Source organism: Arachis ipaensis, chromosome B5 (genome assembly GCF_059453495.1).
Source record: "Arachis ipaensis isolate K30076 ecotype BB chromosome B5, ASM5945349v1, whole genome shotgun sequence".
In the NCBI taxonomy this organism is placed as follows: domain Eukaryota; kingdom Viridiplantae; phylum Streptophyta; class Magnoliopsida; order Fabales; family Fabaceae; genus Arachis; species Arachis ipaensis.
Genome location: NC_142440.1, coordinates 3,766,821 through 3,838,909, shown reverse-complemented (window position 1 = coordinate 3,838,909; position 72,089 = coordinate 3,766,821). Strand labels below are relative to the sequence as shown.

At 31.4% G+C, this 72,089-nt stretch overlaps 6 protein-coding genes and 1 pseudogene across 6 annotated transcripts in view; 3 read left to right on the top strand and 4 right to left on the bottom strand.

The window, feature by feature from the left end:
• Positions 1–2,748, top strand: part of ATGRIP (Golgi-localized GRIP domain-containing protein) — a 9,637-nt gene extending 6,889 nt beyond the window's left edge. Inside the window, exons 13-22 of the mRNA XM_016345905.3 lie at positions 122–255; positions 344–441; positions 528–647; positions 790–823; positions 963–1,021; positions 1,177–1,248; positions 1,331–1,378; positions 1,522–1,627; positions 1,720–1,778; positions 2,157–2,748. Of these exons, the coding sequence (XP_016201391.1) occupies positions 122–255; positions 344–441; positions 528–647; positions 790–823; positions 963–1,021; positions 1,177–1,248; positions 1,331–1,378; positions 1,522–1,627; positions 1,720–1,778; positions 2,157–2,267 (841 nt within the window). The 3' untranslated portion in view covers positions 2,268–2,748. The remainder of the gene's footprint in view (positions 1–121; positions 256–343; positions 442–527; positions 648–789; positions 824–962; positions 1,022–1,176; positions 1,249–1,330; positions 1,379–1,521; positions 1,628–1,719; positions 1,779–2,156) is intronic.
• A 1,079-nt stretch (positions 2,749–3,827) lies between these two features.
• On the bottom strand, positions 3,828–5,725 carry LOC107642515 (phosphoserine aminotransferase 2, chloroplastic). Its single transcript, XM_016345904.3, has one exon. The coding sequence runs from the start codon at positions 5,462–5,464 to the stop codon at positions 4,193–4,195; it is 1,272 nt and encodes a 423-aa protein (XP_016201390.1). The 5' UTR covers positions 5,465–5,725; the 3' UTR covers positions 3,828–4,192.
• Positions 5,726–13,039: 7,314 nt separating this feature from the next.
• Positions 13,040–16,452, bottom strand: LOC107642514 (G2/mitotic-specific cyclin-1). Its single transcript, XM_016345903.3, has 11 exons — positions 16,189–16,452; positions 15,972–16,095; positions 15,804–15,860; positions 15,592–15,637; positions 15,309–15,449; positions 15,079–15,207; positions 14,382–14,471; positions 14,075–14,296; positions 13,865–13,963; positions 13,561–13,739; positions 13,040–13,471 (listed from the first exon to the last, which is right to left on the bottom strand). The coding sequence occupies exons 1-11, from the start codon at positions 16,241–16,243 to the stop codon at positions 13,324–13,326; spliced, it is 1,290 nt and encodes a 429-aa protein (XP_016201389.1). The 5' UTR covers positions 16,244–16,452; the 3' UTR covers positions 13,040–13,323.
• Positions 16,453–19,464: 3,012 nt separating this feature from the next.
• LOC107639976 (uncharacterized) lies at positions 19,465–24,953 on the bottom strand. Its single transcript, XM_088488099.1, has 14 exons — positions 24,811–24,953; positions 24,599–24,689; positions 24,278–24,388; positions 23,873–23,970; positions 23,685–23,777; positions 23,404–23,546; positions 23,104–23,176; positions 22,960–23,005; positions 22,746–22,855; positions 22,278–22,385; positions 22,143–22,199; positions 21,674–21,735; positions 20,893–21,205; positions 19,465–20,588 (listed from the first exon to the last, which is right to left on the bottom strand). The coding sequence occupies exons 1-14, from the start codon at positions 24,889–24,891 to the stop codon at positions 19,857–19,859; spliced, it is 2,118 nt and encodes a 705-aa protein (XP_088344225.1). The 5' UTR covers positions 24,892–24,953; the 3' UTR covers positions 19,465–19,856.
• Positions 24,954–42,419: 17,466 nt separating this feature from the next.
• On the bottom strand, positions 42,420–43,394 carry LOC148563234 (uncharacterized; annotated as a pseudogene).
• A 1,621-nt stretch (positions 43,395–45,015) lies between these two features.
• Positions 45,016–49,529, top strand: LOC107642513 (ubiquitin domain-containing protein DSK2b). The gene is made up of 9 exons (XM_088487134.1): positions 45,016–45,584; positions 46,036–46,731; positions 46,834–47,048; positions 47,116–47,226; positions 47,712–47,770; positions 48,090–48,118; positions 48,598–48,687; positions 48,758–48,909; positions 49,238–49,529. Exons 1-8 carry the CDS (start codon positions 45,338–45,340, stop codon positions 48,904–48,906), a joined length of 1,596 nt encoding a protein of 531 aa, XP_088343260.1. The 5' UTR covers positions 45,016–45,337; the 3' UTR covers positions 48,907–48,909; positions 49,238–49,529.
• Positions 49,530–61,794: 12,265 nt separating this feature from the next.
• Positions 61,795–64,595, top strand: LOC107639974 (uncharacterized). Its single transcript, XM_016343528.3, has 2 exons — positions 61,795–62,347; positions 64,262–64,595. The coding sequence occupies exons 1-2, from the start codon at positions 61,819–61,821 to the stop codon at positions 64,465–64,467; spliced, it is 735 nt and encodes a 244-aa protein (XP_016199014.1). The 5' UTR covers positions 61,795–61,818; the 3' UTR covers positions 64,468–64,595.
• The last annotated feature ends 7,494 nt before the right edge of the window (positions 64,596–72,089 follow it).

The following is a 72,089-nucleotide window of genomic DNA, read 5'->3' as shown; positions in this document are numbered from 1 at the left end:
TGGAGTGACAAATCTTGCTTTAACTCCATGATTTGTGCTATGATTTGTCTATAACTAGTGGATAGACTATTTTTCGCTGTTTAATTTAGAGCAGTCTCAACAACTTATTTATAAATTTCAGAGAGACAGCCCTTGAAAATGCCAAGCAACTAATAAGGAGCTTAGAAACAAAGCTTGACTCAGCTAATGCTCAGCACCTTAAGGAGAAAGAAGAATGGGGACTAAGCCTTAAAAATGTAGAAGAAACGTGGCGAAGTAACAAACCTTGGCTGCCTGATTAAATTGTAGCTTATACTTGTATGAATTTGATTTTAGAAGGTTTAACCTCAACTTAACTTTGCAGTCAAATGTGACTCAATGAAGGCTGAAAACGAAGCAACTGCTGCACAAGATATGCAAAAGGAGTTGCAAGAGCTCAAACTGCAATATAAAAAATTGAAGGTGATATTAAAGTTCTTAAACATGTGCCTGATGGACTTTAGTTCCTCTGATTGTTTTTTCCCCTTCTTTGTTTTTCCCCTTCATAGGATGAACATGCTTCTTTTCATGATATTGCTGATAAAATGATTGAGGAGAAGGATAATGAAATATCTAGACTTTCAGATGATAACAGGAATCTTCGTCAATCTCTTCAATCAAGACCACAGGTTTTTGTTTTTATGTTTTTTTTTTTTCCTTTCCTGCTTTTAGTAAATCATATGATTATTGAGACATAGATCTGGTACTTAACATTCATGTGATCTTGCATATTTATTCTACTGGTCTGATAATGGTGTGCTATAATCTCAGGTTGACCACAGTGACAATGATAATTATAGCACAGGTATTAATTCATTTATATCCTGGCAGAAATTGTTCTGCTTGCTGAACGTTTTAAGTATATTTTCGTTGTTTCAAATATCTGGTGATTTTCTAGTATAACATTTTCTGGATTTAAATATTATTTCAACTGTTCTGGACAGCCTCGCATAAAGTGGATTCAATGAATTTAAGTCCCTCTGCTGCAGAACAGCAAATTCTGGTATGTCTTTATTCCTAATTTATGGTGTAATTCCATTCCCGCTTTTAATTTATCACCAATGTATATTGTAAAGAGTATCTGCGTTGAAAGTTTTGTACATTGCAACCTGTTTTATTGCCTTGATAATTGGATCCTCGATCCTATTCTACTGTCAGCTCCTAGCTAGACAACAAGCTCAAAGAGAAGAAGAACTAGCACGATCACAGCGCCATATCTTAGCTCTTCAAGTATGTCTTGTCTTGATCTATCACCTCTTCTCCAATTCCATCCCCATATTCTGTATAATGCATAACATTGCTGTCAATTCAGGAAGAAATTGAGGAGCTTGAACGAGAGAATCGTCTCCACAGCCAACAGGTATATGATTGCTTGCATTTCTTGGGATTTTAATTGTATTTGCATATGATATAGACGAGATTTAATTTCTCTATAAGGACAATGATATCATCTGTAATTACAGTCGTAGTTTCCCTTATGTGTTTCCAATATTATGATTTTAGGAAGCAATACTAAAGGCTGAGCTTCGTGACATGGAAAGATCAAAGAAAAGGGAAGGTGTAGATATGACATATTTGAAAAATGTTATCTTAAAGCTTCTTGAGACAGGTATAAACTTCAAAGGAAGCAGATAGTCTTTTATTTTTCTATTTCTAGTGAAAAGCATGTATTTAATATGATAATGAAAATTGTGTGACCAGGTGAAGTGGAGGTATTGCTACCAGTTATTGGGATGCTTCTCCAGTTTAGTCCACAAGAGGTAATATTATCTTATTTCAGGGAGAAGAAATGAGGTTGTGCAAAGTAAAGTAATTTCTCTCTTGATAATACTGTATTAATTATGTCATTCATTTTTGCCTATTGCATCTCCTTAGTTAAATTTAAGGGTTCTTATAAATACTTTGAAGTACTGTTAACAATTTAACATGCAGAAATAACATGTGTAAGACTTTGGATGTGCCTCTGATAAAATGTTCTATAAGCATGTCTCTGGAAGAACATTTGTTGTTTTTACATTGTCCATTTTTCTTTCCATAATTGCCAAACAAAATGAAAGTAAATTAATTTAAAACCAACACTTCATTTATGTATATGAATTTAACGAAGATGTTTCTCTGCTATTCAATTGCAAGCACAGATGCAGAAGTGCCAACAGGCATATCAAAACTCAGCAGATGCATCGCCAAATCCTGCGAATGATGCCTCAGGATCTGGCCTCTCTCTTTTCTCAAGATTCTCATTTACATAATGATGTAAATAGGAGCACCGGAGAATTCTCTTGTTGCTGTGAGACCATATGCTTCTGCCAAAACAGCTCCAGAAGTATTGTTTGTGTACTCACTTTTACTGGGAAACCAGGTTTGTATCTGTAAATTAGATATATCTTTCATTGATTACATTGTTCAATGGAAGTGTTCCGAAGCTGTAAAGAAACACCAAAGGGTTATACCATACAACAAATATTATAACACGGAGGGAGGGAGAAAACTCGAGAGATATTCAGTTTGATTATCTGGCTGGGGAACAAACAATAGAATAGTTCATTTTTTACCCTTGATTATATTGAGCTGAAAGGTATTGCTAGAGGGAACTGTATCATATGTCTTCATTCTGAATTATGAAATTTGAATTTGACAATGCTAGAGGAGTGAGAATTCCCTTTTTGAGTTCACATTTTTGTAAGTCATGATGATATCTAAAGGAAATTTTAGTGTTCGAGTTTTCATGAATATTTTCTATTTCCTTGGCGCACAAAAAATGTTTTTGCTGCATTAACATTATTATGGTTAACTAGGAGCGAGCTGAGTTGCAATGGGAGAGTTTGATTCCGCAAGTTCGCAAATTGCTTTTTGGTTGACTATATAAGATAGGAAAGTTTTTTAAATGTATCTGGAACACCGGTATTTCAGTAATTTTAACAGTTGATTTTAATTAATATATATTATATATATTTTTTATAATTAAGATCAACGGTTAAAATTATTAAAACATTAGTGTATTGATACACTTGAAATTCCTCCTATAAGATATAAGCATCTTATTTCTCTTGCAACGTAAAAATTTTCGAGAAAGCGTTTAATGATTAAAATGAAACCCTTTATTTTGGAGGGGGTAATAAAATGCCTCGAGTAAAACCGTATTGCTATCCAATGCTATTCAGATTTTCCGGCCTATTTAAGGTTTCTGATATTTCTTTTAGATAATTTCAATAAACAATTTGTAATTGTAAAATCTTAATTGTGCCCTTAGCAAAATTTCAATATTCATCACTACTCTTCCTTTTATAATCCACAATAAATTTAACTTGTGGTTGTGGCTGCGGTTTTGTCTCCTCCCCCAGCTTTTTTTTATTTGAAGTAAAAGTGTTACCTTTATTCAAAGTGTTGCTAAACAAATAAGTTACACTTTTTAAACAAGGATCATCATGAGAAGATGTTTTTGGCATCATAGGAGTAGTTGCCTTTTTTTATAACCATGTTTGGGTTATCAATTTGCTCTGGCCTTGCCAACTGCTGATTGCAGCAGTCAGCATGGTATGAAGAGCCGCAAAGTACGGAATCAGAGTCCTAGAATTAGGATGGACAATGGCAAAAATAATTACAGGAAAGTACACAAAACAGGAACACGAAATTGAACCGATGATCTGATAGATTCGATGCACAAATTCAGAAATGTCGTGTCTACTCATTATGCTAACGTAGCAATGCCAGGTTTCGTTGAGTAGTAAAGCTTGTTCTTGCTAATAGAGTTTGGATGCCAAATACGAAGACAAATAATAGATAAGACATACCTAATGGAAATCAATATATAGCACAGTAATTCAACATGTTTTATCATCCTCATTCAATTTATTGAGAATATATTTCATCTAACATCCAATAAAATATCACATGGGACTCAACCCAAACAAGCATAAGTTGGAACCTAAGCTATACTTAACTTTGTAGCCGACAATAATAGCAAAGTGCAATGAAAGCACTTCCCTGCCGACCCAAATTTCAAAATCAAACATATCACTAAAAAACATAAGAAGTAGACATATCTAACTAATAGCCAAAGCAAAATCAGCCAAAAACCTTGAACCATAGGTGATACTTTATGGAGTGTAGTAGCAAAAAAGACAAAAGCATGGGGAATAAAAGTGTATTCCTTTCCTTGTTCCTTTTGAAGCTTCTAAGCATGCCTTGCTTGGAAATCCTTCATGAAAGCCACCAACTTCTCAACACCAGCCAAAGGCATAGCATTGTAAATCGAAGCCCTCATTCCTCCAACTGACCTATGGCCTTTGAGCTGCACCATCTTCTCCTTAGCAGCTTCCTTAATGAACTCAACCTCCAACTCAGCCTTCTCCAAAGTGAAAGGCACATTCATCAATGACCTTACAGACTTGTCAACAGGGCACCTAAAGAACCCTTTGCTGTCATCAATTGCATTGTACAAAATCTCAGCCTTCTTCTTGTTCTTCTTCTCAACCTCCTTCAACCCACCTTGCTCCACAAGATCCTCAAACACCAAACCACACATGTAGATTCCATAGCATGGAGGCGTGTTATACAGTGAATTGTTCTCATCATGGATCTTGTAGTCCAGCATCACAGGTGTCAAACCCTGAGCATTTCCAATCAGATCTTTCCTTATGATCACAATGGTGACCCCGGAGGGACCCACATTCTTCTGTGCACCGGCATAGATCAAACCAAACCTAGACACATCCACAGGCTTGGAGCAAAAATTTGAGGACATATCAGCAACAAGAACACCGTTTTGGGGTGTAGGGTAATCCTTGAACTCCACACCATGAATTGTTTCATTGCCGCAAATATGCAAATACCTGGCTTCCGTGGATTGATTCAAACCAGAAAAAGATGGAATCTTTGTGTATTTTTCGGATTTCCCAGACCAGATCACCTTCGGTTTGCAGTATTTCTGTGCCTCCTTGAATGCTTTGTCAGACCAAGAACCGGTGACGATGTAATCAACGGTGTCTTGTGGGGTGCAGAGGTTTAAGGGGATGGCGGCGAATTGGGTGGTGGCGCCCCCTTGGAGGAAGAGGACGGAATATTCCGACGGAATATTGAGGAGGGTTCGCAGATCTGACTCTGCTTTTTGGATTATTGAGAGGAATTCTTTTCCTCTGTGGCTCATCTCCATGACGCTCATTCCAGAGCCGCGCCAGTTGTAGAGCTCCGATTGGGCCTTCAGGAGGACATTCTCAGGGAGGGTGGCGGGGCCGGCGGCGAAGTTGAAGACCCGATCTTGGGACTGGGTGGAGGCTTGTGGTGGCGCTTGGGTTCGGGTGGTGGCGGTGCATTTGATGGAGATAGGTTTGAAGGTGGTGGTGGCGGTGCGTGTGGTGGTTATTGGGAAATGGTTGGTGGTGTTGGTGAGGTTGGTGGCGTTGTGGAGGAAGATAGTGTGGTTTGAAGTTGCCATTGACATCGACATGGTTACGGTTATTGTGAAAAAACCAGAAGGCAGAGAAAAGCAGAGAAACAGAGACAGAAACAGAGACCAAGAAAAAGAAGAGAGAGAACTTTTTGCAGAGTTTGGTGCTTTTTTTTTTTTAATCAATGGCTTATTATGGAGAGTTTGGTGACTGGTTTTGGTGTCAGGGCAAAGATCTGAATCTGAAGTAGGGATGATTTATACTCGGTCATGCATACATTATAATTATTATTATTATTAATTACATACAACATTAATGTCAAGTTTGCATTTCATGGTTAGACTCTTTTCTTAAATTAAAAAAAAAAATCATAGAGATGTTTGGTTTTGTTATTTTTATTTTATTTTTCCCTTTCTCACAAAAAGTTTGGTATTTTAAACTTTAATATTATTTTATAAAGAAATAGTAATGGAATAACTTAATACAGATATTTATTTCCTAAAAGGATACCATTACAATGATGTTGTTCACTACTTTTGGTGAATTAATATAAAAAAAAAAAAGTGTTTTTTCGAAATTACGTTGGGAAATATATGTATGATTCCGTTGGCATCAAATCAAGTATAAGTTATACAAACTTACACCCATGAAAATATTTTATACATTTTATATTATCTTAATAATTAAATATATCAATTTTAAGAAGTTTTAAATACTAATGAATATATAATTTATATTTTTTTTAAAAATTTCAAAATAAAATACGATTTATAATTAAAAAAAATCCTGGTTAAATATCGTTTATTCCGGTGTACTTGTGTATTTTTTGACACGATGATAATAGTTGTCATTATTAAATATGACTTATTTTTTAAATTTATAATTAAAAAATATTTGAAGAAATCATGTTTTGTTGTCTGTTTATTTTTTTGTACTCCTATATACTATTTGTAGATCTATATATTATTTGGAGATGATGATAATGAATTAAAATGGATTAAAAACGTGGAATTCAAAAAAGTTCAAGGAAGTTTGCAAGGAGTAAAGCAAACTCTATAATTTTTATACGGGTTATGTTATATGTACACCAAAATCAGCCACCAAAGTAAGCTATTAATATAAAATACATGCTGGAATATAAATATATATCGAAAATAAATTAAATCACACATGTATTTATATACAAATACATTAGTGATGATTTTAGTGGTTAATTTTGATGTACAAATAGCATTTCTTTTTTTATAGAATTAGTTGAAGTACAGCGAATTTGCTCTGAATAAAAAATTTGTATTTAGAGAATTAAAATTTAAAAATAGTGTTTGAGAGAAATATTAAATTATTTTATTTTATTTCAGAAAAAAATCCTTTAAAAAGAGTCACAATCAAATCGAACACAGCAAATTGCTAAACATGGGGATAGCCGGATAGGGGAGGTGCATGTTGATAATCGCAAGTCTCAAAAGGAAAATGGTAAACTTTCTACTTAGGCTTATGGAGTCAAGAGTGTAAGAGAAAATGAACTCAACAACTGGAAAATTTTTTTTTTTTAAACAAAAACAGACCTCACAACATATCATTTTTCAATTTAAAATGATAATATTTTGAGGGTTACTTAAAATTGAGTTATTTTTTTATTTAGATGTGAAGTCCAAATTCCTTTTAAAATAGTCCAATTTGTATTGGTGTCCAGGTGCTGCAATATATTTTTCGTAAAGATTGGTACTTATGTCAGTATATTTATATTTTTATCTTTGATGGTAGATAATCGTTCTCTTCTTTTAAAAAATTTGTTATCTCTCTTCTAAATAAATGAAAAATATCGAAAAAAGTGATTACTAATTAAGTGAAATTGAATTTTCCTACCTCATATCAATTTCTATGAGATCAGATAGAAAGAAAACAGTTAACATGAAATATTTGTTGAATTATGGTATTTAATTATGTTATTCTCTCTTTTTTTTTTAAGACGAAAGTTTTTAGAATAAAAGTTTATATGATTTTTCTCCTTTTATCATTTTTTAGAAGATGAGAGGGTGAGTGCGACTCTTATGTTTTTGGTAGAGAAATGATAAGTGTTTGGTGAGTTCAAGTCTCCTGATTTCAAAAGTTGGCGGCGCTCGCAAGTATAAAATATCCCCATATCATTTTGAGTGAGGAAGAGTGCACCTCATTGGAGTCTTCATACTTGATGCTTCATAGACAATTTATTTTCTTAAAATAATTAAAAATTATAAATATTGGTATGATAATTACGTGATTCATTTGGCCTGATTTAAAAAATTAACTACAGAACAGAAGTAGTTGGTGGTGGAACACATGAACTCTTGGAGCACAAGGGTCAAGGGATTCTGTATGGCTGCCCCTGTGGCCCACACTGCTACACATTTAGCATTGCATTTACTTCGTGACCGTTGCATTAGAGATGGGGTGGTAAAGGGGGCGGAAATTCGTCGGCCCAACTTGGGTAACCTGTAAAAAAAAAATGGATTGAACTGAAAATTTGAAATAGTTAAATTTAAAAAAATTGTCTAATTTATACCGTCTAATTTGTGAATTTTGGCGGACTTCAACAGGACGAGTAGACTTTTTTGCTGGATTATACGTTTTTTTTGTCAGCTATTTTTTTATAAATTTTTATGATGTTATTGATCTACAAGAGAATGAAAATAATAATTAAAAATATTTTAAGTTATATTTTAAATTATATTTTATGTTTGATTGGCGACAAATTCTTTTTTTCAAAAGCTCTTTTCTACAAGGGAGGATATTGACCTGGACGCCATGGGGCCTTTTCCTTGCCCGTCTCTTAGTACTGAGGCTTGTCGAAAGTTAGTGGAACCGGTGACGTCTGAAGAGGTTAAAAGAGCTGTGATGACCATGAGTTCATTTAAAGCCCCAGGGCCAGATGGATTTCAAGCAATTTTCTACAAAGAGTTCTGGGACTCTCTTAGCAACGATGTGTGTAGACTGGTCAAGCGAGCCTTTGAGGGTGAGCCATTGAATGCGGCTATTTTCGATACTCTCATTGTTCTAATTCCTAAAGTGGAAGTTCCCTCTTCCTTACGGGAGTTTCGGCCTATTAGCTTATGTAATGTAATTTATAAAATTGTCACAAAGGTTCTAGTTAACAGGTTCAGACCTTTCCTGTCGGAGATCATTGGTCCTTTGCAAGGAGGGTTCATTCCAGGAAGAGGAACCACAGAGAATATTATCATTGCTCAAGAGATTATGCACTTCATGAGGAACACCAAGTCTCGAAAAGGGACCATGGCATTCAAGATTGATTTGGAAAAAGCTTATGACAGGGTAGACTGGCGTTTTCTGGAAGCTACTTTGGTCCGGTTTGGGTTTCCAAAGGCTACCATTAATCTTATATTGAATTGTGTGACTTCCTCTTCGTTGGCAGTTTTGTGGAATGGGAACAGGCTCCAAAATTTCAATCCGAAGAGAGGGTTGAGGCAAGGAGATCCTATGTCTCCTTATCTATTTGTACTCTGTATGGAAATGCTTGCCTGCTTTATCTCTCATAGAGTTTCCCAAGGTTTGTGGAACCCAGTTGCGGTTTCTAGGAATGGACCACGACTCTCTCATTTGATGTTTGCAGATGATCTTTTGCTTTTCTGTAAGGCATCAAAAGCTCAAGTAATAGAGGTCATGCATTGTTTGGACTTGTTTTCTAGAGCGTCAGGTTTAAAGGTAAATCTTCATAAGTCAAAGGCCCAGTGTTCCAAGAGGGTGTCGGAGAGGAGAAAAGAGGTTCTCTCAGGGGTCTCTAACATCCGGTTCTGCAATGATTTGGGTAAATACCTGGGAATTAACATCGGTCATGCCAGAGCTTCCAGGAAGACGGCTCAGGAGATTATTGAAAAAATTTCGAGAAAGCTCTCCAGTTGGAAAGGACGCCTACTGAATAAGGCAGGGAGGCTTTGTCTTGTTAAATCGGTTATGGCCTCTATCCCAGTTTATGAAATACAAATTTCTCTTCTCCCGAAGTATGCATGTAATAAAATTGATTCCTTGATGAGACAATTCTTGTGGAAAGGTCAAGCGACTGGAAAAGGGCTGCCTCTGGTCAGGTGGGAGGTCGCCATAACTCCTAAAAAGGCAGGAGAATTGGGTATTAGGGATACTTCCTGTGCTAACATGGCGCTTCTGGGAAAGTTAGTATGGGATTGTCTAAATAATAGTGAGAAGTTATGGGTGCAGATTCTGAAGCATAAATATCTCAGGAATCAATCTGGTATGAACGGAAACAGTAGAAATTCTTCATCGGCTACCTGGAAGAACATTGTTAGTGCCTATGAGCATCTCAAGGAAGGGCTTCATTGGAATATTGGAGATGTCCACAAATCAGTTTGGTATGATGAGTGGACTCCTTTTGGTAAGCTTTGCAACCTTGTTCCTTATGTACATATTTCTGAATCAGATTTCATGGTGGCTGACTTGTGGAAAGGGGTGTCTTGGGAGGTTGATAGTCTTACCACGCCTATTCCGCATGAGATTAAGCAGTTTATTTGTGGTCTGAGATATCCTAGTTTGACTGAGTTGGAGCCACAGTGGGAGTGGTGGCCTGCAGCAACAAAAAAGTATAGTGCAAGGGAGGGTTACAGATGGTTATTAAAGAAAACATTAAATTGGAATGCTAACAGTAATTGGAACTGGTTGTGGAACACAAACATTCCAGAGAAGTTCAAATTTACTATGTGGCTTAGCTTACATGATGCTCTACCAACTGAGACCTTTCGATTCAAGCGGCATTTAACTTCTTCAGATATGTGTAAGAGATGTAACAAGGCGCAGGAGACTATGGAGCATTGCCTTAGAGACTGTGAACGATCAAAGGCAATCTGGTATATGTTGGATCCTAGTATCCTGGACTCGACGGCTGGTACTGCTCTTGAAGAGTGGTTTCGGAAGGCCTTGGCTAACAATGAGGCGTCCTTTGGTGCAGGGCTTTGGTGGGTATGGAGACATAGGTGCAATGACATATTCAACACTGACAACCCTTGGACAGACCATAAGGTTGTTGCCTTGGCCAGAATTACCGCCAAGGACTTACAGGTTTACAGGAATCGAAGCAATGCCTTTAGGTCTCTCCGAAATTGCCTGTGTTGGGAACCACCGGTAGGCAATAGTTTTAAAGTTAATTGTGATGCAAGCTTGTATATGGATTCAAATTTAGCGGGATTTGGGTGTATTATTAGAGATTCTAAGGGAGATTGGATCTCGGGCTGCTCTGGAAGCATTCCCCCTTGGTCTATAATCAGATGTGAATTATTTGCTGCTTGGAGGGGGCTGGTTTTAGCTTGGGATTGCGGTTTGAGGGATATTATATGTGAAACAGATTGCCTTGACATTCTGCCCATCATGCATGAGCTTACAAGTGGGTATCCATCTGAAGTAACAGATTTGGTTCACAAGATTCAGGAGCTTTTATCTCGTCCTTGGCTTGTTCACGTTGAATGGGTGTCCCGAGAAGCAAATAGAGCTGCGGATTGGATGGCTAAATATGGTGCCAAGAGTAACTCTAATCATGTTATTTGGTCTGAGCCTAGTGTTGATCTCCAACGAATCATCCGCTCGGATTTAGAATAGTTTTTGCTTTGTTTCTTTCCTTGTTTAGTCACCAAAAATAAAAAAAATTTAAAGATGTTTAGTTATATGTTTTGGATAATGTTTATTTTGCTTTGGATAATGCTAGTTTTATTATTTTGTTATTTGATTATATTTTGTTTTAAGTTAGTTCTATTATTTTATTTTCTTCTTGCGCACGTTCTTCTTCCTCTTCCTCTTCTTCTTCTTTTCTTTCGTTTCTTGTCTTCTCTTTTTCCTTCTTCAACCATTACTGCACGTTTTCACTGCACCTTCTTCTTCTTTTTTGTTGCACGTTCTTCTTCCTCTTCCTCTTTTCTTTCTCCTTCTTCAACCGTTACTGTACGTTTTCACTGCACCTTCTTCTTCTTCTTGCTGCACGTTCTTCTTCTTCTTCTTCTTTTCTTTCGTTTCTTGCCTTCTCTTTCTCCTTCTTCATTTATGTGCTTTTCTCTCTATTTTCTTTTTTCGTTATTCTCGATTTCTATTATTTTTTGACATCAAACTCTGAAATCGTTTTTAAAGAAGAAGAAGCAGCAGAAGATGAGGAGGAGAAAGAGAAAGAGTTCTGAATTATGCATAAGGTGTACTTCAACGAATTTTGGATGTATTTCTTAAATCTTTTTGGTGTAGTTTTTATAATCCTTTGGGTGTATTTCTGTAATCCTTTGGGTGTATTTCTATAACTGTTTGGGTGTATTTCTGTAATCGTTTGAGTGTATTTCTATAATCGTTTGGGTGTATTTCTGAAGTTCCATTATCTTCAAATTTGGCAAGAAACTCGTTTTTATGGAGGAAGAAGAAGAATCGTTTATAATGCATGGTGAGTAGCGCGCTTTGGAAACAGGAAGTGGTTGAATAACGTGCGTTTATTTACTCTTGAATGTGGGAGTGTAACGCGTGTTTTTTGTTGGGCTTGTGCCAACTTGTAAGACTTGTAAGCCAAAAAGACTTGTATGTGTAGCATGCCTCATTTTTTTATCTTTAAAAATTATAAATTTATTAAAATAGTTGTGAAATTATATATATTGTTTAATATTTAATGGTTTATTTAAAAAAAAAATTTGACAGGCTAACCTGCCGTTAGACTGGATAAGAGAGGAATTTAGGATCGTCTCATTAGGTGGAGCGGGACGTGCCAGCCCGCGAGATGGAGGACTTTTGGCGGGATGGACTTTCCATTTGCCATCCCTAACTAGAGATATTAATTTTTTGGGTTTTTCTATTTTGTATCCTAAGAATACATGTTAAATTTATAAATTAAAAAAAAAATTATTGAAAACATAAAAAATTTAAGTTTTCAATGCATTTATTTACATTCATTGAATAAAAACATTTAAAATATTTCACTAATAGTAAATTTATCATGTATCATTAGGACACATGTTAGCTAAACCTTAATTTTTTTTATTGTTTACGGAATCTGCCAATTCAACAAATTAACGATTAATTTGGTGTAAATTTAAATCCTATTTAAGAATTTTGTAAGCCTTGTTGAACTCTTTTTTTTATTGTTAATTAATGGATTGTTGTATCAAAATGAAATTCGAAAACACATGTATTTAAACAGTGTAATATTTTACACTCATTTTTTAGGATTTAGAGGACATAAAAGTTATTAATAAATTTTTTTTGTAAAAAATATATAAAATTTAAAATTTCAATTTATTGTAAAAGGTTCAAATATTAATCTTGTGTACCCTAATCAATCTAGGTACAAATATGAGTTTCTTAAAACATTTTTCTCTAGTAATATTATGGTTCAAATGATAAGCTGATGAGCATTCTTTGTGTTGTTTTTTCCAATCAGTATTTTTTTTTGCACTAAATCTATATTCCAGAAAATAAGCATTGCATTGCTCGGTTTAGTTGCTGCATCTTGAATTCGACAGAAGTTTCTGATCGATGCTCGTGGATTCTCTTCAAAATGATTGTTTGAATTGTCAACTAATGAGTAATCATGGATTAAACCATACACACATTTGTTGGAAAAAAACACTACATTAATACATGTTGAGCAAAGAGCAATAATCAAATACTTCTCATAATGAATGAAATTGTTTCTATACCAATCATTTCCATTATTTTGTTGAATGGAACAAGAAGAAATACAGATTTGGACAAAGTTATGTTCCCACCATAGGAACATAATGTAAAAGTAAAGGGACTAAATGAAAGTAAATTTAGAAGTAAGAAAAAGCATCATCAGAGGGGGATGATCCTAGAAATAAAATCTATGATTCCCCAAATATGCTGCAACCCAAGTAAAAGTCAAGTTTGTAGTTGTGGCTGTTTTGTTAATAGCTAGCTATACATGTGGCTGCTACAACAATGAGTTATCAAGAAGAAAACTTGCTGCTTCACATTTTGCAGTGTAGTTGTGCTTTGAAGAACAGTACTTCCGATGCACCCCTGTAAGTTTCCCTGACCCTGCCTTCTGGTGGAAACCAACCATTAAACTCGAGCACTCTCTGCGCGTCACAAGGAAATTACATTAGCACATGATGCACTAAGTTCAATTCAGTACTTGAATTGAATGAATGAATGAATATGTGCTTACAATAGTTGCTCTTCTGTGTAATTGGTATGCCATTCACATGTCTTGCTCCACTGTCTGAAGCCGAAGACGGTGCATTGAGCTGTATAGACTGCAGCTGCAGCTAGCAAAGACGGCGAGAACTTAAGCATCTCATACTCCACTAGAGATAGTTCTACCAAGAAGAAAGCTAGTAGCTCAAGCTGTCCATGGCGAGAGTAAGTAAGTATCAATTAACAAGTTAGTAATTTTAACCATATCAGTGACCATCATCATAATAAGGGAAATGAGAGTTTTTAACTATGAATTTTATCAAGCATGTTGCTACCTTTCTGTCTGCTTGTGCTGCCTTTAGGAACCTTGTAATGAAAACATATGCTGTTGGAACAGACATGTTAAAGTGCAATGTGTTCAGCATCAACTTCTCCTGAAAGGGTTTATCAGACAAAAATAAATAAATAAATATCAGATTATTTTCTCTATGAATGCATGCATATATGTTAAGATGGTAGTACTAAACAAGGAAAACATATATTACCATATCCAAAACTTCATTCCTTGTATATGCCTTGTCTGATATAAGGATCAAATCACTAACAACAGGCACAGAAACTTCCTCATACTTGCATGCCAAAAGCATTGCAACCAGACCAACCAACTGAAGCTTCTTTCTTACCACTGTCTGCTTTTCCAAGAATCTATCTATGAGGTTAACTGTAAGGAACAATGTTTCATGCATGAGCTCAAACTTATCATGCACCTGCAAGGTCCATAAACACAAGCATTTATCAGTACTCAACAATATATATTAGCATGATTGTTCAGAGGGTTAACATTCAATTTACCTCAATTAGCCAGTCAATCAGTATAGCCCTCATCCTTTCGTTAATGTCAAATTGTTGCGTCATATAATTTGGCGAGGCACAACTAGTCCTCTGCATATATAGAACAACTCTGAAATTAGCTTTGAATTCCAAATTTTAAAACTGATATCTGCTCCAATGGAAAAAAAAAAAAAAAGAGACTATGTTGATGGCCATATAAACTATAGACTAAAAAAATGTTAGATCTTCATAGCATTTGGGCTTACTTAGCCTTGGTTTGGTAAAGCTTTTATTTTTTGAAAGTAGCTTATGAAAGCTGTCTTTTTAAAAGCTGCAGCAGTTTGATAAAATCAAATTAAAAATGAAACTTAAAAAATTTTTTGGCTGATATGCTTTTGGTTCTCTAGTTGTTCTCTAAAATTTGTATGTAATTCAATGTTTGTACTGGTTACGTCCATATCCACCTAGAAAAGATGGGACACATATTTTAAATAAACTATTTTTATGATTATATATATCTATATTTACATCTATATTTACATATGTATATACATGTTATTATAATTAATGTTCATGCAAGAAAAATTTTATGATTGATTTTTCATAACCAAGTCATCCTCTTCACATTTCAAAGTTTTACCAAACCCAACCTTAATGAATAATTTACATGCCTATGAGGAAATGCAAGCTATTATTCATTTTCAGTTTCCAAATGTACCTCCATTTTTCTGTAATGGATATAAAGTTCTTCAATATAGTCCACAACTGCAAGAGTATTATTTGCATCACCGCTATCAATGTCCACAATGGGCTCTTCAACATCTATATCCTCCATCTCAACTTCCTCCTAACAGAGCCAGTTTATATAATTAATAAATTTAGTCACTAATTGAGCTTTGATATGGATCTGAGGGACAAAAAGGGAATTTTGAACAGGTGAAATCATACCATCTGATCTGAATCATTGTCCAGTTGCCCTGTATGCTCCAGAGACATCGGCACCGGCTGATCTTCCACTGACTTGTGTTCATCATCAATGAGTATATACTCTCCAAAGCGATTGGAATGGTTTGTATTCCTTTTGTTTTCCTGTAACCAAAATTGACCTCACCGTTCAATACCATAGTTTTCAATGTTTCAAAGAGTCAAGATCTGCTTGTAGTGCAATAATTTCACCAAAGAAAATAAGGAGGACCCAAAATAATAAAAAAATAAAAAATAAAAAGACTACCTCATCCCGAAACTGTTGTGTGGTAGCAATTTGTGCAGCAAACCTCCTAGCATAATATAAAAGCAAACCAAAAAAGAATACATCAAATTGAATCTTGTATGAAAGCAAACTAAAGTTGAATCTTGAGGTAGATTTTAAATTTTTAAAATTTCAATTTTCAAACTTTTTAATACACTACCAGCCAACAGGTCATCATTATTCTAATCCCTAACCTTGTGATGGGTCGGTGCACTGGATCCACCTGCTTCTTCTCACAAACTGCATGTTTTCTGGGCACCCAAAATAAAATAGAACCAAAGTATTAAAATTTAAAAAACAACAGAAAAACAAAAGAGGACAATAGATTTAGAATGGCAAAGAGAATGGCTAGAGAAAATTACTCTGCAAATGCCCTTTTGTTCACAATGCAAGGGTAATGTCTACCTTCCACCACACTCTGATTGATAACACTTAAAGCTCTTCTATTCTGCCCAGTTTTTTTTGTATCCATATAATCTAAACCTCCTATTGAAAAAAAAAAGAAAAAACCCAAATATTACAACCTTTGCATAAAAAATTCAAGCTTGAAAATTTTCACTAGACCCATAAAATTTATACCTTGGAGATTTGTGGGGTTGATTGAGTTAGAGATGTTCTCATCAGAAATCACCATTTTTAATTTTTCTTTTCTTTCTTTCTTTCTCTCCGTTAATGAACAATCAATCACACCCCCAAAATCCCAATCTTCAGAAGATGTGCATCAATGAATTCAAATCTGGTGGATCCAGAGAGTCGAAGAAGGAGAGAGAGAGAGAGGAGGGAGAGTGGGTACACTCACTTACCAATGGCACACTGAAGATAGTGAAACCATTGTTGGGGGGTATTTGTGAATTGTGATTGTGTGTGTTCAAAACTCAACGGCTAGTCACTTGTGACCGTTGGATTAGGCTAAGGCTGGCATAACATGATAACAAACTTTGTGTTATTTATTTATTATGTTAATATTATTTATTTGTTTATTTATTTATTTATTCATTACTTTTCTTTCTTTTTTTTTTTTGTATCTAAATATGTCTCTAGCAACGGTAATAATATGGTTGGCATGTGGGAAGAGGCGTGTTGTTGCAGCAAAGATGCCTTGTTTTTCGAAATCACATTTACCTTCTTCACTATTTTGTAAGTTCTATGAATAAAAGTATATTATTTGATAATATTAATAGAATAATATCTTTTAATAATACATGTTCATTCATAAGTTTTGATGAGTCAAAATAATTTTGATAATTAATAAACCCATGCCAAAACTAAGAATTTAAAATATGCTAAAACACTAACTCTATTTGTTATTTGTAAAAGTTATTTTAACTTATTAAGATTTCAAAAAAAAAATGAAAATGATAATCAACTATGAAAATAGGCATTTATTTATTACAAATTATTGAGATAATAGCAACTTAAGATGAAAATATTCGAATATATTATAATGTAATGTAATTCTATTGCATAATTAGATTAATTTGCTCAAAAAAAAAGAATCAGCTTAAAACTTTTTAGCTGGATAGGTTTTTGGTAAAGAAAAATTTTAAAAACATAGTTAAAGTAATTATGTGAATCATATAGAATCATGGCAAAAGAAATGTGAAATCTCTAATGTATGAACTAAACTAAATAATTGGGATGGAATTGTTAATCTTTGCTTTGATCCCTTCTTCCTTCTATTATTAAGGACGCTCCTATATGCCGCTCTACCGCACTTTCCCATTTGACCCCATTTTTTTCTCCTTGATTTGGTTATAGCTTCTCTCATCTTATTTTGTTTCTAATTTCTTTTAAAACATAATAATCTTTATTAACATTCATGCATTAATTAGGGGGAAAATCCAATAAGAGTAATAGAATAGATAAGGAAATGGCAATCATCAAATATTTGGAGTGGGTTTGTTGAGTCATCAACTCATCATGATGAATGCCGATTTAAGAGCACCGAGCCAATTAGCCAAATCTACTAAAAACAACTTAGATTCACTTAGCGAGTTTATCTTGAATCTTCCATCAATAAATAAATAAAAAAACTTTGCATGTAATGAAAAAAAAAAAAAACACTTTGTATCTTCAACAATATTGTATCCCCATTGATGGCAAATTCCTTATCTCCCTGGCTTCTTTCTTATCAAAGAAAAATCTAATATCAACGGCACTTAAACTTAGGTGTTTTTTTTTTTTTTTTTTTCTAAAAATAAAAAAAATAAATATAAAAATAATAGATATAGACATAAAGACAATCATTTTTAAACATATTTCCTCTGAGGAGGAGAGATACATATATAATTATCTCATTTTTTATGAAAATGAGATACATAATAAAATGATCCAATTTTAATGTTTTTTTTTTTTGAAAATTTTTTAAAATTCACCTCATCTAACAAGTTATGACCTAAATGTTAAAAATTATTTGATAAAAGAATCATCCGATCTAAATAATAAAATGTAAAAACATAAATTTTTTAATGCGTATCTATATTTAATTCTAATATTTATTTTATTTATTTAAAAAAAATCTCTTAAACTTAGACATTGTATCACATCAAAAAAGCAAAAGGACATTTTTGTCTCCTCACAAAATCCTTTTAATTATGATTATCTATCAATTGCTCAAAACTCAAAGATGAAACTAGGGAAAAAAAATCTTATATGTATTGGATCACAAGATGCAAAAATAATTACTAGTTGCACAACACATTTCTAATCTTGTTCAAAATAGTATGATTACTGGATTTTTTTATTTTTAAATTAAATAAATGTAATAATTATCGAAATAAATAATTTAAAAAATATTTATTGAATCACGTTTACATGGTAAACGAAAGTATAAACGAGATATATGTATTTTTAAAAAAAAATAGCAATAATAAAAAAATTAAAAATAATAAAAAAATATTAATAATATCAATAATTTAAACTTTTTAGTAAAATAGACTAAAATAAAAATGTGAAAAGCGTGAAGTTGATGCACAATAATTAAAACACAAAAAAATGAGATAACCGTTTGTCACTTTCCACTATCTCCGTTATTTTCCACTATTTACGTTATTTCCCACTATCTTCATTATCTCCCACTATTCACGTAGGAGTTAACTGTTTCAATTATCTTCTCACTGTTCCTATCTCCATCAACCTCTCCTAACAATGGGCAAACGGTTATCTCATCTCATGGAACTTTCTTTGAGTACTAATTGATCAAACTTATCTATTTTAATCTCTTCTATCAGCTTTTTTTATGTACTAGTTACATGCTAAAAGTTTGTATTATTGGTATTATTAATATTTTTTATTATTTTCAAAAAAAAATTTTAAAAAATATATAAACTAGATATACACGTATCGCGTCCATCTGTCTTATCTCATTTACACTATAAATGAGATACATGCTTATTTTGATAAATATTTTTAAATTATTTATTTCAGTAATTATTATAATTAATTTATTTATTAAAATAAAAAATTCTATGATTTCTAGATTACGTTTTAAATTTTTATTACAAAAGATAAAAGAAAATTGAATTTGGCAAATCTACCCCACTTCGTTGACATGTCTAAGTATATATATATATAAATGCTATGCAACAAACTCATTTGAGTTGTCATATTTCAAATTGCGAGTGTGATACACGTGCTCACATATCTGACTCATCCATCATATGATTACGTACGTATTTACTTCCAAATAAACAATCAGGGTTACTACTTACTAATAGCGACCCAAGCTTAAAGATTAAAGAAACAAAAAAAAATTTCTTAAAGCTCTTCAAGAATTTGATCTCACATTTGAATTGAAAAAGCTAGTTCATTGCGAAGCTAAGGAAGCGAAAATAAGGAGTAAAACCTACCTATATGTTCTCTAATAATGTTCCACACAGATGTCTATTCATAAAGAAGTTGCATATTTGAATACCTGATTGCATGCCCTAGTTTATAAAGCTCACAAAAAGCCATCAATGAAATCCCTTCCACACACAATATGTGATTTTCATCCAGCTTGAGACTAATTCCTATGAATCTTGTTCATATTGAAAAGTATATATATGTTCTTTCCTTTTTTTTTCTCCCATCACAATCAAACGATAAGGGAGGGGTATCCCCCAATGATGGCAAGTAAACTCTAAAGAACTGAAAGCCTACTTTTAAATCAGTAAAAAATTTTGGGACTAAAAGAGGAAAGAGATCTAATACAACTCCTCTATATGTTTAGTTTCTAAACTATGCCGGTTCCAAGTTCCAACCAGTATTCATTTTCTGAAGAGACTGGAGAGGGAATGCTTCAAAACTTTTTCATCAGATGATGATTGGGACCTTTTCTTCAAAACTTTTGCATCCACATTTATGTTGCAGCTGTCAGCTACTTCACGATGATTCTTAGACACTTTAAATTGTGATGGTGTGTGTGAGTTCTGTTTGACCGTCTTCATACGCCTCGCTGGATGCTTTATTGGATGTTTTTTCATTTTCGGCACAAAGCCCTTCATCATAGATGGATCAACCTTCTGAGTTAATTTTGCTTGCTTCTGCCCCTCTTGACTGGTTTCCTTGAAAACCAATTCATGGCTCGCCACGTCCACTTTCTGCTCTGGAACACGATCATTGTCAACCAGTTTCTGTTTCTTGATTTTTCCTTGCTTACTTTCTGGACTTGGTGATAAAGCTTGTCTTTCATGTTTCCTTGCAACCGATTTATGGATTACTGAATTTGAAATTTGTGACTGGCCACTTTCCTCAGTGTCCTCAGTCTTAAGATGACATTTTTCAGCCTCAAAATCATCCTTGTTCTCAACAATGCAACTAATCATAGTGTTGAGAACAATTTTGCCCAAAACATATCTAATCTCTTCAATACTGCCCTGGCTAAGCATGCCATATTTTATCTTTGAACCTTTTCTTTTACTCCTATAAAGTTGGACATCATTGACTAGCACTCTGAAAATATCACCAACAATCTGCCCTTTTTTCCCTGATACAAATACCTGAATGCCACACCATTTTGTGTTTTCAGTTAGACTGGGACCATATGAAGTACCACAAAGTAACATGTTTTCACATGGACATAAATGAATGATCTACATAGATATTTTATTTTCAAGCCAAAAACTACTAAAAGTTAACAAGGTCCAACCAGAAACAGTGAACTAACTATGGCATGTTTAAATATCACAGTTGATTAGAACAGAACTTGATCCTGAGCAACTATTTATGCAATCAATCCAGTATCCACCATGCAAAATGTCAAATGTTAGTAAAATAGATACATAAAAAGAAATATTTACTTACAGTGCCAGAGCATGGAGAAGATGGGTATCTAGCCATGGATTGACGAAGACTATCATTATTAACCAGCACACATACAGAGTGTATCACATGAGATGCCAATTCAGTGACTGCTTTTGCAATTTCTTCTTCTGATTTGTTCAAACAGGACATCCTTATTTCAGGTGCAAAATTAACAGCCACTGCTGCATGTTCTTTAGCGAATTTAACACCGTCTTTCCAATTCCCATGATATAGAATAGAAGCAAGAGCCCACACCACAAGGGCTTCTTGCGGGTTATTTACTAATGCTAGGTGAAATGCTAGCAACCCAATCCTGAATCACACAAACATACAATCATGTCTCAGACATGCACCACTATAGATGGCTACCTAGCATATCTTTTACTTTCATATTTGTAGTTTCAATATGTTAGGATCCAATCGGAAGGCATGGGACTTGAGTCCCACATTAAAAATATGGAATTCTGATGGAGGTTTATAGAGTTTTGGGCTCTTTGACCATAGTAAGGACTGCAGAGCATGGTGGCAAGCTAGAACCCAGTTGCAAGGTATAGGACTTAAGTCCCACATCAGAATTGTTTGATCTCAATTGGGGATTCATTAAACCTTGGACTAGTTTTACTAGTATATCAGTTTCTACTTCTCCTATCTCTCAAATGATCAGGTTCCTAATACCATCTAACCCTGGTCGAAGAAAAACTAGTTCTAAACTTTAGGGTCAAATATTTTTTATGAAAAACAGTTTCTTACAACAAGCAACCACTTACCATAAACCACTTACCATAGAGTGCAATCAGAAGGCCGATCACATGTCACCAAATTATCCAGATGGAAGAATAATTTCTGCAAAAGTAACAGAACTGCAAGAGGTGAAAGAAGAAAAGTGGTACCAGGCACAGGCATGCATGATATATGGATACAAAAAGTTCTGATTCATCCATTTTATGTCTTCTAATCTTTCTTCAGACAAACTGGGTGAAAAACATTTATCAAATGTTTGCATAATAATACAAGCATAGCATAAGAAAGTGTGAGAAGCTCTCCATATCTCAGTACATCTACTAATCAGAGATCGATGTACAGTAAGCAACATGACAAATCCAATATCCAATTTAGTTGACTTTTAGAAAGCAGAATCTTCACCAATTATCATGAGAAAAAAACAAATTTCATTTTAGCAGTTGCATTCACGGAAGAAAAAAATATCTTAAAAAGGCTCAGTCTACAATTATTTTTCTAGTGTAACTTACCATCAACATATTGGAAGCAAGAACACCTTTATCCGCCTGTTCATCAAGATATGCTGCCTATAACCGGCTAATGAGTTAACAATTGTTTTGTATAAGGCATAATGTTCAATTAGTCAGCAACTTAAATCCACTTACATGCACTGGAAATAAAAACTCAAGCAACTTGAATTTCCAGAGCAAGCGCAAAGATGGTTCAGCAGCTCCATATGACAGCATATAGTTCACCTCAGTCAGTAATTTAGTCTGAGAAACATAAAGACCAGAAGCAGGAGGAATGACAAAACAAAAACCATAATTACTTTCACATCTGAAAAAGAAAACCTTGAGCACTTTTTATAATAGGCACGTATACCTTTGCCAGGTGTGTCAATAACAATGCTAAAGAAAATAAAAAATAAAAAAAAAAAGAAAGAAAAGGACCGCATTTTTACACTTGCCCATGTATAGTTACAACATATGGAAGTGGAAGCATACTAGTAAAATTAAAAAGATGAAGTAATTCTTCTTATTACAAATTCAGGCAGTATGCAACAGCAAAGTATATTCTCGCTTGGTGGTCACCCATTCAGGAAGCATACCATCATAAAATTTCAATTGAGTTACCTTGTTCATGTTCTTAACTCGTGAAGAATAAGCCAAAATAGCAGCCTCAATCTCCCTTGATAATGATAAACCTAGCCGAGCTGCCATTCTGAAGCCACGCAAAATTCTCCCTACAAAGAAATTTCATATGCAACTTCATTTTCATTGTGCATGATAATCAATATGGTCAAAGAAATCTCATCTAACATGCTAATGAGAGCAGGATAATACCTACCAGGGTCCTCTTTGAAGGACAGTTGAGCAGGGATCACGGTTTCAAGCTGAATCCACATTACAAAGCACAAATATATATCAACATACTCACAAGTTAGTCATGCTTGGGTGTAAACATTTATTAACAAGTTTAATAAAAGGTTACCTTCAAGGACCTCAAATCAGCGATTCCATTGGCATAATCGTATATCTTATCAGCAGAGGGGTCATAAAATAAACTGCTTCCACAACCAGAAACGGATTAATAAGTCAGTGTATGTATAAAGTTAACTATCTTATAGATAAAAACAAGCTGTTACTGCTCTTTCCTATATTATTTGTAACCTAAAGCAGCACACCTTTTTAAAGAGAAACAATTTTTTTTTAAATTGAAATTAAACACACAAATCAATAGACCCTCTCCAACTTCTTTTAAGAAAACTGGAAACAAAAAATCCATTAACACCTATTAATTGTGAAGTCTCTGTACAAGGAGTTTTTGCAGCGAATTAAGTCTTCTTTATTATTGCATTTGGATTTGGGCAATAGAGTGCGTCGAACTTGGTCACTCCCTTCAAATGTCTGTGCCTCTGTCGCAAAACTGGTTACCTGATTCAGTATTTGTAAATTTTGTTGAAGTACATTACAAAGAAGAATCTCCAATGAAGAGCACACTAAAACCTACATGTAAGTAGTAGACTAAAGAAAGAGAAAAGCTAATCAAGTATAACTACTCAACGGACAAACCTCTATTTGAGAACCTTTTACATTAACAAGGCATACTGGAAAACGTCGCCCTACAATTATAGAATGGCCTATTGTACGGCAATGCTTTTTCACCTGCCAGATATTGAGGACACTAAATGTTCATCAAAACTCATCAAAAAGGTATGCTGAGCTTATTTAGTCAATAAATTGAATCACTGTCAGAAAACCTCATTAAGCTCCCCTGTGGTGATGACATCAAAATCTTTTGGAGTTCTATTCAATAGTAGATCTCTCACACACCCACCTACCAAATAGGACTTAAATCCTGTAATTTGAAGGTAAAAAGAATATAATTATTGAAGAACAAAATATGGGTATTGAGAAGAGTATAAGATGTATCTAGCACCAAAATCCTTGTGTGTATGTGTGTGTGTAGCGATCCAGTTTTATAAAACGCCCTAGTTTGTCTAAAATCAAGCAAGAACCCTTTTCAAGGGTGGGGAAGAACAAGCAAAGATGGCAATGCTCATCTTTTATCATTTGAATAGGAAGAGGAACATTGCAATGTTTTTTGCAAGCTTGTCAACGGTCTCTCTTAAATAATGCAGAGTGAGGTTTAAGAAAATCCTAACCTTTGCGGCTAAGATGTTTCAAGACAATCTGAGATGGATACGAAAGCTTAGAAGTGGTTATACCAAGCTTACTAGCGTCCAGAGTCTTCCATTTCAAGAAGTCATTGCGTTCTGAACATTAGGTCACAATTAAAACCAGCTCAGGCTTTAGTCAAACCCATTAACATGGTTTAAAAAGAAATACACACACATGATTACATGGAAATTTACATATGTCTCTGCAAGAATTCTACCTAAAATTAGTTGCAATGATGTTAACATAAGAAATGGAAACTACAACCCATCAAAAATAAGCAAAAGAAAATGCATAATCATAGCTACCTTTCAGAGCCGAGTAATCTAAGTCCCCTTTTGGAGACAAGCGATCATCCAGTTTCCCTTTGGGCTGCATAGAAGTGCAGAACCTCTGCAACTGAGAAATTGAACCAAAGGAAAAGGAGATGTTAACACTCACCAAGTGTTCGATAAATTGCCTGAACCAAAAAGAAAAAAGCAAAATGAAAGGGAGAGAAGAAGGGTAGTGTTTGTGTTACCTGCTGTGTGTTGATGAGGGATTTCAAACGAGCAAGCACAGCACGCTTATTGTTGTTGCTCATTCTGAGCGGAACCGCCATTAGAGCTCCGAAAACGTTTCCGCGCAAAGCTAAGTTGTCCCTTTCATTTCGAGCGCCAGTAGTCCTCCTCCTTTATTTCAACTTATTTATGGAAATATTACTTTCTTAATTGAAGGGGAAAAAACCATTTTTGTTTATTTGGATGAATTTAAACTTTAAAAACAAGAATTACTGAACTAGGGTATTATCCTTAAAAGGATGTATTTTCATATTTTTTATGTGAGTTGAAAATAAGAGTTTCTCGTAAAAATATATTTTAATATAAAAAATAAAGATATTATTTACACACTAAAATCAGTCATTATAATATATATGTAATTTAATTTATTTTTAGTGTGTATTTTATATTGATAATTAATTTTAATAATTAATTTTAGTGCATTAGCAGAATTGATAAAAAATATTATTAAAAAAATATAATTATTATTAATTAACTATGTATTTATATGTTTTTAGTTAGCGAAATAAAAAATGTGTTGACTGTTATTTATTAACAAAATACTGATGTTAAAATGTTATCTTCTACAGAAATGTAGGTTTAGAAAAAGGAGGCCACTCAGATAAACACGCTTAAAACATCTTTTTTTTTAAAGATGTCTTTATGTTGTGTTTTAATTGGTTTTGGTATAATTTATTCGGTGTTCCTCATCACATATTATTAAATTCCTCAAAAGATTTTCTTTCCAAAAACAATAAAAAATATTTAATTTGGACTAAAACAAAAAAGATAATAGATTAACTATTAGATTTTTTTTTAAAAGATTATTTACATAAAAAAATATATCACATTCATCAAAATATATATATATATATATATATATATATAAAAGCTCTTAAAAAATTTTATAAATAAAAAAATAATTAATTTTTATTCGTATAATATATAAAATAATTACTATATTATTATTATATTATAGATTAAAATTTACTAATTTAAAATTTGTTTTTATTTTTAATATAAGCATTAAAAATAAATAATTTTTTTATAACAAGATATATTGTAATAAAATATATATAATATTAATTAATTTTTAAAAAATTCTGAAAAGATGGTTTTTTCTAATAAAGTGTTATTAAAAAATTAACATTATAAAAACTAATTTCAACCAATATGATATAATATGATATAATAGGTTATTAAATATATTTAATACAAAATACATTGAATATAAATTTTTATTGAGTTTAAATTTTAAATAATTTTTAATTAAATTTTGAATATTTTTATTTTAAAGAATTAGAATATTTTAACATCATTTTTTTCGTATCTTTTTAATTGAGTCTTTGATTTTTTAAATTATAAACCTTATTTATAATTAAGAGTAATGTTTTAACACCACCAATTAGTCACACATATAAAAATACAAGAACAATTCTATTGTCATAATTATAATCTAACTTTATAAGCAATACAATACAATGAAACTATATATAAGTAATATAACTAAATTTTATTTACATCTATAGTCACATTTCATAAATAATATAATTAAATTATATTTATGTTTATAATTAAAATATGAATAAAAATACAAAAAAGTATTAGGATGGTTAATTTTTTTCATTCATAATTTTTTATTATTTTTGTTGTGAAAAATTTAATTATTTTAATAATTAATTATTTTTTAAAAAAAGATAATTGAATAACACAAAAAAGTCTTATTAAGAGTAATTTATTTATATATGATTAAAAAATAATTGAATAATTATATACGGTAAAAAATTAATATTATTAAAAAATAAAAATAGAATTTATTTTAAAATTAAAAATAAAGTTTATTTAAAAATAAAAGTAAAAATCATGGTTTTTTTTTCTTTTTTCCAAAATTTATCTACGAGTAATTCTATAAATATTTTATGATGAATAAAAATATTAAATTCATACTAAAATTTATTATAATAAAATTTATTTTTATTCTACTAAACGTTAAATAAATTATTGAAAAGAATTTTGTTTCCTCCATTAGAGAAGAATGATAAACTTCCATACTTCTATTATGTTATGGCAATAATTTGGCCTGTTATTTTTTAATGTAGATAATAATAATAATAATAATAATAATAAAACAAGTATATCACAGTAAAAAAGAAAGCACGTCACCAAATAATTTATCATCCGAATTATATATGAATCAAATTGATAATATGAGAGCTAACACTACAAAAATCGACAACAAAGTTAGAGACTTACAAAACCTTTCTTAAGATCATAGAAAAAAAACGTTTATATTTGTGTGATATACAAAGCAATTATCATAATAATAATAATAATATTATTATTATTATTATTATTATTATTATTATTATTATTATTATTATTATTATTATTATTATTATATATATATATATGAGCAAAAAAAGTCCAACTGTATGTTTTAAAGTAAAATTTTTTTTAATATTTGATTAAATGTTCTTGTATTTAGTACTTTTTTTTGCACTTCCTCTTAGTTAAAAATATAATCATTATAATTTTTTAGTTATTATTGCTAGGGGTGTTTACAGATGGGATATGGCTGAAATTTCGATCCAATCCGCACTAAACTCATTAGATCAAATTCGATATTCGCACTTTTTATGTTTGGATCAGATATCAAATATATCCATAAAATAAAAAATATAAAAAAATTTTATTTTTATAAAAAAAAGTCAATAATTTTTTTTGTTTACTTTTTTAAACATATTTACTTCTATCTGATTAGAGTGTGGATCTGATTCGATCCAATCCGATCAACTTACAGATCAGATCATATTCTCAAATTACAGATCAGATACGGATAAATACTGTGGATTTATATGGATATGATCTAATCTATGAACACCCCTAACTATTACTATAGGTTCATTGTTGCAAAAGAATGTTTCTTTTATTATAAACTATTATTAGATTTTAATTACCATTAAAACAACTGAATGGTCAACTTAATTACCATTATTATATCCATAGTTGTAAAAACCGAACTGGATCGGTTGGTTCGACCAAAAAACTAGTGAACCGAACTAGAACTGGATTATAGTCTAGTTCGGTTTACTCTTTGGACCGTTTAAGGAATAAAATCGATGTGAACTGGTAAGAACCGGTGCAAACTGGTCTGCTTGAAAAAAATTTTAAAATGTCTCCACAAGGTCTCGAACCAAGAACCTTGGAGCAAAAATAACCTCTACTTGCCACTTAGCCATTGCACTTCTAAGTACTATATTTGACAAATACTAATTATATAGTATACATAAATATCTAATTTAATTTAATTTTTGTTTTTTCTATTTTTATAATTAATTATATTTTAATTATATACCATTATTAATATAAATATAAATTTCACTAAAAATTTATTAATTTACTTGATCTATTTTATTGCTAGTATTGTGATTAAGGTTATTTGTTTTGATGTTAGTGTTAAAATCTACTGATATTATAGTTAGATGATAGGCTTTGTGAATTAATTATTTTTTTATTGTGTCAAAATAAGATACTATTGTAGTATTAAAATTTTATGGTTTTTTTTATATTAGTTATTTTTAGAAGTTGAGACTTGATTCTTCATAAAATGTTAGTGAAGATATGCATTTCAAATTTTAATTTTAAGTTTTTAACTATTTTATATTTTATATTTACGTGAGACCAGTTTTATCGGTTCAACCAGTGATTTATCAGTTGAACCAATAAACCAATGAACCAGTAGCTTGATCGGTTCGATCACTGGTTCAGTTCTAACAATTATATTTCAATCTAATTTCAAAAATTTCGATGTACTCAATTTAATAGTTATGACTCACAATTGGTTCCTAATCAAGCAACAACAAATTATGTCTCCCAATTGGTTCCTAATCAGTTCTAACAATTATGTCTCCCAACTTAATAGTTATGACTCACATTTGTTCCTAATCTTATTTTTGTCACTGTCTCACAAAATCGTTAACGACATGCTGAAATGGACTAACGACTGCTACATTATACATTCTAGCGACTATTTGATGTGACAATTGAAATTTTTTTACCTTATTTTTTATTTTCAACTAAACACTTAAAACCCTAATATGAGTCACGGATACCTAAGTAAAAAAATCAAACTAAGTAAATTGAAACTTTAAAAATCAGATTAAAGCTCGAATATAACTTCAAAACAGAACTTTAACTTATGTAGTGATTAATTTAAATGAAAATCAAATAAATCAAAATTCAACATAATTTTTATCAATGTTTTTAAATTCGAAATTTCTATACCAAAATTAACTAGAATTTTTCTTTAAATTAAAAATTTAATGAAATAGTGACTTTAATTATCTTAACCAATGTCTTAATTAATTGCTTTTATGTCTTAAAAAAACCGTATATGAGAAAAAATAATTAATTTGTCTACTTTAATAAATAGTTATTTTACTAAAATGAGAAACTATTTTTTTAAAATTTTTAAGAACTAATTAATATTATATATATTTTGTTACACTACATTTAATTATAAAAATTTTATTTATTTCTAATACTTATATTAAAAATAAAAAAATTAAATTAGTGAATCTTAATCTATAATATAATAATAATATAGTAATTATTTTATATATTGTACGAATATAAATTAATTATTTTTTTATTTATAAAAATTTTTAAACGCTTGAGCTTGTTTTATATATATATATATATATATATAGGGTAGAAGTTTTGTATAAATGTATCGCCATGCTATTAAGTATTTTGATTTAAGTTCATTTCTTTCTAAGAGGTGGAATAGAATAACCCGGTTGAAGCGTAATGATCATACGTCTGTAATGCATTGTATGTCCCATAATAGGTCGCATTCTTCTACCCTTTACCGGTAGTCGATGACTATTCATAGCTATTACCTTGACACCAAAGAAGAGTTCGACCCAATGCTTTATTTCTGTCCTAGTTGATCCCGATTCGACATTAGAAGTATATTGATTTTATATATATATATATATATATTTTTTTATGAATGTGATATATTTTTTTATGTAAATAATCTTTTAAAAAAAAATCTAATAGTTAATCTATTACCTTTTTTTGTTTTAGTCCAAATTAAATGTTTTTTATTGTTTTTGGAAAAAAAATCTTTTGAGGAATTTAATAATATGTGATGAGGAACACCGAATAAATTATACCAAAACCAATTAAAACACAACATAAAGACATCTTTAAAAAAAGACGTTCTAGGCGTGTTTATCTGAGTGCCTCCTTTGTATTTGATTTTTGCAGAGTTATATTTATAGTTTAAGTGATAAATATCACAACACATGTTTCTCTAAACTAAACTAAAATAAAAAAACAACAAGGATATTTTTAACGAATAAATTGAAAATAATTATCTTAAAAAATGATTTTTTTAATTTTAAGTTCACTAACATGTTTTTCTAAAAAAAATCTATAGAAGAATCAACTCAAGTTAAATCGATCCATGTAAAACACAAGTGTTATTTCTACAATTGTGTTGATATAATTTGTCTTCAAAAATTTAGATTAGAAATGTTTTTAGGCAAAAGAATTGAGACATAAAAAAACTAAAATAAGAATTCACGAGTCATTTGTTCGATAATTAAGAGAGAAATTCAAATTAATACATCGACATATTATTGAGAAGGAAAAATATAAGTAATTAACAATATTTTTTTAATAGAATAATTCTCTACGTACAAGCGTTTTTTTTATACAAGTCTTTACAAGTCATTTATATTAACGTGCTTCGAATCGTTACTGCACGTTTTCACTGCACCTTCTTCTTCTTGCTGCACCTTCTTCTTCCTCTTCCTCTTCTTTTTCTTTTCTTTCGTTTCTTGCCTTCTCTTTCTCCTTCTTCATTTACGTTCTTTTCTCTCTCTATTTTCTTTTTTCGTTATTCTCGATTTTCATTGTTTTTTGACATCAAGCTCTGAAATCGTTTTTGAAGAAGAAGAAGCAACAGAAGATGAAGAGGAGAAAGAGAAAGAGTTCTGAATTATGCATAAGGTGTACTTCAACGAATTTTTGGTGTATTTCTTAAATTCTTTGGATGTAGTTTTGTAATTCTTTGGATGTATTTCTATAATCCTTTGGGTGTATTTCTATAATCGTTTGGGTGAATTCTTGTAATCGTTTGGGTGTATTCTGTAATCGTTTGGGTGTATTTCTGAAGTTCTATTATCTTCAAATTTGACAAGAAACTCGTTTTCATGGAGGAAGAAGAAGAAGAGTCGTCATGGTGAGTAGCGCGCTTTAGAAAAAGGAAGTGGTTGAATAACGTGCGTTTATTTACTCTTGAATGTGGGAGTGTAATGCGTGTATTTTATTGGGCTTGTGCCAACTTGTAAGACTTGTAAGTCAAAAAGACTTATATGTGTAGCAGGTTTCTTTTAAATAATGTGTGAACAATGTGAATTAATAGGGTTAAAAGAGTATATTAATTTTAAATTTAATTAGTAGCATTAAATTAGAGTATACTATATTTTTATTTGATTAATAATTATTCATGTTATTTAAAATAGTCATTATTTACCTAGCACTTCTTTATGAAAAATGTGTTGCCACTACTGTTTCTTTTTATTTTATTTTATTGTTTTATATTTGCCTTATATTTAAGTGACTTCTCATGTTTTCACTAAATTTTTTGTCTTCTAGCATATCTTTTAATTAAGGTTGAATGATAGAACTTAAACTATCGTTTTATAAAATTTTATAGTTAAGGAACTCAAAAAATAATCATTTTAAATTAAAATAACTTATTCTTCAAAAGATGGATATAATTGTTGATACTTTGATCTAAAATAAAACTATGTTAAAAAAACAATAAAAATCCACCTTTATAAATAAGGGTTTCTCTACTCCTATCATACTTTATAGAAGTTGGGCACAATTAAGAGTGTACATTAAAAAATTAAAATATGATTAATCGATTAAAAAATTATAATCACATTTTTGTTAACTAATTTAACATATTCATATTTTTTAAAATTAGTTAACCAAAACTAAATTTAAAAAATCGATTAACCAAAATCAAATTTTAAAAAAGAGTTTTTTTAAAAAACAGATTTTTAGTCTAAAAATTGGGTTTTTTTTCTTCCAAAATTCGGTTTTAATTTTCCAATAGCCAATTCTTTTATTCAAGAACCAGTTATTTTTTTAAAATTGATTTTTATTTTTATAACCGGTTAAAAATTGGATTTAAATTTTATAACCGATTAATAATTAATTTTATCATATAAAACTAATTTGATTAATTAACCAAGATTAAATTTTTGGTTAACCAAAAAATAGGTTTGGTTTTTGGATTAACCAAACCATGTATAGTCCTAGGCGATGATGAAAATTCAGTCTTACTTATTTGAATAAGTAACTAACTCCTAAGATATCTCTTATCCATCTAAAAGGGAGATCTAAATAACTTCTTTAGAAATGAGAAAATGATCATCCACCATCTAAGGGGAATTTATTCTAAAAGGTGATTATCTTTCTACTATAAATACATTGAGACCTTCAGGTATATTCAGACCCCAACCTACTAAAAATTTGCCTAAAGTCTTTGCTAACTTAAGTATCGGAGTCTCTAGCAGGTACCACCTCCCACTTCCTGACGAAGAACCCAGATGGCGGCACTTCGACACTAGTACAAGTCGGACGCAACCACAGAAAAAATCTGAACCCCAGGTTCAGACCCAAATTACCGTTTCAGGTAACTCTCAAAACATTAGCGCTGTTAATGGAGACTTATAAGTCTACACCTTGCCATGGCAGGCGAACAATTTAAAAACGAACACACAGCATCTGAGTCCGAGCCAGAGCCCTAAAACGACAAACGAGCCCTTGTTGTACCTTTGCGAAAAAAGGAACAAGTAACTCTAATAGGGAAGGAACATCGCGAAATTCGCACACCCGACGACTACAATCAAAGGTACATTCACCTGAGGACGAAGAGCCTCCTCGTCTCACAGAAATACTAGGATTCATACACAGTCATCGCAGCCAATTGGAACAACTCGAACAGGAGGCTGAACGACAGCAAGAAGCAGAAAGAGAATTACGAAAAGAAGTAAGAAGACAAAAAAGAGATAGAGAAAAAACTCTCTAAATTAGAGACCGACTTTCGAAGTCGAAGCAATCAGACGAATACGTGTTTAAAAATTTGTGGCTTGTAAACGAGATATATTTCTAATTAATTCGTTTACACAGTAAATAAAATAAATAATAAGATATAAAAACGTAAATGATATCCAAATTATTTATATCAATAAATAAAATATTTAAAATATTTATTTAAAAAAATCCTAAATCCTGCTAGCAGTTGACCGAATTAGGTGTTAATCACTTAGGGTCCGTTTGAAAAGTTTTAAAAGTAACTTTTATGAGTTTCTGACTTATGAAAAGTAGTAGTATTAATGGGTTAATAGTCAAATTCGTCCCTGAAAGATCACTTATTCTTCAAATTAGTCCTCAAATAATTTTTTTAGTCATATTAATCCTTGAAAGATAAAACGTAAGTTAAATTGGTCCTTCAGTTAGTTAGATGATAACGTGTCACGTTAAGTGTCACGTGCCATGATGACGTATCACTAGATGATTGGTTGACGTGTTAGGTCAGTGACACCTAACACGCCACGTTCACTTGTCATGTAAAAAAATTATTTATAATCAAAATAATCACTGAAAGTCCAAACGTAAGTCATTTTCATCCCTAAAATTTTAAAAATTAATCAAATTAGTTCTTATATATTTTTTTTAATTTTCATCATAATATTAAATTTAAAATATTTTTTAATAGTACTAATTAATAATTATAAATTTATTTTGTCATTTGTATTTTAAAATTTTACCTTTTCCAATTGTAATTTTTTATAGTGAAATTTTTTTATTTAAACGAATTTATTAAATTATTATTGATTATATAGTTAAAAATTTAATAATTTAGATCTTACTAAATAATATAGTAGTTATTTTAAAATTTAAATCTTTTAAAATTTTTAAATTATAATTTTATTATTATTCAATTTATATGGTAGAACTCAATAATTGAAAAATCGATTTGTTAGATCACTTATTGAATCTTAACATTTTAATATAAAATATTTATATAGTAGAACTCAAATTATTGTTAAATCTTAATAACTAGTATATACTAAAAATTTTAATATTTTGAATTTTACTAAATACATATAGTAGTGATTTTAAATATTTTAATCTTTTATTCAACAAGTAATCTTATAAATCGATTTTTTAATTATTGAGTTCTATCATATAAATTAAATAATAATATAAATAATAATTTTAAAAAATTTAAAAGTTTTAAATTTTAAAATAACTAGTATATTATTTAGTAAAATTTAAAATATTAAATTTTTTAAATATATAATCAACAATAATTTGATAAACTCATTTAAATAAAAAAATTTCACTATAACAAAAACTTACAATTTGAAAATGTAAAACTTTAAAATATAAATAACAAAATAGTTTTATAATAATTTAATTATTTTTATTATTTTATGTAAAAAAAATTTTATTTATTAAGATCTAAAAATAATATTAAAATTAGTACTATCAAAAATATTTTAAATTTAATATTATGAAAAAAGTTAAAAAAATTTATATAAAGGCTAATTTGATTAATTTTTAAAATTTTAGGGATGAAAATAACTTACGTTTGGACTTTCAGGGACTATTTTGATTATAAATAACTTTTTTACATGTTAAGTGACACGTGACGTGCTAGGTGTCACTGACTTGACACGTCAACCAATCATCTGGTGACACGTGACACTTAACATGACATGTCATCATGTCACATAACACTTAATGTGACACGTCATCATCTAACTAACGGAATGACCAATTTGACTTACGTTTTATCTTTCAAGGACTGATATGACTAAAAAAATTATTTGAGAACTAATTTGAAGAATATGTGATATTTCAAGGACGAATTTGACTATTAACCCTAGTATTAATGTTTGGTGCAATTTTTAAAACTAAATTACGGTTTTTTAAGAAATTATTTAAGATCTTATAAAAAAGTTAAAAAAATGACTTCTTTTATAATACTAATTTTTTTATCACATTTTTATAAAATAAATATTTTTAAAACTAAAAATTTAAATACAAAATAATTTATTTATAAATTATTTTTAATATAATTATTTATTATTTAAATTATTTTTAAAAAAATTAATTAAATTGTTTATTCAAATTAAACCTTAATCTCTTTCATGTTGGCATGACATGTTTGACTGACACGGGCAGGGAAGCAAGTGGATCTAATTTACCAATAACAACCAACATCAATTCTTTCCTGCTTAGGTGGGTTAAGTAGCTCCGCCTCAGTGCCTCTCTTTACAACTTTTTTTAACAAATAGCATACAAAATAAAATTTTCCATAGTATTATTTATTTAAACGTTTATGATTTTCAATAAGTGAATGATAGATTGATAGGATAAAAAAAAATATTTGTAATATAGAAATATAATTAAATATTATTATAATATTTTTATAATTTTATACTAAGCATTGAGTAATACTTTACCATTATCACCAATTAAAAAGTATACTACAATCTGTTCTAAAATTAATTTTAGTTCAAAATTTTAAAAACTATTTACACAAGTGAGATGCAAACTTTTGGTTAACTCATGATACAATAAAATATGAGTAAATAATTATTTTTAATTATTAAAAAGTTAGAAGTGGATTAAATTAACCACGAAAAACTAAAATTAATATTGTAATTCTTAAAAAAATAATTTTTATAATATTATCCAATTATTAAATTTAGGATTAACGACATAAAAATTTCTTTTAAAATTCTTAATTATCTTTTATATCATGTTCATTGCAATTCTTTTACTTGTTCTATAATTATTACTCAATCTATTACCAAAAAAATCAAAGAGCAATTTACTCTTCTTTCTTTTTTCTCCTTTTTCTTTCAACTACTAATTTACTCTTCTTCTTTTTTTTTTTTTTTTTTATCTCTTCTACTCTTTTTCTCAAATTTTTTAGCATATTCCTTTTTTGGCTATACAATATACATTGTCACTCTTTCAATCTTTTCTCACAATAAACTCAAGACAAAAAAATCTTTCTTCCATCATTTATATTTTAACGGTTGCCTTTCTATCATCGTCTCCTGCACTAATACCAATCGTACCACTGTCCTCTCCACTAGTCATCACGACTCTCAGATCACAACCCATGAATGTCTAATATATTTGGAGTCAACACTGACCTAAAAATTTTGTCATTATCAATTTTTTTGTTTATTGACAACGTTTGCTAAGGACATCCATATCGATCCCTTCACATTTTTCCGTGTTCGAATTTTTCTCTTCCAAACTTCATGTAACTCTAATTAACCACAACAACGTTACTCACACTATATTATGGATTTGATCCGCGAAAAAAAAAGGTTGGTTTGAATTTGGTCTTGATTTTAAAAAGGTTTTATAATTTGGACTTGAGTTGGTTCTGAATCTGAAAAGATTTTCATAATTTAGATTAATTTTGGTTGATTTTAAATGTTTTTTAGAGTTAATTTTGGTTTTAATTTTAAAAGAATTTTTATAGTTTAGGATTGATTTTCATTTTAATTCTCAAAAGATTTTTATGGTTTAAGGTTGATTTTAGTTTTGATTATTGAAGAGATTAATGGTTGAAACGAAAAAGATAATATAAAGAGTAATTTAAAATTTTTTTAAAAAATTTAATAAAACTAATTCTAAATTTAACAATTGGTTATTATTATCAAAGAACATTAATCTTTTATAATTATAATTTATAACATTAGTTTTATTTATTTGTAGTTAATTTTGTCATTGTCTAAATCTTTGTAGTTAGAAATAGTTATTTATTTCGTAAAATATTTAATTTTTTTTATTATTGTAACAATAATATAACCAAAATTTAATATATTGTATATATTATTTTAATTCGTTATCAATAAATAATTTTCAATGTCTTTTAAAAATAATTTTTATATAACATATAATATTAATTTACTTACATATATATTTTAAATTATTAAATCATGATTTATTATATATATGTGACTTTACGATATTAGTAAATAAATAATAATAAAATTAGGTTTCAAATATTTTGTAAACAAAGTTTATAACTAAGTCTAAAATTTTTTCTTCTTCCTCCTCATTTATTATAGTTGTCGTCGTCTTCTTCTTTTATTGCATGTTTTTTTTTGCCATTATTGTTGTTACTTTTGTCGTTGCCACTACTACTACTGTCTTATTGTTGTTTAGCTTTTTCTCATCTTTTTTTGTTCTTTGTCTTCTTTTATTATCATTATTATCGTCGTCTTCTTCATCTTATTCTTTTTCCTGTATATGTTCAAAAAACTAAACCACTGAAATTTTGATACACAATACATAAATTTGTGTATAACACAAAAAATTTTAAAAGACCACATGTTTAAAATATTGATATTCAATCAATAAAATACGTACAATATATAAATTTTGGTATATAATATAAAAATTTTGATATATAATACAAAATTTTAGCATAAAACACATTCAATTAACAAAATATATTCGAAACAAAAATTTATATGTTATATCAAATTTTTTTTGTAATTTCTGCACTCAAAAAGTGCTAGAAATAAAAAAGTGGGGAGATGTGCGTAAATTATATTCGAAACAAAAATTTATGTGTTATATCAATTTTTTTTTTGTAATTTCTGCACTCAAAAAGTGCTAGAAATAAAAAAGTGGGGAGATGTGCGTGTGTTTTTTTTAAATAAAATTCTACATTCAAACAAAATACTTAATTAAGTTTAATCAAATTGTTATAACAACTTTTTAAATTATGCGATCCTTCTCCTTCTCCTTCGACTTTACGTCTTTCTTCTTCTTCTTTTCTTCCTATTTCTTCTTATTTTTCCAAATTTGAACACGCAGATTCTTTTTCGTTATCGTTATCACCAATAATACTAACATTTTGCGAACATCTTTATTAGTTCTGATTTTTTCTGCTGCAATCATTGAATGATTTCGGTTCATTTGTGTGTTAATTGAGATTCACTTGATACTGCTGATAAGTACTGACCAGATTTTTTATTCCTTAAGTAATTTCAGTTTATTTCTTAGTTTAATTGAGATTCAAATCCATAAATTAATTCGATGTATTTTTTTTAATAATTGAGTCTTTTTTTAGCAAAAAAGAATGAAATTATTTATTATTGTTGTAAAATAAATAAAAGATATACTAAATATAACATAAAGATGTATAAATAGAAGACTCTAGTATTAATATAATTAGCTCAATAATAATTCATATATGTATTTACTAATATTATATGTTGTAATATATATATATATATATATAAAAAGAGAGAAAGAAGTATTCAGTAAATTGAAAAATAAAGAAAGAGAGAGAATTGACTTTTGTTTTATTGCTTGTATCTCATGTCTCGTATATGAATCCCTATTTATACATGTATGAGATTCTTATTTTCAACTTTCATTTATTTGATTCTATCTTGAAAACTGATTCTTTCAATCTTGAGAAAGTTGGTCGCCCAAGTCATGGTCATCCACATTGTTATCACAACACTCCCCCTTGAATGACCATTTAGGATTATTACCTCGTTAAAACCTTACTAAAGAAAAATCTAGTGGGAAAAAAAAACCCTAGTCAAGGAAAAAGAGTATAATATCCTTTAGTGATGGGGACTGCCTTATTAAAAATATTGTCAAGAAAAACCCAATGAAAAAAATCTGACCAAGGAAAAAAGAGTACAGTCTCCCCCTCTTGTCGACATCATTTAATGTCTCGAAATCGGCGCATCCCAATCTCATGTACCAATCTTTCAAATAAATGAGGATTTTGGGAGTGACTTTGTGAATAAATCTGCCAGATTGTCACTTGAGCGGATCTGTTGGACATCAATTGTCCCTTGATTTTGAATATCATGAGTGAAGAAGAATTTGGGAGAAATATACTTTGTTCTATCACCTTTGATGTATCCACCCTTAAGTTAAGAAATTTATGCTGTATTATCTTCAAACAGGATAGTTGGAACTATCTTATGATCAATCAGTTCACATGATGACAGAATATATTGGATCAAACTCCTGAGCTAAAAATACTCGCGACTAGTTTCATGTATCGCTAGTATCTCGGCATGATTAGAGGATGTTGTAGGCTTGCAGCAATCGTCTGTTTCGTGGATCTCCATGATATAGCTGTTCCACCATATGTGAACAGGTATCCTGTTTGAGATCCCCCTTTATGTGGATCAGAAAAATATCCAGCATCTGCATAGCCAACTAGTTGTGACTTGGATCCATAGGGATAGAACAATCCCATATCAACCGTTCCATGAAGATATCGAAAGATTTGTTTGATTCCACTCCAATGTCTTCTGGTTGGGGAAGAACTATATCTTGCTAGTAAATTTACAGCAAATGATATATCGGATCTTGTATTATTAGCAAGATACATTAGCGCTCCAATGGCACTAAAATATGGTACTTCAGGATTAATGATATCTTCATTTTCTTCTTTAAGACGGAATTGATCCTTTTCCACATCCAAAGATCTTACGATCATTGGGGTACTCAAGGGATGTGACTTATCCATGTAAAATATTTTCAAGATCTTTTCTGTGTATGTTGTTTGATGAATAAAGATCCCATTTTTTATATGCTCGATCTGCAGGTCGAGACAAAATTTAGTCCTTCCAAGATCTTACATCTCAAGCTCTTCTTTTAGAGTTTTTATAATTGTTGGAATCTCTTCAGGAGTCCCAATTATATTTAAACCATCAACGTACACAGCAATTATAATGAATCCAGATACAGATTTCTTTATGAAAACACATGGACATATATCATCATTCTTGAATCTATTTTTGGCCAGATACTCAGTAAGACGATTATACCACATTCGTCCATATTGCTTTAGACCATATAAAGATCTTTGCAATTTAAATGAGTATAGCCCCTGTAAATATTCATTGGATGGTTTAGATATCTTTAGTCCTTCGGGGACTTTCATATAGATATCCCGATCTAATGAGCCGTATAAATAGGTCGTTACCACATCCATTAAATGCATATGCAGTTTATGATATGCAGATAAACTGACCAAATAATGCAATGTTATCGCATCCACTATAGGGGAATACGTTTCTTCATAATCTATACCGGGTCTTTGTGAAAAACCTTGTGCCACAAGTCGGGTTTGTAGAGCACGACTTCATTTTCTCATTTCGTTTTCTCACAAATATCCATCGGTATCCAACAGGTTTTACATCTTCTGGTGTACGAACTACAGGTCCAAAGACTTCACGTTTTGCAAGTGAGTCTAATTCAACCTTCATGGCTTCTTCCCATTTTGGCCAATCATTTCTTTGTCGACATTCTTCGACTGATCTTGGCTCAAGATCCTTATTTTCATGCATTATATTCAATGCCACATTATATGCAAATATTTCATTAACAATTGTCTTATTTCGATCCCATTTCTCTCTTGTAAAGACATAATTTATCGAGATCTCATCATTTTCACAATTTTCAGGTACCTGAACATCTTCTGGCGTTAAAACTATATCAGAATTTTGGACAACTGCATGTGTCTTTACTATGTCTTTTTCAATAGGGACAGTATTTACCTCTTTTCTCTTTCGAGGATTTTTGTCATTGGAACCGACAGGCCTGCCAAGCTTTCGGCGTGAATTTTTTTCAGTGGTTATTTGTCCTACTGGGATATCAATTCGAATTGGGGCATTTTTTGCTGATATATACGAATTGGTTATCCTCTTTGTATCGGAAAATGCATCAGGCAATTCATTTGCTATTATTTGCAAATGTATAATCTTTTGAACTTCTAATTCACATTACCCTGATCGAGGATCTAAATGCATCAACGATGATGCATTCCAATTTAGTTTCTTTTCAGGAAATTTATTCTCTCCCCCTAATGTCGAAAATTTTGATTCATCAAAATGACAATTCACAAACCGGGCTTTAAATACATATCCAGTTTGTATATCAAGATACCTCACTATAGAGAGAGAATCATATCCAACATATATCCCCAATTTTCTTTGGGGTCCCATTTTGGTGCGATTAGGTGGTGCAATGGAAACATATATTGCACACCTAAATATTCTTAAATGGAAAATATTTGGCTGCTGGCCAAAAACTAATTGCATAGGAGAAAATTGATGGTAACTCGTTGGCCTCAGACGAATAAGTGCTGTGGCATGTAAAATAGCATGCTCCCAAACCGATGTTGGGAGATTTGTTCTCATAAGTAAGGGTCTAGCAATTAATTAGAGGCGTTTAATAAGTGATTATGCTAACCCATTTTGTGTGTGAACATAAGCTACTGGATGTTCAACATTTATTCCATTAGCCATACAATAAGCATCAAAAGTTTGGGAAGTAAATTCACCAGCATTATCAAGACGAATTGCTTTGATTGAATTTTCTGAAAATTGTGCTTTTAATCGAATAATTTGAACCAGTAATCTCGCAAATGCCAGGTTGCGAGAAGATAATAAGCACATATGTGACCATCTCGAAGATGCGTCTATTAGGACCATAAAATATCTAAAAGATCCACATGGTGGATGAATAGGTCCACATATATCACCTTGAATCATTTCTAGGAATTTAGGGGACTCAAATCCAATCTTTACTGGTGATGACCTTAAAATTAACTTCCCTTGAGAACATGCAGCACAACAAAATTCACTAGTTTTAAGAATCTTCTGGTTATTTAGTGAATGCCCATGGAAATTTTCAATAATTCTCCTCATCATGGTTGTTCCCGGATGACCCAATCTATCATGCTAAGTTATGAATTCATTTGGGCTAGTAAACCTCTGGTTTACAATAGTATGTGATTCAATTGCACTAATCTTGGTATAATACAACTCAGATGAAAGTGAGGGTAATTTTTCTAATATAACTTTTTTATTTGAATCATGAGTTGTGATACATAAATACTCACGATTTTCCTCATTCATTGTCTCAACATGATATCCATTTTGGCGAATATCTTTGAAACTCAACAAGTTCCTCAGGGACTTGGTAGATAATAGTGCATTATTTATTATAAATTTTGTTCCTCCAGGAAACAAAATTATAGCTCTTCTAGAGCCTTATATCACATTGCCTATGCCAATAATAGTATTAACATATTCCTCTTTTGGCACAACATGGGTAAAATATATATCAATTTTGAGAATGGTGTGCGAACTTGCACTATCCACAAGGCATATATTTTCATTATATATCCTTGCCATTTTCTTCAAAGACAAATAATAATAATAATAAAATGAGTAGTATGTACAGTTAAATTGAATACTTGATCGGAATTAATTTTCTAAGAAACACTGTACATAAAAATAATGTCATATACTAAAATTTTATTTTAAAACTTGACATATTTAATGATTTCAAAATTCATAAACATTAATATTTCATTATTTATATACAACACATTTGAAATTTAAATACATAGAAAATAAAATTTAACAATAAGTTCTTTACATTATTTATTTACATAGATACTTAACAATCCCACATATTAAATTATTCCATCATTGATCAAATGACTAATATTTCCTTCAAGGTCCTCAAAAAAATCAGATGCATCATAATAAGTGGTGGAGTTTTCAGCAACATCATTTGAAACGAAATTCGTCTCTTTTCCTTTGTCGTCTTTTTTCAAAAATGCTTGATAAAGATCGACTAGGTGCCTTGGGGTACGACAGGTACGCGACCAATGACCCTTTCCACCACAACGGAAACACTTATCCTCTATTGATTTATTTTGCCCAATATTTCTTTCTTTATCCCACTTCTGGTGAGATCCTCTATTTTGAATATAATTAATTTTCCTTCCATAATTTTTCTTGTTATTAAAACCTTGCCATTTACCTCTTTTAGGGTAATTTGCCGCATTTACTTTAGGAAATGGGGTGGCGCCAGCTCAACGCACTTCATTATTTTTCAAGAGCAATTCATTGTTGCGTTCAGCAACAAGAAGGCAAGAAATTAACTCAGAATATTTTTTAAACCCTTTTTCTCGATACTGCTGCTGCTGCAGCACATTCGATGCATGGAAGGTTGAGAAAGTTTTCTCCAACATATCATGATCAGTTATCTTTTTCTCACATAATTTCATTCGTGAGGTGATTCGAAACATTTCAGAATTATATTCATTTATGGATTTAAAATCCTGTAAACACAAGTGCGTCCATTCATATCGGGTTTGAGGAAGTATCACCGTTTTTTTATGATTGTACATTTCTTTAAAGTCTTTCCAAAGATCTGCAGAATCTTTTAATGTGAGATATTCATTTTTCAATCCTTCGTCAAGATGACGACGAAGAAAAATCATGGCTTTGGCTTTATCCTTCTGGGATGCATTATTTTCAGCCTTAATGGTATCTCCAAGATCTATTGAATCAAGATGGATTTCAGCATCTAGTATCCATGATAAATAATTGTTTCCAGATATATCAAGAGCATTGAATTCAAGATGAGAGAGTTTCGACATAATGAAAATTTGTTACCTGAGTCTTCCTAAAAATTTGATCAAAGTCTCGTGCTGATAACGTGTTGTAAAACAAATAAAAGATATACTAAATTTAAAATAAATATGTATAAATAGAAGACTCTAGTATTAATATAATTATCTCAATAATAATTCATATATGTATTTACTAATATTATATGTTGTAATGAATATATATATAAAGAGAGAAAGAAATATTCAATAAATTGGAAAATAAAGAAAGAGAGAGAATTAATTTTTATTTTATTGCTTGTGTCTCATGTCTTGTATATGAACCCCTATTTATACATGTATGAGATTCTTATTTTCAACTTTCATTTATTTGATTCTATCTTGAAAATTAATTTTTTCAATCTTGAGAAAGTTGGCCGCCCAAGTCATTGTCATCCACATTGTTATCACAACAATTATCATTTTATTCAACTGAACTAGATTTCATTTCATTCAATTCAATTTGTCTTAAAGGTCATTCCAACTATTGGGACAAATTATTCATCACAACACATAAATGAACCGAAAATATTATTAAAGCGAAACTATTGTATAATACCAAATGAACCGAACATTTGTCCATTATATAAATTCAAATTCAAAAACACCTGCGTCTAGAGTGAACCAAAAATATTATCAAAACGAAATTATTGTATAATAGAAAGTGAACAGAATATTTGTCCATTATATAAATTCGAATTCAGAAATACATGCGTTTAGAATAAATCGAAAATATTATCAAAACAAAACCACTGTATAATACTAAACGAACCGAGTATTGTCCATTATATAAATTCAAATTCAATTCAGAATGTTGTTTTTGTTAGTAAAATGTTGGTAGTATTGGTGATTACGATAATAAAAGAGAAGAAGAAGAATTTATGTGCCTGAATTTAAAAATGAAAAGAAAGAGGAGAAGGAGGATGAAGAGAAAATGAAAAAATAGAAGGAAAAGACGAAAGACGAAGACAACAAAAATTTATTAAAACATATGCTGGTGTGCGATAAAATTGATTTTTGTTGAATTTTAACCAACATAATTAAATTTGATTGTCAAAAATACTTTTAGATGTATAATTAGACTGTATTTTTTGTCCGATTTATGTTTTTTTTGATAGATTTAGTAGGGATGACAATATCATCTGAACCCGCGGGTACCCACCCCGCCCCTACCCGCTCGGGGCGGATTCTTGGGAGGGGCGTGACGCGGTCGGGTTTAGGTAATACCCGCCCCACTATATATATAATATATATAATTTTAATATATAATATGTATAATATATGTAAAATAATTAGTAAATGATTAATAATATTGTATCGTATTTAAATTTTTACTTTAATTTATGTTATGTATGTGATGATGGTTATATAAATTTTGAAATTTAATTTTATTTATTGAATTTTAATAATTATAGAAGCGGGTAGGGTGGGACGGGTACCTACAGGATCGGATTAGGGTTCAACATTTTACTATTCGTGAATAAAAGTGGGGGCGAATTTCATACGAGTTGTTATAGGTAAAACGGATCGAGTAGAGCAAAAACCCGCTCCTGCCCGCCCCGTTGCCACCCTAAGACTCAGATACTAAAACGCTTATCCCAATAAATAATGGGGGTGTTTTCAAATCAATTTTTTTGTTACATTTTTAATGGATTTAATTAATAATTAACGCACACCCAATTTTGTCATCGTCATTATTATTTTCGTGTCTAATTTTTCATTTCTCTGTTATCCCTCGAATTTCCCAGCTCCCACTTTCTCCTTCTCCCCCAATTCGTACGCTTCCGATTTCACCTTCCCTTCGATAAATTAATTAATTTAGGGTTACCGCTTTGATTTTCCTTTTCTTTGTTCCGTTCATTGGATTCAATTTATCTTTTTGAGTCACCGTTTCTGAGCAGCCTCCCATTCTTGCTTGCAAACGGAGGAACGCCATGGGAGGTGAAGGTGCTGTGGAGGACTCCAAGGCCAACACCACCGAGGGAGGAGGCGGTGGAGGAGGAGTCAACATCAACATTCGGTGCTCGAACGGTTCAAAGTTCTCCGTTTCAATTGGTCTAGATTCCACCGTCGTCTCCTTCAAGGAGGTTGTGGCTCGCAGTTGTGACATACCTGCTAACCAACAGCGCCTGATTTACAAAGGTCGCATCCTCAAGGATGATCAAACTCTCCAGAGCTACGGTATTTCCTCCCGATCTTTCTGTTTTTTTTTTTTTTTTTTTGTTGGTCTTCTTAATTTTAATTGGCACTGTTATTTTATTTACTTTATTCTGATTTATAGGTTTTGCTCAACAGTTCTATTTTCCTGCCTTTTCAAATTATATAGAAAGATTTATATTCTGTATTTTTTGAATTTTTTAATTTTTTTATTACCTCGGTTGTTGTGTTTTTAGGTTCAAATTCTTTAATTAGAAGTTCTGATTATGGAATGAGCCTCTTTGCAATTCGTAATAGACTAATAGTGTAGTATTAATTTGTTGAATGTCGACATCGTTGATATTCTATTTGCACATGTTTGGTTAGGCACCGGATGGAATGTTTATGTCTTGTGTTCCTCGAGTTGAATGTAACGTGGAAATAATTTTTGAATACTTTATACAATTAATCTTTGTATTTGTATTCATATTTATAGGTTTGGAGGCAGACCACACTGTCCATTTGGTTCGTGGCTTTGCGCCTTCAGGTGCTGGTGGTGGGACCAATACTACTGGTGCTAACAGCACAGCTAATACGAGAGGTGCCGGAGCTACTGAGGGTGGGGGCTTAGGTGCTTCACCATTCCCTGGGTTAGGACTCAATGGGATGGGGGGCAATGGCCTTGGTGGTTTATTTGGAGCGGGCTTTCCTGATCTTGAACAGATGCAGCAACCATTCTTGTCGAATCCCAATATTGTGAGGGAAATAATGAACACACCTGCCATGCAGAATTTAATAAATAATCCCGAGATAGTGCGGAATCTTATAATGAATAACCCACAGATGCAAGAGCTCATGGATCGAAACCCTGAGCTAGCACACATCCTTAATGATCCCAGCACACTTCGCCAAACACTTGAAGCTACAAGGAATCCTGAGATCATGCGCGAAATGATGAGGAATACGGACAGAGCAATGAGCAACATTGAATCCTCTCCTGAGGGATTCAACATGCTGAGGCGTATGTACGAAAATGTTCAAGAGCCCTTTCTAAATGCCACTACAATGACTGGTAATACAGGAAATGAACAAGTTAGAAACCAAGCGACAAATCCCTCAACTACTAGTTCTGATGCAACTTCCCCCGTGCCCAATACTAACCCACTTCCCAATCCTTGGTCAGCTGCTGGGAGTAAGTTTTCATACTTAATTTCTTCCTTTTCTAAAGCTACTGGCTACATTTTCCAGGGGTTGGGACAAGTACTATTATGCTAATTAATTTTAAATATTGCAGCTGGAGGTGCCCAAAATACCACTAGAAGATCAACTACTGGTGCGGATGCTCGGCAGCAGACACCACCCACTGGCTTAGGAGGGGCTGGTCTGCCCGATCTTGATGGTATGTTGGGTGGCATGCCAGATGCTGCTTTACTCACACAGTTAATGCAAAATCCAGCTATTTCACAGATGATGCAAAGTATCCTCTCCAATCCACAGACTATGAATCAGGTATTTACATATGTGCCATCTGAGTTGTGCATATGTTGAACATATCTAACATCCTTTTTTACTTTAGATTCTTGGAGTCAATGCTGAGCAGCGTGGCATGCCTGATTTAAATTCTCTCAGAGAAGTGATGCAAAACCCAGAATTTCTTCGTCTATTTTCCTCACCAGAGACCCTGCAGGTTGAGAGATTTATTGTTTCAAATTTGTTGATGAATATGACTTTGTTTTCTCCCTCAAACACAGGGTTGATTGCATGTCATTACGTCCATTAATAACTGTGATCTCAAACTGAAACATAGTCATGCTTATGTGCTTTATGCCTTTATTAAGAATGTTAATTTTGAATGTTGGTGCAGCCGTTTGCATTTAGTTTATTCTGTAATGGGTTATAGACTTGTATTTAGTAATTAGTATTGAAGAAATGATGAGTGCCAGTCATATTGGGCTATGGGCTGCTTAGTTCAAATTGTTGGATAATGGCCCTCCTTGCTAAGCATTCAAGAAAAATTGACTTACATTCTGGGGTTAAATTTGATGCTTTTCTTTAGGTATTAAGACCTGGTTCTTTAAACTACGATCTAATATGATAATGAGGTTGTAGTATTTTGTTTGCTAAAGTAATATATACAAAATAATTTTCTCATTAATGTGTGCTCTATTCCAGCAACTTATGTCTTTCCAGCAAGCTCTCTTGTCCCAGCTTGGTCAGCAACAATCAACACAGTAAGTAATGGAGAAAACTTGGCATTTCCATTCTCATATGCCAAATTTGTTTTACCCCATGAAAAAAAAAAGGAACTCTCATTAATTGTTGCTAACTTTTTGCTGAAACATGCCAATCATGGAGGAGTTTCCTTTCACCCTAAACTTTTTTTTTCTCTGGGGAAAGAATTGTACACAATAGAATGCCCTTTGAATGTGAATTTTCCTTGTTATAAAATAAGTACTTATGAATTCTGATGAACTTGTTGAATTTTATTTTGTTTCTTATTGTTGCTGGCTTGATGCTCCAGTAATCTAATCTGCTGTGCATTTATTACAGGGAACCAGGTCAAACAGGTGGAGGCCCTGGTAAGCCAGACAAATGACATTATTTGTTGGTTACTGTCCAGTGCCATAGAATTATGTGATTTATTGGAGTATTTTGTTGTTGTAGTCATGCATTGTCAATTCATAATGTTTGATCATATCTTCGGATTTCCAATAGATAATTATTTGAATTACAAGTTTTGTACCTGTTTAATTGTTTATCATTTAATACTGTGAATGGGTTTCCCCTTCTATATTTCTGCATATGCTATAAAAGTGAAGAAGTAGGGATAAGTGGTTTTTTCTTTTACTTATTTCTTTTTGTTAAACTAGAGAAGAAAATAATTATTTTTAATGTTTGTTTGGAGACTTTACTCAAAATTTTGTAGGTGGTTCATAAATCATGAAATTGGGTTTGGGTGTTGAAAAATATCACTCTTCAGGAATGGTTTTTCCAATTGATTGCATGCAAAAATTGATAAGCATTTTCAGTAATTGCCATCGGTTGTTCTTGTTGGTAGGATCGATGAACAACTTGAGTTTGGAAATGCTATCGAGCATGTTTGGCGGACTTGGAGCTGGCAGCCTAGCTGTTCCAAACAGATCAAATGGTTAGTGTTATTGTTATCCTCCAATTCTCCAATCATATTACACTGCTCTAATTGACTGTTGTATTCTCAGAACCACCTGAGCAGCTGTATGCTACCCAACTTTCGCAGCTGCAAGAGATGGGATTCTTCGACACGCAAGAAAACATAAGGGCTCTTATTGCCACGTCGGGGAATGTTCATGCAGCTGTTGAGCGCCTTTTGGGGAACTCTGGACAGTAGCAGGTAATGTTGGCTGATTTCATTTTTGTGAAGGTCCTTCAGTGAACTCCTAGTTTTGTCGTTTTGAAGTTATCAGTTGGGGTTCAAGGTGCTTTGGAATTATAAATAGAATCAGGATTCTATCCAAATCATCATGGCCAGAACTGACTTGGTGTACGTTATAGATTTAAATTGATCTGTGATCCCATTTTAACTTGTGATGTCATGCGTTTTCTTGTATATATACTAAAATATTGAAATAAGTATAGACATGGGTTTTCCTCTAGACACTATTTGTATTGATATTATTTGTGTAAATGCTTCAATAACTTCATAATTACTGATTTGGCAGGTGGGAACGGACACGAGACTAGCAATTAAATCCCAAATGCTAAAAATTGGTGTGAGATATTAATCAATTTCGCTTCTATTTTCGTCATGGGAATTGTTTTAAACAAATCTGTTGATTTTTTCCCCTTATACATGATTTATAGAATGTAGTAGGATTTCCAATACTTACATTTTTTTAATTATACATTCACATGCAAGAAAGTACCTGCCTTTTGTACCATATACGTATAATTCCAACTTGGGTTATTTTCAAGTACTTAATCCGGAAAATATTATATTTACAGCTGTTTAAATATTTTTACACCAAATAAGTTATAATTGTTAATGCTTCTGATATGTTGTAATTTTTGCATAAGGAAAGGAAAAACGAAAGGTCAGTGGATGATAATTTTACACATTTGCTTTCTATTTGTTCTATTAATTCAAACATGAAAACTTATTTCAAAACAGGCTTCATCCAAAAGAAAATGTAATTTCTAATTATTCATTTTGCAATCTATAAAGAGGAAGGTAAAAGAGAAAGTTGGAATTACCTGCCAGATTTAATTTCTTGTATACAACAAAGACAAATGAAGCTTGGCTTTAGTACAGTGCGATCCTGTTAGGGTTTGTCTGCTTTGTCCCCGTTATATTTATGGGATATGGGTCTCTGCATGTGTATACATGTTATGCCAAGTCATACTGCATAATCGAAGACTAAAAAAAGAGGGGGATTATCAAATATGATTTTCCCGTTGCCAACAATAAAGCGAATTGTTGATCAAACAATAATAACAAAAATAAATAGCTAGGCTTATAAAAAAAAAATATAGTATATAAGAGCAAAAACCGTGTTTAAGAGAGAGTATATTTCTTCGTTATCTACTTTACTTGAATGTAGGGATGACAAAACTCTCTGAGACGCGGGGATCTCTGCCCCGAATGGGGAATTTGACTGTGGAGAATTTTTTTTACGGCGATGGGGATGGGGACAAAATTTCTCCGAGGCAGGCGCGGGGACCCGAGCGGGGATTCCCGTCCCGTTCCTGCTAATCCCCGAAATTCATAAATTTACTGAATTGTCTTTAATAGTGAATTTCTCATATATGTTTTGTAGTCATTTCACACACATATATATAGAAACCTAAAACTCCTAATCCCCATTTGTATAACCCTTCTTCAATTCAAAGATCCCTAACGTTGTCCATATTCCATCCAACCTCTCTGCAGCCACTCTGTCACCACTCTCCCTTCTCACCGCATTGTCACACCTCATGGTGCCATCACCTTCATCGCATCGTGCTCTCTATTTGCGGCGTCCCTTTTCGTAACTCTGTCGTCGTGTCCATTTTTCTCTCTGTTGTCGCGTCTCCCACCTCATCCACTGCTTTGTCCTCGGCTTGCTGTTGCGTCCTCTCACTGCGTCATTTCGAAAGAAGTCACTATCTTGTCGTTTAAACTTTTGGTATAAAATTTTGCTATTTTTGTATAGGATAGATACTTGCAGTTCTATTCATATGGAAATTAATAATTAGTTAGAACTATCGGATAGTTGGGGAATGGAGTCCCCGCGGAGAATGGGGCCTGTGAGAAATGGAAATGGGGAGTAATATTCCTCCATGGCGGGAATGGGGAGCAAATCTGGGGGCGGGGATGGGGAGTACGGAGGCATCCCCCGCCCCCGCCCTGCCCCGTTGACATCCCTACTTGAATGTAAATCTTTGATTTGTAGTGATAACCCATAGATAGTGAAATAATGATCTCAAACATTAATTATTTCAAAGGTGAGGATAAGTATATTTTAAACTTTAATGGGCAATAGTCACCAAAAAGAAAAATAAAATAAAATAAAGGGCAACATGGACTTTAAACGAGCTAATACTTAAAATGGTCTCTGAAATTTGACTATTGGTTTAATTTAGTCCTCCAATCTCTAATTAACCCAAATTGGAGTTAAACTTCAAAATAGTCCCTGAGATTGGCGTCGTGCATTAAAATCATCTCTGAGATCCCAATTGCACCAATTACATCCCTGAGATTGAGAAAAGTGCACCATATTAGTCCCTGACCCATTTTCACTTAACGACGTGATGACATGGCTGGATGACGTGGACGGTAAGTGACACGTGTCACTCCATGATTTGACCACGTGTAATGATATGATGATGTGGTGACCAGTGACACGTGGCATGCTGACGTGGGTAGTTGTGCCACGTGTCACAATGTCATTTGGCCACGTGTCCATTTATGCCACGTGTCGCAATAGGATTCGTCCACGTGTCATCCATTATGTCATCGTTGTAGATGCATCAAATTAGTCCCCCACTTTGCATTAAATAACTCATTTTAGTCGATGAAATTAAATGTCGTGCACCAAACTAGTCCCTTCACCAATTTTTTCTCATTTTTTTTAAATTTAAAATTTTCAATATCTTAGATGCACTAATTTCAATTCTATTTTTTCATATATCGTTTAAATACAAGTGCTTTCATAAATTTTTTTAAGATTTTAGTTTTAATTATATAATTTTTTATTAATTTAACATTGGTAATTTTTTTAATATATAAGTATGTTATTATAAAAAATAATTATATGATTGATTTGATACTTTTTTTTTCATAAAAAAACATGTGCTTTTAACAAGAAATCAATAATTAATATATATATATATATATATATATATATTTTTTTTTTTTCTTATGAAATACACGTTTTCATTATGTGTAAATGAGTTAGATTGAAGGTACTTCAAGCACTCTCACTATCATCTCCGACCTCTGCAGTATAAACGAAAGAGGTCGGAGATGGTAATGAGGGAAACTTGAAATGCCTTCACGTCAACTCCAAGACGTCGGTTAGGGGATCCACAAGAGAAAAAAATATTTTATAAAAGTACTGAAAGAGGTCAGAGATAGTAGTGAAGGTGCTTGAAATACCTTCATGTCAACTCCAAGTCGACAGTTAGGGTATTCGCAAGAGAAAAAATATTTTATAAAAGCACTTTTATTTGAATAACATGTGAAAAAATAGAATTGAAATTAATGCATTAAAAAATATTGAGAATTTTGAATTTATAGAAAAAAAATGAAAAAAAATTGGTGAAAGGACTAGTTTGGTGTACGACATTCAATTTTAGGGACTAAAACGAGTCACTTAATACAAAGTGAGGGACTAATTTGGTGCATCTACAACGATGACATAATGGATGACACATGGACGAATACTGTTGCGACACGTGGCACAAATAGACACGTGGCCAAATGACATTGTGACACGTGGCACAACTACCCACGTCAGCATGCCACGTGTCACTGGTCACCACATCATCATATTATTACACGTGGTCAAATCATGGAGTGACACGTGTTATTTATTGTCCACGTCATCCAACCATGTCATCACGTCGTTAAGGAAAAATGGGTCAGGGACTAATATGGTGCACTTTTCTCAATCTCAGGGACGTAATTGGTGCAATTGATATCTCAGGGACGATTTTAGTGCACGACGCCAATCTCAGGGGCTATTTTGGGATTTAACTCTAAATTGTACGATGAAATTTTAAGACGTGACTCAACTTGCCCCCAGCCCCCATCCATTTCCATCACTGAAAAGATGACGTGACACAATTAAACGACATTATTTTGCTATTTATACCTAAATGACATTATTTTGCTATTTGCACCTAAACGACGTCGTTTTACTCCTCCGCTCTTCTTCTTCCTCCTCCTCAAAAACCTATGTGACAGACATTTAGTCAATTCATATTATCACAATACATTGCAATCACTAATTAGTTGTTATTTGCAAAGTTGTTTAAGTTAGTCATAATAGATTTAACTGTATATGCAAAGAAACTAGTAACAGAGGTAAGTTCTCTTCCATCTATACATGAAACGATCCTAAATGAATAGCAACATTTCTCATTTAAATCAATTCATGGATGCTTCAGCACAAGATAAAAATGAGAGATCTCTTCCTATACCACCACAAATCGTAGACATTCCGCTCTTTCTCTCTTTCCACTTCACATCGAATTTTTCATTCCCTTCATCTTTCACAATTGAAAGATTCAGTAAGGTTTCTTCGAAGACATGCAGCATTGACTTTTAGAGTTGTTCCTCAATGAAATACGACCGAACCAGACGAAGTTTCGTCAACACAAAGAAGAACTAGGCTATGGCTCAACTTGCAGCAAGCTAATTGCACTGATTTGATGCTCCATTGCCACAAACACGCTGGTAGAGTTTTAGTGAAAATAAATAAAGTGAAAATTTTTATATTGATCAAGAAGTTTGTTGTTTGATTTTGCTATACCTCCGATTTCAAGCTCCTTGAATTGAGGTTGCTGCGTTCGAGTTTTAAGTTCCTTCAATTGACTTGATTGTTTGACCATTTTTTTTATTGAGGGTGGTGAAGTTGGAAGGTACGATTGAGGGTGGTGACAATAGAGTGGCAGGAGGTTCAGACATTGAGGACAGGGAAGAAGAAGAGGAGGAGGAGTGAAACGACGTCGTTTAAGTGTAAATAGTAAAACGACATCATTTAATCGTGTCACGTTATCTTTTTGGTGACGGAAATGGATCGAGAAGCCAACTTGAATCGCACCTTAAATTTTTAGGATATAATTTGAGTCAATTAAAAATTAGAGGACAAAATTAAGTCAAAAATCAAATTTCAAGAACCATTTTAAATATTAACTCGACCTTAACCCATTTCGAATATGTCAACTCTTTATGAAAATTTTAACTTTTTCACTTAGGTTTCTTTTATCTTACCTAATTAGGACTTTCTTTTAAGAGTAAACACTAATTCGATTTCCTAATAAAATGGACAGCTTGGACCTTGACCCTATTAAACATGGGATAACGCAAATCCTTTGTCATCTCTATTTAAAACTCATAGTGGAAATTACCTAATTAGCACATTAGGGTGATGACCTGGTGGTTAAGTATCATGCTGGAAGAGATGGAATTGGTTAAGATTGATTTGTCCTTTTATTAGTTTTTAACTTTTTATGATTCCACTGCCGCCAAGTTGCACCTCTACACAAAACCCTCTCGTCCTTTTATTTTTTGTTTGGGGTGGTAGCTATTGTGGGATTTGGAATGAGAGGGTGGTGGACTGGGGAGCAGTAGCGGGTGGTGAATGTTGTTGATGAAGATGGAGAGTGCCTTCGGAGGAGTTGTGTTGTTGCACGTTGACCAAGTAACGGGTCAAAGTGTCTTTTCTTGGTCACATTGTTATTAGAAAAAAAAATATCGAAAATGGATATTTACTTTTTTTTTTCTGTAATACAAAAAAAGTAATTGTTAATATTTAATAGTGCTTAAAATATGGGTCTAAGTTGTCAAAATATTAAAAATTAAAATTTAAAATTTAATGTAAAAAATAAATTAAAAAAATTAAACGCTAAATAACACACAGTCAGAAAATTGTTCCATCAAGATGATCCATAAAGTAAGGAAAAAATTATTTACTTAGTTCAACATGCTGCTCGAAATTTTTCTAAGGTTGTTACCAACAAAAAACATATTATTCCTTCCTCTTTGCAATATAATTGGGAACCACCTCCAATGAATGTCTGTAAAGTGAACTGCGATGCAAGCGTTTTTGAAAATGAGCAATTGGCTTTGGATGTATTATTAGAGATAGCATGGGAATTTGGATGAAAGGTTGTTCTGCCAGTATACCTCTTTCTAGTGTTCTCGGTTGTGAGCTTCATACTATTTGGAGAGGACTTGTTATGACTTGGGATTACGAGTGCAAAGAGGTCATATGTGAAACTGATAATCTTGATGCGTTTCTTCTTGTTTCGCGAGGCACAACCAGCATGATTACGAATGACTCTGATCTGCTTGGCAAAATCAAAGAGATGCTTCAGTGCAATTGAACAACTATTTTAGTGCTCATCTAGCGCACAGTAAACAATTTAGTAGTTACTACCCCTGCTAATAATTTAGACATTATTCTTTTTCTTAGGTCTTTTTTCTTTGTAGTATGTTTAGTCACAAAAAAAACAGACAGTCAGATACTACTCATGAAATGACCTCAAGAAGAAGCTCTAAAGTATTAGTAGTTTAATTAGTACTAATGTGTTAATAATTTGAGTATAATACAGATAACTTTTTGTTATCAATTAATACGAAACATCGTACTCTACCATTTCAGTTAAAGAAAAATATTAGGAGACTAATAAAATTTATTTTTTTATAAGTAATTAATCATAATATTTAAAAATATAAATTAAAAATATATTATTGAATTATGAAATTAAAAAATTAAATTAATAATTAAAAATAATAATAAAAATAATAAATTTTATTAATTTTTTAGTATTATTATTTAATATAATAATTAAATTCGAGAGCACTAGGTATAATTTAATAAAAAATTTCTATATACACTATGGAATAGTTAAAAAAACCTAAAAAAGAGTACAGTGAAAAGAAGATGAATGAATAATAATATTATAATCAAATATAGTGTAATTTCTTTTTTATTATTGTTCTATGAATTTTGAGATATTTTCTTCTAATAATAGCTATTGTAAAGATTTACTCCTTACTGTTAATATATGATGAGTTGATGTTTATAATTAAATTTTTTTATTTTTTCAAGAATGTTATTTTTGTATTATGTAATAGGATTGGTTTATACAACATTATTGTGGTTGATTTTGAATTTTATAATATCGAATCTAAATTATTTAATCTGAATTTTATATGCAAAAAAAGGTTGAAAACGAAAATAATTTTTGACTTATATTTTAGCAATCAAATCGTATTTAGCCCTATATTATATATATATAGGTAAATGCTTATAAAAATTATTATAATAACAGTGTATTAGAATTCAACTCATATACTAGATTAATTTATTAGAACTATTTTAATTTTTAATGCATTTTCCATAAATTTATTATATATTAAAATTATTGTTTTAGTAAAATTATGTTTTTTTAATAACCGTAATAAATATATACTAACAATATAATATAATATAATATAATATTTGACTTAGTATTTACGTAACTAAATTTACAATTATTTATATAATTTTATTCCTTTCATACGTGTATGTTTTGCATTATATCAAAACTAAATTTTTGTATATGGTGGAAACTCAGGTAAAGCCAACTTGTAGTTGATACCTGAGAGTTGTTAGATAATTTGATTGATTTGACTAAATTTTTATTCAACGACTTTTAGGTATCAATTACACGTAAAGTCGATTTCGTCTGAATTTTCAGACTTTATATATATATATATATACCTCGTCCATTTTATTATTACAAACAAAGAAATATAATTTGGACATCATTATGATTTCCATTTCCTTCACTAACTTTTGAAATACACGTAGAAATGAAATGAAGGAAAAACATGAAAAAGAAAAAAAACTGAAGAGGCAATAGTTTTAATTAATTTGGCACCAAAATTTGTGTGTTGGCGCTAAACATTTAAACTTGTTCCGGCGTCTCGAAAAGGTGTTTATTGCATCGCATCCTTTCACAAAGCTACGTGTTCTCTTAAACACACACCCGCTAATTAACGCTTCATATTTTTGATTCTGTATTTCTCTGTATATATATACATAACAATAATTAATCATTTTCATTCATGCACCCTTTCTTCTCCTTCACACTCCATCTCATTTCTTGGTTCAATTATGGACAAAAATGCTTCCTCCTCTTCCTCCTCCTCCTCCTCCTCCTCCTCCTCTCCTTCAACCTCCACCACCGAACAACCACCACCACCGTCGCCGCAAGATGTCCCTGTTGAAGAGCCACCAGTAATTCTGAAAACACCAGAAGAAGTGCTGGCTGAACTCACTGAAAGCGGGGAAAGCCCGCCGCCTCCTCCGCCTTCGGCCGCAGAAGAAGGAGGGATTGGCGGGTCTGCTATGGCAATAGCGGTTGGTGTTGGTGGAGAGGGAGTGGTGTTAGGTGAAGCGGGTTCCGGTGGGAGTGGTGCAGTTGGTGCAAGTAGAAAGAGAAAGGCATCGGAAGTGAAGGACCCTCCAACTGGAACACCAACATGCCCAGTTTGTAACAAAACTTTTGCAAGTTGGAAAGGTGCTTTTGGACACATGAGGAAGCACCCTGATCGCCAGTACCGTGGCTTCTTCAAGCCACCAACTTTCACGTCCTCTGTCGCCGCCGCCGCTACTAGTGGTGCCACCACCCAGGGTATATGTATATCATATGCATGCGTGCATGCATAATTTTGTTATGAAAATTAAGATCAAAGAAAGTATATATATATAATTTCTCGCGGTGTGTGATCATAGGTTAAAAAATTTGGACATGGAAATAGGATGAGTGTTATAAATTAATGTGGTAATTTTTGATGTTTTTTAAAACTATAGGAGATAAAAAATTTTAAAAATTTGGAATATAAATCGAACGGTTCGATTTGTGTACTCCAAATTTTTTTAATTTTTTAAATACAAATCGGACGACAAAAATGAGACCGTCCGATTTGTACTACGTAAATTAAATCATTTCACATTTTAAAAAATTATCACAGTAGATCACAATTTAAAAAAATAACATTGTTAATCCAATATTAAAAATAAAAATACGATGATTTGTTGTCTTTGTTTTTCATTTTTTATTTTTTTATGTGGTTTAGGCTTTGTGGAGGGAGGAAGTAGTGCCGCTTCTGGCGAAGGAGGAAGTGTTGGCGCCGCCGGCCAAGTTGGAGAAGGCGGATCATTTGATCTCAATCAACCAGTAATGGAGAGAGGAGGAGCAGGCGATGGTGACGAAGGAAGGAACGGTGATGAAGGAAAAGATTTAGGGTTTGATCTCAATAAGCCTGCCGATGAAGAAGATAAGGCATGATGATGAGAATTGTTGGAAGATTAGTCAAGTTAATCACATTTAATTTATATTATTGTGCTTCAGTTGTATAATAATATGCATGCATGGTGTTTTATTTTGTTACTTTTATGGGTTTCTTGGTTTTAAGTTTTTCTGGTTTATAAATTAAATTATGTATGGATTGGTTACTTGTTGAAAACAATATATAGAAGTTATGAATACAATAATACTGGTGGTGATAGATATCCTACTTATTTGGAATATTTATTTTAATTTATGAGTAAATATCAGTAATATATAGTCACATCCATGCTCTTTCATTTTGTTGCTTTATATTCATTTCCGGATTCATATTTACCCAAAAATTTTGTTGTATGTGCAACCTTTTAATTAAGCAATTTAGATACAAAATCTTTAGTCATCCTTATAAATTAAACCTGAAAAGTTATATAATTATATGAGAGGTGTTATTAATATATCCATACTTGTGGCAACATATCCAAGTGACTAGATTCCATGTGTGAAATTTACTAATTTAGTGGCTTAGATACATATATTGGAATTGACATAGAGATATTGATGGATACATATATAAATAACCAAATATATAAGTAAATAAAATTACTTTTAAATAACTTATTAATTAATGATAATTAAAACATTTCGGTTTAATTTTCAATATATAATTTGTTACTTATATCTTTTTTTACAATATATATTTTATAAATACCAATTTTTTTTTTTAATTTTTAGTTTTATTTCATTCGTTAACTAAAATTTTCTTTTCTTTTTATGCCTTATCTATTTTTGTTTGCTATACACACCTCATGTCTCCCTTTTTTAGTAATATATTTAAAATTATAATCTTATTTATTTTTTTTTATGACACTTCACTCATGTCACTCAGTTTATCTCTGCCTTCTTTTGTATAAATATTAGATTAGATTAAGTGATGGACGAAATTTGACAAAATAATAATAGGAAAAAAAAAAAAAGAATATAATCCATCTCAAAATTTTACCTATGTTAATTATTTATGTAAATAGGTAGGGAGTGCGGAGTATCTAATATATATTCATATAGCATATATAATTAATAATTTTCATAATGTCTTTTTCATATAAAATTAAACAAGAAAAAAGAAAATTAAATTAAAATATATTTTTTATTATAAATTAAAATACATTCAATCAAATTATGTTAGCACATAAAATTAAATATTATTTTCTCTATTTTTATTTCTTTTAAATCTTTTTCTAATAATTTAGGTATTTTTTGTATTCTTTTGTCATATAAATTAAATATAAAGGAAGAGAGTAAAAATGAATTAATAATAAAGAGATTTTTTAAAATAATTAATTAATAACAAGTTCAATAATAATAATAATAATCTATTTGACCAAATTATAATTTAATTAATTTCATAGATATCTTACCATATATAAGAAATGTATTTCTTTTATATATGAAGCATCATCAAGCATCTTGATGATAAAAAAATTACTATATATATTTATTTTTACATTTTGCTAAATTTCTGTCATACAAATGAAACAAATAATAAAAGAAGCTATATAAAAAGAATTTTGTTAGGTAGATAATAATTTTTGTGAATAATGTAAACAATAAATTTTTAAATTGACTCAATAAAGTAAAAACATATTACACTCTTGAATTATTCGTCTAAATTTTAATATTAGGATAACCATCTACATACCTAGTGAATTGAACATCCAATATATCCATTATTCACACTGTTTAGTATTTTTATTGTCTACCTATAATTTTTTATATATAAAAAAAAAAGAGACAACACTTGGCCAACTTTTGTAATCCAAAGAAGTAAATAACATAATTAGGGATTAATTGACATTAAATGTTCCTTTGTACTAATTATACTCATTCCACCACATGCCACACTTTTCATTCCCTCTCGAGAAGCCCTATTGTATTGTTCATACCACTATTAGCACACATGTATAGCTTACCCACGAAATATTGGCAACGATTTTTTTTGACCCCACGAGAATAATACATACACATTAATTAATTTAAAATATTAGTTGTACATTAAAATTAGCTATTAAAATTAGTCATTATATATTTGTATATAAATACATGAATTTAGTCACCAAAAAAAAAATACATGAATTTTATTTTGATGTACTATCAGTACATAGTAATTTTACACGTACATTCAATTACTTAACATCATATTCACAAAAATAAAACTAATTTGGATTGGTCGAGTGGTCAGATCACTCGTCAACTTTCACCTGTCGGGTTAGGACATATCGGGAGAAACAAAAAAAATATTAACAAAAATAACTACCTTTTATATTAACAACGTGAATGATTATCCAAAAGAACAAATATCATTACACGACTGTGTAATAGATATATAATTTAACTAATTTTTAATGTAAATTTTATATTCTAATATATATTTTACCTTAATAATTGATTTTAATAGTTAATGTTAATATACACCTAGCTAACATAATTATATGAATTAATATAATTACTAATCATATAAAAATATTTTTATATAAAGATAATAATTTAAAGTTGGTAAACAACTTTAATATTTATATTAAATTATTGAAAAAATTTCACTCTCCTCCCTTGTGAGATGTTAAAATGACACTTTCCTCCCCTCTATCTTATAAATGTATATTCTTCTCCCTTCTAACTTTTAAAAAAACCTCCTCTTTAATCTATTTTAATTTTTTGGTGTTAACTAATATTAACTTTATCCATTTTTTAAGAAAAAATTAATTATTTTTTGAAAAAATACCCAATAACAAAAATTTTATTTTTTATCGTTAAATTTTGCTTACCAAATACCCTTTAATAAATAATTTTTTTATTAAATTGTATTTTTACCAAAATAATTTTTAAAAGATTAATAATTAAATTATTTTTTTAAAATACCTACCCTTCAATAATTTTTTAATTATTAAATTGTGATTTTACCAAAATTTTTGTTAGCAATTATTTTTATATTTTACTATTAATTTTTTGATATCAATATATATTATTTTAACATTAAATAAAAAATCTTACCACTGTTAATATGTATAACAATTAATATATATTGATATTGAAAAACAATCTTACAAGAAATTTTTATTTAATGTTAAAATAATATATATATAAATATCAAAAAATTAATAGTAAAATATAAAAAAAATTGTTAACAAAATTTTTGGTAAAATTATAATTTAATAATAAAAAAATTACTTAAGGGTATTTTAGAAAAAAATAATATAATTATTAAATTTTTTTAAAAATATAATTTAATCAATAAAAGAATAATTTATTAAAAGGTATTTTGGTAAGCAAAATTTAATGATAAAAAATAAAATTTTTGCTAATGAGTATTTTTTAAAAATAATTTATTTTTTCTTAAAAATGGATAAAGTTAACATTAGTTCATACAAAAAGTTTAAAATGGATTAAAGAGGAGGTTTTTTAAAAGCTAGAAGGAAGAAAAATGTACATTTATAAAATAAAAGGGAGGGAAGTGTCATTTTAATATCTCATAGGAGAGAGAAACGGAATTTTCTCTAAATTATTTGATATAATAAATATTCATATTTTAATGATTATATTAAGATGAAAATATCTAGACGTAAATAGTTATTATTAAATAAATAATATAGACTATTAATTGAGTAAAGGATGATTCATGCACCTCCCATATATATATTGACATGCAAATATATATCCTTTTATCGCACAATTTCCTTCTCAGGCTCACTCTCATTATCAAAAAATGGAGAAGAACCATTCTACCTCTGCTTCCACCACCTCACTTCCATCCTTGTCCCTTTCAACTCCCGTTACTGAACCACCATCTTCACCACTTGTTGATCAACCCAACTTAAGTGGTGAAGAAGAAAAACTAAACATTCTTAAGACTCCTGAGAAAATTCTCACGGATCTCACAACAAATAATGATGCTAACGGAGGAAGCGCCCTTCCACCATCATCACCACCACCATCACCACCGCAGATGATGGTAAGTGGGGCTATTGCAACTGCGGTGGGTGGTGGTGCAGTGGTTTTGGGTGGTAATAACATTATTGGTCCTATTAAAAGGCGAAAGGCTTCCGAAATTATGGATCCTCCAAGCGGTACACCAACATGTCCAATTTGTAGCAAAACATTTTCGAGTTGGAAGGGAGCTTTTGGACATATGAGAAAACACCCTGATCGCCAGTACCGTGGCTTCTTCAAGCCACCTACTTTCGCCCCTTCCTCTTCAAAGGCCGCCACCAATGCTAGTGGCAACCGTCACGAGGGTATAACTTGTCATACAATTATTTATTTTAAAAGTTTAAATTATTAAATAGAGATATATAAGTATAAATTAATTAAAAATTGAATTATTTTTTTGTGTGTATTTGATTATAAGATATTTGAATTTTAATTCAGTCAATGTGTTATATATTGTGTTTGTATAAATGTGGCTGTTTTATTATTTTGAGCCTATTTAGTTAGTGTCTATGTCTATTAAAAATATGAATGCCGTAAGCCTGTAATATATATGCATCGTTTGTTTAATGAGACACAAAATTATAATAAACATGATAACACATATAAATATAAAGATGAAAATTTAGGTACGGTCAATTTTATCATAAAATTAATAGTTAAAAACAGTTAAATGATTTGAATAATTTGACTAAATTTTTATCTAATAATTCTTAATTATTAATTTTATATAACTCCACCTGAATTTTCACCTTTTACTTTTATCTTTCTTCCTTAGTCTTCACACCCTCCTTTCTTTCTTTATGCCTCCCATCTAAACCGTCGTCTCATCTCCTCTGTCTCTCTCCACCGCCCCTATTCCTTTATCCTTTTTTGCTATCACTTCTTCTCCTTTCTTGCCTCCTCCTTTACTGTTTCTCTTTCTCCTCCCTTCTTCCGTGGCTCTCTGTTGTCACCATAGCTAACTCATCCATCATCATCTATCTCTTTTCATCTTTGAGCCTCTTTCTGTTAAATTCATCATCGTCTATGCCTTTGCTAAATTAACTATTGTCGTCGTTACTTTCGCGTCTCCCTCTACATATTTTGATTTGCTTTCGTCTCTCTGCCTCTTCAAGTTCCATCTCCGTCTCTCTTCCACCATTTCTCTGCTTCTTTTTCTCGAAGTCATATCTTCATAGTTTTCTGTTTTATTGGTTATGCTAGGTAACCAATAACTTTTTTAACAACATGAACAATTACTAATCAAATCAAAACACACTACACCTCCAAATTACTACCTAAATCTTAATATTAGAATAACCATCCGCACACCTAGTGAAATGAACATCCGATATATTCATTATTCATATTGTTTAGTATTTTCATTGTCTACCTATAATTTTTTTATTTATTTTTTATTTGGATCGAATGTTGATTAAAAATTGTATTCACATGCATGTTAAATTGAATTGGATTTGATTTTTTAATTTGTTATCTGGTTTGCTATTTTCAATAGTGATAATTTGAACTGAAATGGTGATAAAAAAAAGTGGTGATGGTGATTTTAATGGTAGTAATTTAAACTGAAAGATGGTGGTAGTAGTTTGTGACAGAAATAACATTATCATTTTATTAAATTGATAAATTATAAGTAGTGTTATATACTTAAATACCAAATAAGTACTTAAATTTCATGTCTTGTGTTTATGTCATCATTTTATGTTTTTATATCAGTGTCTTATTTGTCTCCACCCACTAACTAGATGGAGTCTTTTGTAATGTTTATGATGTTTCATGTCATTCACGGTAAAATGTAACATCAGAGAATCAATCTAATGAAGAATCTTAATTATACATGTGAATCTAAGAATAAATTCTATATGGATCTAAAATTCTATATCTAGTTTGATAATATTTGTGTGCATGCGTGTTTCTCTAAATAAAAAGGGTAATGATAGATAGACAAAAAAAATAATCAGAATTTGTCATATTTAGTATTAATTAATTGTCGTAACAATTAATGAATACTAAATAAGGCAAGTTATAGCTGTTTTTGGCTGATTTTCTTTGGTTACCAAATATTTCCGAAATAAAAATATCTGAAGTAGGACAAGTTTTAATATCTTTTATTTATTGCTACTTAATAAAATGAATTTCGCATATAAATGTGAGTATGTAATGAACTAATGATCCATTCATTGTCTTTTTCAATTTTCCATTTTGTGACGTATGTGGTTTAGCTGCTGGCGAAGAAGGAAGCAGTGCTGCCTCCGGCGAGGTTGGAGAAGGTGGAGCTTCACCGGCGGTTCGCAACCTGCTGTTTGACCTCAACCACCCAGTGGAGGGAGTCAAAGATGAGGAAGAAGGCAAAATCATTTTAGGATTTGATCTAAATGAGCCTGCTGTCGAAGAAGAAGAGGAGGAGAAAGAAGACAAGCCATTTTAATGAGATGCTGGAAGAAGAATGAAGTAGTAATAATAAACTAATAATAATGCGTTTTGTGTTTTTCATATGTGCATGAATTGTGATTTTGAAGTTTTTTACATTTTTAAGCAATCATAAGATGGCACCATGTGTCCTTGAAATTTCAAAGTATTTACCTGCACCTACTTTTGCTATATTATTATTATTATTATTATTATTATTATTAGTAAATGAACTTTATATTTAAGAAAGATAAATTATATTTGACAAAAATATTCAATCATTAAATTTTAGTTGACTCTATTTAAAAAACACATTAAATTCTAAAATTAACTCTGCGACTAATTATTTTCAATATTCAACCTCTTGCTATGCCTCCTCCTTTGTTTTTTCTTCTTCCATCATAGAAATAAAATGAGAAACAAAAAATTCTAAATCCATATTTATCTCTTTTCTAAATCTGTCTACCTCCCTTCTTTCTAACTCATCACCTAACATTATCATTTAATTTTCAGGTGCTAATTCTCGAAAGAAAATAATCCACAGATCACAACAACAACAATGTGGTCATGAACAATAATAATAATCTATTAATATCTTTTGAATTTCAATTTTCACAACAACAATAACAACAAACATTAAAACTTCATGGATTTCAATCTTCATCATATTCTTATTCTTCTCTCTTATCTCTATTCTCATAATATAAGACTTTACTTCTCAAATCAAATAACAAAGGGACAAAATTGAACAATTTTTCCAAACTCAGGTACCAAATTATTCATTCTTTTTTAATCACTTTTTTTTATTGGATAAAAGTTCAAAACAACCAATCATAACGCTTCCAAGATCAACATTATCCTTTTCATCGGATTCACTTTGCTCTAAATCTTCCTTATAGTTTCCATTTACTTTTGGCGATCGCCGATGCGAACGATTTTTCTCCTCAGAATAGGGTTTAGGAGTTGTGGCGAATATTGGCAAAGAAAAGGCAGAAACACTACCAGGTGTTGTTGACCGCCATGAAAGAGGTGGTGGCACGGCAGCTCAGAAAAAAGGAGGCGGAGGTTGAGAAGGCCATATGGCAAAACGCCGAACTAGAGGCACATGCCCCACAGCTTGTAGCGACTTTCAATTTTAAAAATATAAATATAAATAAGTTATAATTTATTTTATAAAATTAGAATTTTTTTATTTTTAGAAAATTATTTTTATTATTAGTAATTGAACTAATTTTATAATAATTTGAATTTAATCAAATCTATATTATTATTATTATTATTATTATTATTATTATTATTATTATTATAAACATTGGATATAATTTTTATGAGTATTATATGTATTATAAATTTATATGATTTTACTCCCTAGTATTATAAATTTACTGTTGTTATTATAATTACTACGTTACTATTATTATTACTATTATACGTTTATTATTATTATTATTACTACTACATGATTATTATTACTATCACTAGTATTATTATTACTATTATTAATCGTAAAGCATGAAAATAAAAGGCAGTTTATATTTTGCATTAAGTTACGTATATATTATTATTATCATTATATATTGGATTGTGTGTGTATATATATATATCATAAGGCTTATATAATAATAAAGAAAGCCAAGGCGGTGGCTTATAGGCTTCCTTAAGCCATACGCACACACATATATATATTGTGTGAATATCGTAAGAGAACGATAAAAAGAAAAAAAAAGGAAGAGCGTAGCCGAGAGAGAATAAAAAAAAGAACCTAAACCTTACTAAACTTCTGGTTTCGATTTCTTACAATCCGTAACTCCAATAAAAAATCTAACCCGATAAAAGTATTTGTATCGTCTTCTTCTACACGTTGGCACCATTTTTGATCGGTGGAAATTGACGGTGACGTAACTTCTCTACTCTTTGAGTTTGGCCAACGAAAGATTTAGGAGGCACAGACGATTCTGGACGTTTTCTTCTTCGATAGCTCGGTCAGAAAGCTTCTCCAGAGCTTTGAATATTTTGATTCCGTACGAAGGTATGGTTTTGGTTTCTTGTAGTTAATGTTTAATGTCACATGAAAACTTAGGCTAGAAGACCTTAAGATAGGAATGAAATGAATGAATAAATGATGGATTGTGTATATGGTATAAAATGTGAGGTTTAGCTATTGTCAATAATTTGCTGTTGAAGTTGGTCAGTTTTGGAAAAAGATTTAATATTGGTATTTATTTGATTTTGAAATAATTTGTTACTGAAAACGATTTGAAGGACTGAGAGGTGTTTGATTTGATAGTTGGGACCCTTGAGGGTGGCAGAAATTCGAGTTTTAAAGGAGATACTGCCAAAGTTTCTATAAGAATTAGAGTTTTGATTTGAGGTGTTATTCTAAAAAGGAAAGAGATTATCATGTAGCTTGTGTATTTGAGACTATTTGTTGACCCTCTGTCGCAAGATGTGACTGGGCACTCTAACTCCCCGGATTCCCCCATGGGCATGCATATAGATATGAATATTGAATATTATTGAGCTTGGAGTTTAACTCCATGGAATACTATATTATTGAGCTTGGAGTGTGACTCCATGGAATATTATATTTGAGCTTGGAGTTTAACTCCATGGAATATTATTGAGCTTGGGGATGCGCGCACAGAGGGACTGTCCAATGGTTAACTACCAGGACATGTCGGGTTGGCTGTATAACCGACAGATGAGACTCATCAGCCATAGGACAGGCATACATCATATGCATTTGTTTGCTTTGTTTGGGTGTGCACTGTTTTAGTTTGCTTAACTGTTAAATTCTGCTTATCTGCTACTTGTTCTACTTGCTGTAAATGCTTCTCTATTTGTGTTTTTCTTGTCTGTAATGTTGGTCTATGCAACTAAGAGGCCCCTTGTCTGGCGGAGGAATGACGAGGGTTGTTCCACCAAAGATTCGGAGAACTGGAGGAGTCAGAAAGTGAAGTATTAAGTTAAAGTCAGATTCAGAACTAGAATACCTCAGATAACTTACCTAACTTTTGGTTTAGTTTATTTTCCTTAAGAATGATTCTGAGTGTCGGAATTTTAGGAATGCCTCTGGCTCTCCCGAGACCTTTTACATTAACTATGCAGGCACCTTTACCATACTGAGAACCTCCGGTTCTCATCCCATACTATGTTGTTGTTTTTTAGATGCAGGTCAAGAGACACCTCGTTGAGCGTCTGGGTATTCTCCTTACAAGCGAAGAACTACCTTTTTGACTGTCATATTTTGATTTTGGGCTATGTATACATGTTTATAGAATCTCCACATGTACATTTTGTGTTTTGTCCCTCCTAGAGGTCGACTTGGAGATACAGGGGTTTACTTTGTGGTTTGACTTTTATTTTGGGTTGTATATATATAATCATATACTCTGGCCGGCCTTAGCTTCGCAGGTCGAGTCTGGAGCTTGCTATATAAGTTTTGGAACTCTGATATGTATATATGTTTTCAGCTTCCTTTTGATTTTTTCCTGTCCGTTTTACATATATCCATGCGAGTGTGACACGATTTCCTGTTTATCGTTTTTGATTAGCTTATCCTTCAAGGCTCCTAGATATGACTTCATCCAACTATATCTATGTACATATCCTTTTCTTTTAGAAGTCGTAATACCTTGCCACCTCTGCTTTACGACTTAAGCGTAAGGCCCTGTGTGGTAGGGTGTTACACAGCTCGCGGCAGAGGCGCAAGTGTGAATAATTATGGACAAATTTGGAAAGGAAATAGATTTGGCCTTAGGGTTCTTTTGTTTCCCATTTTGTTTATACAATGGAAGAAGAGGAAAAAGAAAAAATGAAGAAGGAGGCATATCAAAAAGTTAAAAGTTGAAGATGATTGGTGATAAAGTTAATTTTTGAATTTAACGTGGTTTAAATAAAATTAATAAAAATTTAATAGTTGGATATTTTTGTCGAACACAATTCATCATTTATGGATATAAAATTTATTTAATTCTTTCATAGTCAATTTTATTATTAGCACTCGAATCTTTCATAGTTAAAAATAGCTATTTACTCTTAGAAAATAATACGTTTTCTTTCATTATTGATAGGAATGGTGGACTTGCCTCTCTTTGTTTTTCCGTTAAATGATGGTAAACTACGAAAACTGTTTTCTAATCTTTGAAAATGTTGACAATTTTTTTTAAATATTTTAAAATACTATAAAAATGTTCAACCATAAAAAATCCTTTTTTTATATAAGGAAATTGGTTGAAATGACAAACAAAAATAAACATGTGACATCCCTTGTATATTGAATCACGTTCCTTAGTTTAAAACTCTAATTTTTCCAAATCAAAATCTAAATTAAATGCACAATAAATTTAACAAAAATTGCATCTCTAATTGTTCAAGTTCTGCCACCACTACCAGCAACAATGGCGATGGAGCATAGTGAAGATGCGACTTAAATGGACGAAGAATCGAAGCCTCAACCATATCATTAACAAAGAAAACGATCTGTTTCTCTCCTCTGGAGGTTATGAGTCACAAAAGAAGGTTAGGAATTGGATGGATGAGTTCGAGAAGTTTCCATATATATATATATTTCTAGAGTAAATGGACAAAAGTATTAAGGTCATAAAAATACATATGACAGAATCAAAATTCCAATGTACACATCGAAGATGACTAACAACAGACAAAACTAATATGCCGTTAAAAGACTCCGTTTCTGTTAAATTTAGTGTATATATATGTTGGCCACTAAAACGGTGAATCGGCACTCCTTATCATTGTTTAGGATATCTGATGTGGAAAATAACAATTTTGCTTGTTTTAAAATCAACAAAATATTATTGTTAAAGGGTAGAGTGTTGTTTTTTTGAAGCAGAATCCCAAATAACCATTCTCGTATACAATTTAATTATCAACTTCTTAAGGTCACTAATTTCAGCTCTTATCCTAGTATTCAAGTTCAACATCAATTTCGAGCGTTGCAACAGATAGGTCCATCCATTGACTCGAAATATCATTCTGTTCTCCAAAAAGTGAATGTTGCAACAAATTAGCATCCAAAATAGCTTTGTTGTTGTACTCATCTTGAACTTTATCAAGCCAGACAAAATACTCATATCTCAACTCAGATTTCTGCTTCATTGAAGATAAACAGAATAAGATATGAATATAAAGGAAGACTTCCAATAAACACAGTTTGAAACCAAGTTGCAAACGCACACCTTATACAAAGGACAACAAAAGAACCATCTTTTTGGATTCTCTATTGTTCGCGACTTTAATTTAACAACACCTCAATGCTATAGTAGCATTTGTCACCATTGAAAGGGTTTTTTTCCTTCTTCTTTCTCTTCCATGCAGCAGCTCCGATTGATGATCTACCAGAATCACTTAAGCTGTTTTTCCGTGAAGTGCTCTCTTCCAATCTTCAAATCTCATCTCTAGACATGTCTTCAACCTCTCACCTAGTTGTCACCTCTAGCGAATTTTGTAAAACTAGAGTTCAATCAATTTATGACTCAAAAACGACGTTCTACCCTTTAATAATAATATTTTGTTGATTTTAAAATAAACAAAATTGTTGTTTTTCACTTAGATACCCTAAACAATGATAAGAAGTTCAACTCAACGTTTTGATGTGGTCACATATATACTAAACTTAACGAAAACAAAACTCCTCTAATGGCAGGTTAGTTTTGTTCTCATTGTTAGCTATTTTTAGTGTGTACATTAAAATTTTAATTTTGTGGTGTGTACTTTTGTAATCTCAAAAATTTTTTTATGTATTTTTTGTCTATTCACTCTATATTTCTATATGCAAATTGCAGTAAAATTGATCCAAAACATGATTTGATGGAAAAGAAGGTGGTTGAAGTTCTACACGCACGAGTTTCTGAGTTTGAGTATTCACATAAGAAAACAAAAGAGGTACTATCCAACAGGATTGAAAACCCAAGAAGAATAGAAGATCAATAGATGCCACATTTTCACTTCCATTGCCAAATCAACCATTGTTGTCAAACTCGCGAGTTAACTCGTAAACTCGTAGGAGTTTACGAGATTAGGTAGTGGAATCGAGTTAACTCGGACACAAAAATTCGTTTATGGGTAGACTCGGTTAAACTCGCGAGTTTATTCACGAGTCAGCGAGTTTGCTTTGGTTGGCCTTTTTCGCCAAAACGGTGCCGTTTTGAGCCCAAAAAAAAAGAAAGGCAGCAATGTAACCCACTAACCCTAATGGCTAAACCCCTCACTTTGCTCGTACTCACTCTCTTCTCCAAGCCCTCTTTGTCTTCGCATTTTGTCGTCCACGGTCCATCCCTCGCCGCTGTCCGTCCGCGGTCCCTCACTGTCGTTCGCTGTTCCCCAAACCGCCGTTCTCTCACTCTCGCTCTCTCATTTAGCTCGACACACTCTCACTCTCTCACTCCCTGTGCTGCATCGAAGAATGCGGACTCGTGGAGCCTTTGTCGTCCGCCACGCTTCCGTCGGTCGTCGTATCCTCTGCCGGTCATCGCGCTTTCGTTGCTCGTCGTGTCCTCAGCCCGTCGCTTGTCTGCACAGCACAGCACAGCAACGCCAGTGTCAGCTGAGCCTACTCCATTCAACCATTCAAATTCAGCCTTCAAGTATGTTTAAAAAAAAATTAGTTACTGAATTGAATCAATTGATGCATTTGGTAGTTGTTACTTGTTAATGTGAGTTTAATCTATTTTGAATTGCTGCATTTTGAAATTTGTAGTTGTTACTTCTTATTTGTTAGTATGTGTTAGACTATTAGTTGTTATTGAATCTAAAACTCTGAAATCTGAATTTGTTGTTATTGAATCTGCTAATTTCTTTTATAGCTTTCTTTTCGGTATTCAATAGCAAATCTTATTTAATTATTTTTATTTGATGTATCTATGAAATTTTTCTTCATTTTTCAAGTCAAATCTTCCCTCAGGTGTTGTTATAATTGAATTTTATGTAAGTTTGGTATGTTTTGTCGAAGCAAAATGTTTAAAGGATTATACAATATGATCCTTAAAGTAGAATCAAATTTCTTTTTAAATCTCTTAATCTTTAATGTAGTTTAGGGTAGTTTTATTTAGACACAGAGGTATCTTAGCTAAATCACCTGATAAATTTATTAACTATGAATGAGGTCTTACGTTTACATTAGATATAGAAGAGAAGTTGCTATATGGTTTTGGATTGATTATCACGTACAGTGGAAATAGAATTGTGTTCTAACTTCTAACCGTCTATTACATTATGTTAGTTAATTATTTGTATTTCTTTGTTCTTCTATTTGATGCCAAATAATTAGTTGTTACTTCTTACTTGTTAGTGTTACTGTATTAGTTAGTTGTTATTGAATCTGAATGTCTAAAATTTTGAAATCTGAATTTATTAACTTTGTTAACAAGGATAAATGGATAATTTTGCTTAATTATTTAGTTTGTACTTTGTTGATTTGTTGATTTAGAGACAAAAATACAAAATATCTGAGAATATTGGTTTAGGGATAGGATCTTCAGTTCCTAATATTCCTAGACTTACTGTTTCTAGGAGAAAAAATGCAACTGGAAATAGAAGTGATATAGGATGGAAACATGGGATTGATGTTCAAGGCAATGGTAAAGATGATGTTTTTGAAGATGAAGATGGTAAAGATGA

Excerpts from the sequence above, each read along its gene's own strand:
- LOC107642515 (XM_016345904.3), bottom strand. The coding sequence starts at position 5,464 with ATGTCGATGTCAATGGCAACTTCAAACCACACTATCTTCCTCCACAAC.
- LOC107642514 (XM_016345903.3), bottom strand. The coding sequence starts at position 16,243 with ATGGTGATTTCTGATGAGAACATCTCTAACTCAATCAACCCCACAAAT. Across the intron at positions 16,096-16,188 it reads CAACCCCACAAATCTCCAAG|GAGGTTTAGATTATATGGAT; the intron begins GTATAAATTTTA and ends TTTTTTCAATAG. Across the intron at positions 14,297-14,381 it reads TGATTGACTGGCTAATTGAG|GTGCATGATAAGTTTGAGCT; the intron begins GTAAATTGAATG and ends TGGACCTTGCAG.
- LOC107639976 (XM_088488099.1), bottom strand. The coding sequence starts at position 24,891 with ATGGCGGTTCCGCTCAGAATGAGCAACAACAATAAGCGTGCTGTGCTT. Across the intron at positions 21,206-21,673 it reads CCTTCTGATTGCACTCTATG|GATTGGGTTGCTAGCATTTC; the intron begins GTAAGTGGTTTA and ends TGTGTGATTCAG. Across the intron at positions 20,589-20,892 it reads CTTCTCCATGCTCTGGCACT|GTATTTGTATCAGGGAAAAA; the intron begins GTAAGTAAATAT and ends TGTGGCATTCAG.
- LOC107642513 (XM_088487134.1), top strand. The coding sequence starts at position 45,338 with ATGGGAGGTGAAGGTGCTGTGGAGGACTCCAAGGCCAACACCACCGAG. Across the intron at positions 45,585-46,035 it reads TCAAACTCTCCAGAGCTACG|GTTTGGAGGCAGACCACACT; the intron begins GTATTTCCTCCC and ends TCATATTTATAG. Across the intron at positions 47,227-47,711 it reads CCTCACCAGAGACCCTGCAG|CAACTTATGTCTTTCCAGCA; the intron begins GTTGAGAGATTT and ends GCTCTATTCCAG.
- LOC107639974 (XM_016343528.3), top strand. The coding sequence starts at position 61,819 with ATGGAGAAGAACCATTCTACCTCTGCTTCCACCACCTCACTTCCATCC. Across the intron at positions 62,348-64,261 it reads TAGTGGCAACCGTCACGAGG|CTGCTGGCGAAGAAGGAAGC; the intron begins GTATAACTTGTC and ends TATGTGGTTTAG.